This window comes from Chlamydotis macqueenii, chromosome 2 (genome assembly GCF_036417535.1).
Source record: "Chlamydotis macqueenii isolate bChlMac1 chromosome 2, bChlMac1.mat, whole genome shotgun sequence".
Taxonomy (NCBI): Eukaryota; Metazoa; Chordata; class Aves; order Otidiformes; family Otididae; genus Chlamydotis; species Chlamydotis macqueenii.
Window position 1 is genome coordinate 67,333,841 of NC_141557.1, and position 72,089 is coordinate 67,405,929.

The 72,089-nt window shown below is 42.7% G+C and overlaps 1 protein-coding gene across 1 annotated transcript; it reads left to right on the forward strand.

The window, feature by feature from the left end:
- The first annotated feature begins 6,899 nt into the window (after positions 1–6,899).
- On the forward strand, positions 6,900–21,230 carry CD83 (CD83 molecule). Its single transcript, XM_010127184.2, has 5 exons — positions 6,900–6,969; positions 7,098–7,228; positions 17,193–17,409; positions 17,522–17,625; positions 19,440–21,230. Exons 1-5 carry the CDS (start codon positions 6,927–6,929, stop codon positions 19,575–19,577), a joined length of 633 nt encoding a protein of 210 aa, XP_010125486.2. The 5' UTR covers positions 6,900–6,926; the 3' UTR covers positions 19,578–21,230.
- Positions 21,231–72,089: the final 50,859 nt, after the last annotated feature.

Sequence of the window (72,089 nt, forward strand, 5' to 3'; positions counted from 1 at the left end):
AATACAAAAGATTTGAACTTGTTAGAAAATGGGAAAACTTTTAGAACATTTGTAGTCAGATTCAGGTAAACTAAAATGAAACCAGTGATGGCACTTAAAAATGTGTTAGGAGATTTTTTAAATTGAAGGGAGGAAGAAGCTGACAAGTGCTAAAACATGATTCAGGACACATATTCAGAGGAGGAAGTCAGCAAAACTTTATCCTTCAGTGAATAACAATAATTCGGTGAAACTTAAATAGAAATAAAGAAGAATAATCAAACAAAAAGCATCCCATAGTATTGAGAAGGGGAAAAAAGAGATTTTTTAAATTAATGGTAGAAGTGTAACAAACAAGATGGGGAAGAAAAAAATGCCTGACTTTAACCAGGGGTAGTCTCATAAAACATGTTTCAGAAACTTGATGGGAAGAAAGTAATTGATCAGATGCCTGATCAGAGTACAAAGTATAAAAAAAGGCAGAGGAGGTAACAGCAGTAGAGAAGTGGTAACATATTACAGAAAGCTTTGTGTCAAATCAAAGTAACAAGCTAACTGTATTTAAAAACAGCACAGAACCTATACAGCCTGACATTCCTGGCTTAAGCCAGTAACATGCCATATCAGGTTAGATCAAATATCGGTATCTATTACACAGCGAGGGAGAGCAGAGCTGCTGGCAGCGTAAGAAATGCAACAGGAACAGGAGATATCAATTTCCCACCTGCATATTGGGCAAATGTCACATCAGGGATTGATGCTGCAGCAAAATAAAATAGTGTTGCTACATGAAAGAGCCTACAAAAGAAGAAGAAACTTTTTTATTATCCCTGAGCAGCACGCAGAACCTGGTCCAAAATGCCCCTGCTCAAGGGGCTTTTTGTAACAGTGACCCTACTTAGATTCAACGTTCTTGCCTAAGGAACAAAACCCAGCCCTACTTAGATTCAACATTCTTGCCTAAGGAACAAAAGCCAAAAAACCCCAACTACAATGGAATTACATAGGAACAAGGAACCTTGTAAAAAAGAAACTAAAATGGATGCCTGAAGGCTAAAATATTTGCATGGTGACTATTTAAACATTACGTGTAGGAGTACATTTGCTCTAAGCCTCTGTATATGGACAAAGACTTTGGAAATACCAAAAGGAAAGCTGACATGGCTAACAGCAGGACAAAGGAATTTATTAGAAGCAGAAGACTTTCTTCAGAAAATATAAGTTGTGTCAAATAATGGAAAATAGAAAAAAAACAAACTCTGGCAAGTTGAATGAAAACCACAACAAGGTCAGCCATATAGAATCCCAGCAACGATTCCCAGAGACATAAAGGTCCATCAGTAATGGCTCTGAAAGAAATTAAGGCACCATGGGACAAGAGAAAAAGTCTTCATGTGAATAACCTCTTAAAAAAGAAGGATAAATGGCCAGTGTTCACATTTGAGGGAGGTCACCAGTGATGTTGGAGGGGGATTTGTTCCTGGGCTCCTGCTGTTGAACCTATTTATAAATGAACTGGAGAAGAGGGCATATGGTGAGAAGACAATTCAGCGAAGGCACAAAGTTATTACATGTAGTAGCGGCAAGTTGTCTTAACTCTTTTTAAGGCTAGACAAGTATTCTCCTAAGTGTTAGTATATGCCTGCACTGATTTTACGCTCTTTGAAAGACCTGGGGAAAGCCAAATAAACACAGGGGACAACAAAGGAGATGAGAGAGGATGGTAAAGGTCAAAGGGTCAGAAATGTACAGACAAGGAACCAGAGGGGGAATGGAGGGCATGCCACCCTGAAGACATCTGAAGAGCCAGTGGACAGTGCCCAGTGATGCCGTGCTGCGAGACCTGAGAGGCAAACGGAATGGATATAGGCCCTGCAGTCACAAGGACCCTGTCACCAGGCTTCCTCTTTCTGCTGCTGGGGATGCTGGGGGAAGTTGATCAGGAAGTCCCATGACTCAGTGGGACCTCAGATGAGGAACGTATAAAAAACCCCCACGCCACAAGAGGTCTTGGAAGCACCGGGAGAGGGGCTGCAGCCTGGCACGGTTGGTCTGTGTGCATAGTCAGGTCCCCAGATGTTGAACAGTGGCCACAGCACCCTGTGAGACCTGCTGTTAGTGCAGACTGCTCCCAGGAAGATTTCCTGACTTACATTCCTGGTGGACCATGGGATCAACTAGGAGTACAAGGTGACCTCCTGGGATCCTTCATTCTCTTCCAATGTAAGAAGTCCCATAGCATGCCTGTCTAGGGAGGATGTACAGAAAAGAGAGGAGCACCAGGAGGACTAAGTATTTCCACAGCATGATTTGGGGGTAGACCAGCTGAACATTAGACCTCTACTAACACAGTGTCTGGCTGGGTGTGGTAAGGAGATGCAAGGTCCAAGAAGGAGCTCTGCAAGGCTGGGACTATGTGGGGACTACTGTTGCAGAATTCAGTAGAGACAGTGGCAATAATTTGGCCTCACCTTCTGGAAAGGCAGCATGGATGACCCCACATGGAGGGTGAGCTATGGAGGGTCCACTGAAATCTGCATACCCTCTGCATACCCAGCACCATCTAGCACGCTGATGATAAAAGAAGAATCAGGGACCTGTTACAAATGAGATTTCAATGTGCACCTCCAGCAGACACTGCAGTTTGAATGCAGCACCTTGGCCTGCTTGGCTACCCTATAGCTCACTGCCTGCTGTCAGAGCCAAGATGCTGAACTAGATGGAGCTTCAGTACAGCCTTATTCCAATTCTTACAGTCACATGTATAGACATAGGATAAGTTCTTGCTCCGTTTGCTTAAAGGCAATTCCTAAACTCCCAGGCCAACAGATTCTAAAGAGGCTTCTGATTTTGGATATCTCCATTTTGGGTCCGTATTTTGGGTCACATTTCAATTTCTGCATGAGTACACTTAATCATTACTTTGACAAACAGGGCTGGCACATCTCCAGCAGCTCACTCCAAAGTACAGGCACTTCAGAGGAGTGGCCGCTTGTGTATAGTTAATTGGGTGTCATTTACTGAGCTGGCAGTGGGAGACAGTCTGTAGCACAAAGCTCTGTGCCGCCCAGCAGGTCACAGTTCCAGTGTTTTGATTTCTCACGATTACTGGATTGCCACTGTTTAAACAGCAAAGGCAGACCCTGACCCAACATCTGCTGTGAAGGGGCCAAGAAGAGAACTTTGTCCTTAAACTTTCCTACCTTCAGTTTGTGAGTAACCTATGCGCCTCTCATTAGCTGCAATCTGGAAAATCTCAGTGGCTTTTAATTGTTGGTGTGGTGAGCGTCAAGATCCTAGCATGACAGGAAAGTAAACGCTGTGACTGCAGCTCTGCTGGGCCCTCAAAATACATGACTACTCCGTGTTTGTGCCTGTGGATTCTTCTGTCACTGTTGCTTCGACTGACAGTGCCACATTACGCAGGAGATTAGTAATAATAAAAATAAATAAACAACCTCCCCTCACCAGTGGCTTCACGATAGACATAAGGCACATGGATGAACCTTATTCAAAGCAGGAACCTAAAGGTTGTGGAACAATGGATATTTGATAATCATATCCCAATACAGAAAAATCTGTGCCTTACTAGAAATGCTAAATGTTGTTTTGACGCCTCTCTCTTAACCTTTGATTCTTCATTGTGCAGAGCTCTGCACTCTTTGTAGAGACCTAAGGTTTTGTTTCTTTTAAACTCTGTGGTTTCTGGTGAACACTGGCACTCAGGGGCAAATACATGAAATAAGAAGGAATCTGACATATCTTTTGCATCCACACACTGCAATAAAAAATAAGAAAGATCCACTACCCAAATATCCCAGGGAGTCAGTGCCTACCTGGTTCAAGGAAAAAGGATACAATTCCACGAACAGCATTCTCAAGGCTCTATCAACACTGAAAAAAATATACAGTCTTGACTTTTTCACCTTATCCCATGAATCCATTCCACATCCTTGTGCTTCTAGCCTCATTTCCCACAGAAAACAATGTGATCGTGCCATCTGGCTGTCTATCAGCCAGTATGTTCTGAACCTGCTTTCTATCAAACTGATAGAGGGATTTGGGCTCAAAGAGCATTAAGTGTCTATGAAATTCATGAAAATCAGCATGTGGGTCAGAGACCCAAACGAGTGCCCTTGCTAAGAGAAAGGTAGGCAGAACACAGCCATTTTGCACGCTGCTTGCTAATGTCAGTCATCACGTATGCAGCTCTGGACTCACCAGAGCAGATGGTGAGAAGCTTCTTGCTTAGTGAGATCGAGGGCTTATGGTTGGTGTAGCGAGTGGTGTGAGCAAGGGAAGGAGAGGAAAAGGCAGTAGGAAAGCAGGTCTCATTAGGTCCACAGAACAATACGTTTAGTGATAATCTTCAACTTATTCACAGAACCGTGCATCTCCTGCGGTTCCTGAGGGCCCTGCAAAGATGTAGGTCTGTTTCTCACGGAGAAGGCTGACAGGCAATTACTGGCTCTTCACTCCCACACCCGAATCCATCCTGCTGAGCTCCCATTGCTTCCACTGCTTAGAACTGGAGTGAAACTTGAAGTAGCTTCCAGGGCTCCGACGATAATAGATTTACTTTTTGAAATAATATAAAGATTATTAGAAGTTAGGATGGAAAGTACAGGCTGGTTCAAAGATTCCCTAAAGAAAAACTCCCAACCAGGGAAAGTTTAGAAGCAAAATGAGTTCTCCTTCCCCAGCAAAGGGAGTTTCAGTTTTTGTTTTTCATATCTTGCTCTCTTGCTTCATATACTGTGCTGTGGAACAGCAGCTGAGCTTGCAAATACTTCTGGAGGAAAAGAGCTGTTTTGCTTGAAGCTATGCCTGCCCTGGTGGGTGGGGGGGGGGGGGCTGGGGAAAAAAAGTGTGTTTTTAAGAGTCCTAACTCCTGTATTTTAACTAACTGAGGAAGAGTGCTGTTTAACATCACCTTTGTGAGCATGTGTGGCATGGACATTTCCCAGATTAAACTGAAGCCTGACCCTTTAAGCTTACCTTCAGTGTGTGTGACCTCAGCCCTAGGCATGCCGCAGCCCCTCCAGACTGCATCTGGTCAGGCCATTTTGGGAAAGATGACTGTGGGCTGATCCACAGCAGGGGCAGGAGCTTACTGTGGTTTGTTCACTGGGGATTTCCCCACAGTGAAAAGGGAGGTAAAGAAGGTTTTTGCCTCTGGATTGGTTTATGAAGGGTAAATATGTAGCTCTGCAGGACTCGAAGAAAGAGGCTCTTGGGTGAAAGCTGAGTGCCCTTCTTGGAGGTGGGCTTGACGTGTGACTGACTCATGGGGGCAGGAGAGCCATCATTTTAGTGAAGAACAGATGTGAAATATATTAACTGGAGCCCTCTTCTCTCCAAGATTTCCTACAGCAACACTTCCCCCCTGCCCCCTGCCCCAGCTTACTTCTATCTTTTCAAGGACTCTATTATTTCACAAAAGAGAAAGAAGTGAGAGTTCAGGATTTGTTCTCCCTCTAGAGAGATACCCTGAGACTGACATTTTACTTGTACTCAGTAACGGACTGAGGTCCTTGAAACTGGAAAACATTAAGAGAAAAATAAAGCTCATAGCCTGTCATATTTACCATGCCAACCAATGAAGATAGAAGCAAAAAGCTTTAAAAATATATAGGCTATTTTAACAGCGAGGCCACCGGTGAAGTTGCTGTCTGACTTCCTTCACAGAACAGATTGGAGTTTCTGAAAGTGTTACTCACCCACGGTGTTTACTCATCTGAGTTGGACTTTTGCATGCTGAGGACTTGTCAAACTGGCTCACACAGCTTTCTAGAGGTGATTTGGCTTTAGGGTTCCCAGCCTGATGTGGCTTCCAGGAACCTGCTTTTCAAAATGGACTAACCATATACTCTTCACACATCAAAACTCAGAAAATTCCCTCCTAAATGGCTTCTCTCCATCATGATCTCAGTAGCCTAAATAAAGCAGCCAGAACTGTTTTCCAAAAATAACATGTCAGCAACTTTCAGAGTTTCATGATTTGTAAATGCTTCTGTGATCAACCTTAGACTTCCTCAAAAATTCTCCAGGGGGTAATGGCTCTCACAGCTCCCAAGGAAAGGATTTTTTTTTCTTTTGTTTCATTTTCAGATATCTAGAGGGGATGTCCAAATCATTCATCTTCTGGGAGATGCCTCGATTATTTTTTCATGAGGAAATTTTCCAGCATATAATTTGTTAGAATTATGTCACTCTAGCTGCCCCTGCTGCTCTTGCAAATTACAGAATACACTAGGAAGAGATGCTGCTGCTGCATCATGAGTGCCTACGTGGGGAGTTACACATGTAACACTGCAGTGTTACTACAGCACTGCAACACTACAGCAATACAGTTTGTATTGCTCAGCCATGCTGTAAGTTCCTGCGTAGCCCTTAGACCCGAGTCACAGTGTCCTTGTGGTGTAACGACCAGAGGGGTTAAATGTGGTTTTAGAAGTGCCACTGCATGTGGCCAGCCTTTGCACAGGCACTGTCACGTTAGAGCTGCAGAGAGAAGGTCGAGAGGGGATTTTGGGAGGCTGACAAACCCTTTCCCTTGCCATTTTGTCACTCAAGAGAGAGATTCTTTCAGAGATTTTGATGCTCTTCACGCTGACCCACAGTGCCCCATGATCAAGCTTATTTCTTTTCAGATCAACACAGAGGGGAAAAAAAAAACCCGAAGAAAATAAGGGAGGTGAGGTGCTACCAGCGCAAGCAGTTGCAGAAATGGGAGTGACCTAACAGACCGCATGGGAGGAGCACTGGCTCCTACACGTAGGGATTTTCCCTGTGACGGGGACCTTCAAGATAGATCATCGGGGGGATTCCCCAGTCTGCCTCCAGAAATATCACTCTAGAAGCAGTAGCAGTTTCACTCTGCTCTCACCATCTGTCCTGCAAAGAGGCACACCATTGTTGCTCTGTGATTTGAAGCAGCAAAAGCCATGTCTTCGGTTGTCTACACTCTGCTCATCATCCTGTTCAATGGTAAGTGTGGAGCCTTGCCTTTTTCATTCTGGTTCTTCACGTTTATTTTGTGGGGACGTGTTTTGGGAAGATGGGAGAGGTTACTGAGGCAATCTCTTCTAAAGGTGTTGTGTACCTGTGCTTTGCAGTTTGGTGCTTAGTCCATGGGGCTTCTGTAGCAGTCCCAGATGTTGCTGTGAGATGTGCTGAAGAAGCACTGCTGCCCTGTAAAGTTCTCCAGGACTCCTCAATCACCTACCAGACAGCATCTTGGTATAAAGTAAGAAAAAAGCCTAAGTTACTTGAGCAATCTGCTTTGCTTTCCTACCTGATACTGGCTTGTCTTGTACGAAATGGCTTATTTTATGAAGAGGCATCCTTCTGTCAGTGCAGCAGAAATAAGGCAGCAATGAAAGTGTATGAGCTGATTGTGGAGAACACGTGTTTTCCATGTCATTGTAAACAGACTATTTGAGAGTGATCCCTGAATTGCTCTTGGCCTGCTTTTCTGTCTAACTATTGCTGACTGCCAGGGATCAGAATTCAGGTGATGCCACATGTACAGCCTGCCAAATACTACTCCAAAGAGGAGTCTTTCCAGTATTTTTCTTCAGAGCAAAAAATTGTATTTAAATCTTGCAACATCAATGATGTTGTCCCTTGGTTAATCTTCCCTCAAACAGGAGTTGATTTTTTTTCTTTGAAACAGAAGAACTAAACAAATACTTGCTGTTCCTTAGGAAGATTTGGCTAGTGGTGGTGTGTATAAGGACAGGGTATGCAGAAGGCGGATGGAGAACTAGAAAGTCTGAGTTATCTCTTTGCAGTCACAAAGTAAAAGCCACATCTTTACTGCCCTGATTCAGAATTCCTATCTACAAAGCAGGAGAGCCCTGCTGACCATCTGTTTGCAGGACGGGCTAGAAGGATCAATCAGCTAATGAGCAGAAAACTCCTGCTCAACACTTTTAAGATTAAATTTCTCCTAGAAAGAGAGGCAGAGTTGCCTAGTGATTGAAGAAGTGGCTGTTGAATTGCTGTATGGCGCGATGTATTTGCATCTCAGTGCATAGATCCAGTTTATGGTGTAAAGCCAAATTAACAGGAAAAAAAAGAAGGTTTTGTTCTCCCCCATTCCCCACTCCCAGCCATGCACTCCTGCCACTTATCATGGGCCAGTCCTGGTGGTCCTCTGGTTGCCTGTTAAGTCAACTCTCTGTTGCAATAGTGAAAAATCAATCTGTGAATAAAGATTTTTGTGGGTTACGGAGTTGAATTACTTTCCCATGTGATGGGAGAGAGTGTAAGGGAAAGGAGAAAAAAATCCTATTTTTGGTGGGCAAAAATGGTTAATTCATCTCTGTGAGAATGTAAAGCCACAGCCTTGGCTTCTACAGCATTTTGGTCAGATATAGTTCTAAAATTATTCCTTACAGTAAACCAACAAACGGTGTTATTAGACAGGGCTTCTATGGTTGAAACTTGCAATGCATCTGAGTTTCAGTGCTGGTATAACAATGAGCACCTGCCTACTGACTAGATGACAACTGCAACCAAAAGTACCTAACTCTGAAAGAGCTATTTTGAACATCTGGCTACTAGCCCATCAGCAAGTGCAGCATCTATAGTCTCCTTCTTTTTCCAAAATACTGAACTAAGCACGGGTGGGAGACAGAGGAGAGAATAATGCATTTGTTTGAACATTATTATGGGAGCTGGAAGAGGTGTCAACTTATTCTTTTTTTTTTTGCTTTCTGCTTGAAAAACTGTGTAAGGACATGTATTTTCCATACAGATACATGCTAATTATTTAAGGCCCCATGTTTCCCACAGAGTCTAGGGCAGGGAGCTAATTGCAGGCAAACCATGCAGTCTGGTGGACCTGGAGGACTTGAGCAGAAGTGGTAAGGGGTAGAGGAGGAATAAGCAGAGAGGTTGACTAGATCCCTGAAAATTCTCCCCCAAACAAGTGCTGAAAGTTGACAAAAAAGAAAACAGTTTCAGAAGGCTGACATGTGGGGGATTCTCCAGAAGTATGTCCTTCTGAGTTCAGTGGCAGCTGGGAGGGCCAGCCAGCAAACCAGAGCCAAAAGCCATTGTCCTAATGAAAAAAGTGTAAGGAAACCCTGTAGACCTCATTCTGTGCTGTCCCATAGCTCTTTACAGTTCCACCTGGGCACAGAACACCTGCCAGTGCAGGGCAGGGTGATATTTGATGATGCCTTTTCTGTGTGCCCCTTCCTCAGCTGCTCTCGCTAGTGCTGCTTCCCTTTGCAGCAGTCAGGCTGTTGCAGTCCAGACTGCCACTGCACGTCCCCTGCCCTGTCCCGCCAATCTCCTCTCACTCCGTGGTCTCCTCGCTCTTCCCGCTTCATCCGTTTCACTCAGGAAAAGGCTGTTTTTCCTGTGCCCAGCATGACAGCACCACATTTTTTTTTTTTCTCTGCTAGCACTGCCAAAACTACAAGAAGAAACCAAATCTAGCTGCCTTCAGCTCTTGCCACTATCCTAAGGTGCTGATGGCACCAGCCATGGTACTGCAGTCTTCTGGTTACTCATCCCGGTAGAGAGGTGGGAAGTGGGGACAGGCAGTTCACGCCACTCTTGGTGATGCTAGCCCAAGCCACAGTTGCAGCCATATTAGGAAAAGCACAGCACCAAAGCCTGATCCTCGGCAGGAAAAAGTAATTTAGGCTCCGTGTTATATTACTTCTACTTGAGGGGCTAGCTAAATAGGCAGCAGCTTGAAGTCCTCTTCTCTCTTCTCCTCTCCTCTCCCCTGCAACATTGCAAAAGAAGGGGTGGGGGAATGTGGGGGGCATGAGTGGGCTACCCAACATAAAGAGTTAATTTGTTATTTAAAAAACACCTACTGAAGGATTAATCAATAAATGCTACGTATACCCCCAAAGGGTTAATTAAAAGGCAATTCCAACAAATGGTATGAAATTTCAGACTGTAAAGTTCAAGCAGCTGTTAAGGCGAAATCTTTTCTATGAGGTCGCTTTGAACTGTGCAGTAAATGCAAGCAATTAACCTTTGCTTCTACTGCTTTAAAAAAATGATGGCAACGACGATGTTATGGTGCTGCACATGCAGCTGTTTGTGCAGGGTGAACGCTCCACGAACAAACCCCTCCTTCCTGCTGGCACCTCTGCATGCTCTGACCAATTAAGGGGCACTTTTACATAGTTTGTTACGATCTGCTTAAAATAGGAAAGATACTGCTTAAAAGTACTTGCTTTTTCAGTTCTATATGGAGAAATAATTGTTTAAAGAAGTTAACATTCTGGTGTCAAAATCCAAGTGGATGTAAAAAGGAAGGATTGCATTCAACAGTTCCTTCACTTTTCCTAATGTCTGATACTGCAAAAAGATGTGCATGTGTTCAACATGTCGTGCGCCCAGTATCCTTGGAGGTAATTAGATTCATAGAATAGTTAGAGTTGGAAGGGACATTTAAAGGCCATCTAGTCCAACTCCCCTGCAAGGAGCAGGGACATCTCCAACTGGATCAGGTTGCTCAGAGCCTCATTCAACCTGGCCTTGAATGTTTCCAGGGATGGGGCACCAACCACCTCTCTGGGCAACCTGTAAATGATGATACACTTTAAGTGTGGTTCATTTTTAGGACTGCTGGGCAACCTACATGCTATAAAACTGTATATGAGCAGTGTGGAAGTTTGCAAACTGAGAACTGAAAATTCGACCATATTTGCATAAGCATCGAGGCACTGGGAATTATATGTGGAAATACTGGTTTGAATCTCTACAGCCCACCTATGAAACAAGAATCTGGATAATGAAACTTTACTTACCTTTCTGCTTCATAGGGCTATTGAAAACTGAACAGTTTCTCTTTGTGTAGCACATTGAAAATAAGAACCACTTCATAAAACCTCATAATTATCACTTTGTATCCAGTTAGAAAACCAAGTTTAAACACACAGAAATGAAGTCCCAGTGGATATTTCACTATTTGCTGTTCATGTGATAGCCAGAAAAGTCTTAATCTAAAACAAATCTTGAGGAAGAGGAAAGAAGACTGTACTTCAGTGGAGAGAAGTCTGTTAACTTTATGCCACTTCCCTGAAAAATATAAAATTGTGGCAGAATTAGAGGGGGAAATAATTACAAAATAAGAATAAACCTCATAGACATTTAATATTAATTGCACCTTCCTTCAAAGGAAATTACTTTTGTTAAATGTACATAGCTATTAGCTACCAGCATAGGTAAATAGTTGCTAAATTATTTCAGCCTGATTTTTAACATACCCAAAGAAACAGTCAAATGCTCCTCAGACATCTATTCAGCTCCAAGTAGCTCCAACACATTGATGATCTAGACAGGAAGGGAGCACTGGAAATTATTTCATGACCAAAACAATTCTTTTGCCTGACATGAGCTACTGCTGGATGCCCTTAGCTAAAAACAGAAAAAACAAACCAAACAATAAAGAGGCTGTGTGACTGAGTCAGAGGGCTTTTCCAGCTGGCTCATGTGTCACACGCAGTTCCTTTGCTGTTGGTTTGGCATTGGGTTTTGGTTTTTCTTTTTTTTCTCTTTTTTTTTTTTTTTTTTTTTCTCCCTGTTAAAGCACAGTCAGAGTTCACTCACATGTGCCCACAATTTATGTCTCTTTTTTTTTTTTTTCGAATTTAACATTGGTATCTCTACATGACACTGTATAAGAACTATATGGATGTACCTTCAGTGCTAATCAAAAGTGAAAGTGCTTTTGTGCTGAAAAATACATTTATTAAGCAATTTCAGCTCAGTTGTGATTCATTATATGTTGGCTATTGGGCACTGCCAGAATTCTAGATATTTTGCTTCAGAAAATAAATTCCTTCTGGCTGTATATAGTTTTTAGATCTCTTTAGCAGTCAGAAATTTCAACTTGGCCATTATGCCTGGTATAATTTTAAACAAAACCATTTTTACAATCATCCCACCCTCAGAAGAAAATAAATTAATACATTCCACTTTTAAACTGACATCAGTTTTGGACCTGAACCATTTTGTTTGATATAAAAATTTGCTTTTGTGGGAAAAGTGGATTATACTGGCACTTTGATTTACCTAGGAGCCAACGTACCACGTTAGTCTGGGAAAGGTTCAATAAGAAGAGGTATTTGATGACAGCAGAGAACACAAGTAAACTTAACAACTGCTTGCTTTCACATGTACATGATAAAATTAAGTTTTAATTGATTAGTTGGGTGTAAGTACTACAGCATTTGTGAACTGTCTTTTTTTTAGTGTCACTATCATGTAATGCTGTAGCAGTTTTCGAAACTGCAGCTAAAACCCAGCCAGCTAGGACCCATAGAAGTGTTCCTCCTCCTTTTTTCCACCTTGTTTTTAGTTATCTGAAAAAGAAATATTTGCTGAAGAGCACTTAAATGTTAGAGGTCTAATTATTCTACCTACTCTACCTATTTATCATAATTCATCCAGTCAGAGAATAGAAATGTATCAGTTCAGGTGGATCAGGTTGCTCAGAGCCCCTTCCAACCTGGCCTTGAATGTTTCCAGGCATGGGGCATCCATCACCTCTCTGGGCAACCTGTTCCAGTGTTCCACCACCCTCATTATAAAAAATTTATTCCTTATATCCGGTCTGAATCTACCTTCTTCTATTTTAAAACCATTTCCCCTTGTCCTGTCACAACAGGCCCCGCTGAAGAGTTTGTCCCCATCTTTCTTATAAGCCCCCTTTAGATACTGGAAGATCACTATAAGGTCTCTCTGGAGCCTCCTCTTCTCCAGGCTGAACAGCCCCAACTCTCTCAGCCTGTCCTCACAGGAGAGGTGCTCCAGCCCTCTGATCATCTTTGTGGCCCTCTGGACTCGCTCAAACAGATCCACATCCTTCTTATGTTGGGACCTCCAGAGCTGGATGCAGTACTGCAGGTGGGCTCTCACAAGAGCAGAGTAGAGGGGCAGGATCACCTCAGCCTGCTGGAGATGCTCTGCCTACTGAAGCCCACGAGGCTGTTGGCCACCTTTACCACAAGCGCTCATCACTGGCTCATGGTCAACTTGGTGTCCATCAGGGCCTCTTCTGAAAAGCTGCTTTCCAGCTGGTCAGCCCCAGCCTGTCTTGGTGCATGGGGCTGTTCCTCCCCAGGGGCAGGACTTGGCATTTCCGTCTGCTGAACTTCATGAGGTTCCTGTCAGCCCACGTCCCCAGCCTGTCAAGGTCCCTCTGTATGGCAGCACGACCCTCTGGCCTATCAGCCACTCCTCCCAGCTTCGTATCATCTGCAAACTTGCTGAGCATGTGCTCTGTCCCAATGTCCAGGTTGTTAATGAAGATGTTGGACAGTATCAGCCCCTGGGGACAGCATTTCCTCTCATTGCTGTGGAGGTGATGGAAAACAACAGACTTAGCCCCCCAGCTGATTTCTGAAAAAGCCTGTCACAGACATTGCCACTGGCCAATGTGTATGTGACAATAAACATAAACTCACATTTGTTTTGTTGTTTAATTTTCTTAATGGGCAGTTTTATGCAGATAGGTGGAATGATGGTGCCAGCCTGCAGATCCCCATTTCCCAGAAAAATTATTGCTTCAGTAACCCCCAGCAGCCAGTGTGGCAACGAGACCCTTTTTATGCAAATAGATTCAGTAGCATTTTTACTGATCTCAGCATGAGTAATGATTTGAATTTTGTTGAAGCCACTAATAGCAGACATGGGAGCAGGGAAAGACCAGCTCCCTTTCCTCCTTCCTTTGGAGGCGGCGAGCACGGGGAGCCGGCGTGCAGCAGCTTGCTCGCCAGTGAGGTTAAAAGGAAATGAAACGCAAAGGAAATGTGGGTGGAAAATATTTTGTCACCGATTAAAAAAGAAGATGCTCCCTATGTAAGTGCATTGCCGCCACCAACAGTGCTCGCTCAGATCCCTCTAAGCTGGTGTGGAATTAATTAGGTAAAACCCCCTAGCATTTACCTTGGGCTGTGGTGTCACCTGGAGGAGACTTGGCATGAATTAGCACTGGATTATCATAGGAGCTTGAGCTGTGAAATGATCTGTCTAGCGAGAGTCTGCCAAGCAATTCACAGGAGGTGGCAAACAGAGCGGCATTTTCATAATTTTAATTAGATTTGGGGGGAAAGGAGGTTAGCTTGAACAGAGCACGAGGCAGAATGATGATCTTATTGAACACCTCATGGACTTCCTTTTACACGGCTGGGATACAGGGACACATACTGCAAATTTGGTCAAATAGTTCCTCGCTGCTTAAAAGAAAACAGGAGATAAGATTTCAGTGGAAAAAGGCTTGGTTCAGGCATCGGAGAAAGGGCTGCTGTGACCTCTGAGCAGGGATGGATTCGCTGCGTGTAGAGGCTGGAAAAATGCCACCAGATGTCTCTGTAGCCTAAAAAATGTGAAGGGAGGCTGCTGGGGACACCGCCACCTCCAGGGGCTGTCTTCCCCACCTTTGCTGTTCAGTACAGGGGGGATCTAATGGAGAAGGAAAGGCAGGCAAACCCCAAATTGAACAGACATGTGTGACCGTTCCTCCTCCTCCCCAGGTGCAAAGGTTTGCCACCCCCATCCAGACCACCACTGGTTTGCTGAAGAGCACTTAAATGTTGGAGGCATAATTATTCTATTTATTCTACCTATTTCTTGTAATTCATCCAGTCTGAGAATAGAAATGTGTCCTTCACTCCCAAGTGAGGGAGCCAGATTAGGGCGAAAAGTACCTTTTTCTCCTGTTTTGGGGAAAGGCTGTTGGTGCAGCTTCACGGACAGTGCTTTGCCTTAGGCAGAACAGGTCGGTGCGAGGCTGCAAGGCAAAGTTCTGACTTGCTTGTCCCCAGGGTCACTATCACTTGGGATGGCAATGGAGCACCTTGAAAAGCTTTGGAACGAATAAGCAATCCTGTCCCTCGACGCCCCATAAAGTAGGAGAGTTAAATCATTTAACAAAAATCTCACTGGGAGTAAGTGCGTGGTCCGGCATAGGATACATGGGCATAATTTACTTCTCTCTTAAATTAGCAGTGGTGATTACAATTGCATACAGAAAGATCAAAGTGCTTTCTGATTCCCAGGTCTCAGCCACAAGAATCACAGCACCATTTACCACCCAAGACAGCAGTTATTTATGCTACCAGTTAATTTAAAAAAAAAAAGAAAAAAAAACAAAACTAATTTTCTGATTGAACCTCAGACCTCCTGTCTGCAGTTTAGGGCAATGCGAAGGGCAGCCAGGCTGGTTCTCTCTATTGCTCTGTGGGCAGTTTTAAATTTCACTGAGGAAGGGGGTGGCAAGGGAAGGGAGAGTGGCAAAAATTAGATCTGAGGGAGGTCAACTCTATCCACTTAACTGCGATTGACCCAGTTGTAACCAGAGCTGAGCCCAGCCTGGGTATTGGAATTCCTGTGGCCACATCACTCTGACAATGTGCAGGGCCCGAAAATATCTAAATCCCTGCAGCACAGTGAAGTCCCTACAGCCTGAAAGCCAGCATAGATGCTGCTTGTCTCATAGCTGCTTGCGGCTGAGCGTAATAAGAGAAGCTGGAGTAAATTTACTGGGGGATTAAGAGGAAGAAGGTACTTTCTTCCCTGTTGCTGGGTAAAGTGTGGAAAGCACCAGGGAATTACTGCTCTGTGTTTCAGTTGAAGCACTAAAAAAACCCCCAAACCTTTCTGAGAAAGGATCTTTAAAATTATGAAAATCTTGTGCTTTAGTCTGATTCCCCAGTTCCTGAAAAGTTCCCCCACTGGCCGCTTGTTTTACACCGTTTTGGGACTGCAAAAGTAGCAAAGTATGAAGGAGCATCAGGCTGATATTTCTCTCCAGACTGAGTACGCTTTCCTCATGCAAATACATGAAAGGGAAACCAGATACTCCTAGCCTCAGTATGAGAAAATGGTGTTAATTTTAGTAACTTACAGGGTAACTGTTATACCCTGGTGCAGTAGCTATACTGATAGAAAGTAAGCACCAACATGCAACTCAAAAATGTGTCTATTAAAATGAAATAATAATAATAAAAGAGCCTTGGCTTGCATTAGTGATAGGTTTGGCTGAAAAGCTGAGCCTTGGACTGTAGGAGCTGGCTCTGCCTCTGCTGCTCCGCAGAAGGACTGAATTCATTACTCAGGAAACCTTCACGGAGGGCACGCTGCCTTGAATACTGGGGAGCAGCGTTGATGAATAAGAACGGACACAGGCTAATTCAAACCCTTCTCCCATCTTTCAAATCAAGTTAGTGATTTCTCTCTTCTTTGTGGTTCCCAGCCAATTGTCATTTTCAGTGCATCCCATTGCCCCGCAGTACAAACTGTTCTGGGAATACACTTCATTCCTCCAGCAGCCTCTCAGCAATGCCAAGGAATGTAGCTCTTCTGGTTATAATTAAGAAATTCAACACACAACTGCTCCCCAAGTGCACCAGAACCTGCTTGTGACCTTCACGCAACTGAATCTGAAGGAGTTGAAGCAATTTTTTGTTCTTCGGTTCCAATAAAGAGCAGAGAGGAGGGGAGGGAGGGGAGGGGGGGGAACCCCTATTCCTCCAGAGAGGCACGGTGGTTCCAAGGGTCAGCTGTACAGAACCTGGCACAGGGAAGTGCAAGTTTCCAGGGCTGTGTTCCCATGAGGAGCTCTGGGCTGCGGAGTCACTGGGAGGATGCCAGCCAGTGGCTGGCAGAGCCGGCGCGCTGCGGCATGCCTGCCAGGCAGGCAGGTTTCATTCCCAATACCGCACGGCAGGAAAGCGTGCTGGCAGAGCGAGCACAGGCTGCGGTGGAGCTTACCTGCCCACTGCCAGGCTTGCCTGGGGACCTCTGGTACCCCGGAGCCACCGCTAAGCAGCTGGCTAGGCCTGCCTCTCACTGCCTCAGCTCCATCCCCATGGGCTGCCTCTCTCGCTGTCTGAACTCTTTTGGGGCCTCTGCGTAGACTCTTTGAGAGCAAGCTCTACTGCTGCCTTTTATCATGTTACATCTCTACTGGGATTGTGCCCAGGTGAGGCAGATTAAGAAGCTATTACAGAATAGCTCTATAGTGTCTATTTATAAATATAATGTCTATTTAAGAAAAAAAGCAAATACTTTTTTGAGCATGAACGTATTAGACGCTATTGAGGTTCCCCTTCCCCTGCCTCTCTTCAGCCTCTGCATTTTGAGCCATAAGCCAGCTTTAAAACTCTCTTTCCCATAAAACTCAAGATGACATTGTTGCCCAAGATGCGAAATATATTTGTGTTTTCCAGATGGCTGGCAGTGGCGAAGGAATAGCATGGAAAATCCTTGATGTGGAATCTCACTATCCAAAAGAACTTGGGGGGTCCCTGGAGGTCTCCAATGACACCTTCTTTTCACTGAGGATCAGAAACGCGACCAGCCGAAACAGTGGGACATATAAGTGCACTTTGGGGGAGCAGAGTGGAGATCGCAATCTGAGCGGCACAGTCACATTACAAGTAACAGGTACAATAGAGACCTCTTGACTGTCCCATGCTCCACGTGACGTTTCATGAAGGCAACAGCTTAAAAACACTTTACAAACACCAAACAAGTAACACTTTCCTTTACATTTTAGGTTGCCCAGGAATAGAAGACGAAAAATTAAAAAAATACAAAGCTGAGCTTTTCATGCTAACTTGCCTTGGGATTTTTTACTTGCTGCTCATCTTTTTCACCTGTGTAAGTAATTCCCTTTCTCAAAAACAGACCAACCAAAACCAACACCACAACCCCCCCCCCCATAATTTTCTCTGCTAGCACCACCTTAACAAACCTGCCCGGAAGTTGATGTTCCTATTTAATTTGTGACCGAATCCTTTAAATACTCATCTAATATTTTCAAAGCCAGAGGAAACTCAGGTGCACGAGGAACACAGGACAGAGTCCTGAAGAGATAAAAAATTTCACTGCACCCTAATCTAGCTCAAAATGGACAGGTGTTTTCCTGCACCCTACTGCCTATTTCTGCTTCCAGTTACTATGAGCGCAAGCTGGTCTTCAGTTTAAGGGCACATCAACAGCTCTTCTGGTTTGGTATTTGAGAGCAGTGTTTGCCTGAGATAGAGGGACGAGCCCTTGGGATCCCTTCCTCACCTAGGGCATTGCTTTGTGTGGCAGTGTGACGGACAAGTTCAAGTCCACCTATTTTTTGCCTCTGTTTCCACACCTGTAAATTGGTGACAATCCCATTTCAGGTGGGCATTTTTGTGAAGCTCCATCTTTCTTTTTAGATAGATATTTTAAGATCCTTAGAAAAGAACCCGCTTGGGGTTTTATCTGTACCTTTGATGCTGGCTGGTAGTTCTGGTAAAGGTGGGGAGAGGACGTATTTGGGAAGGTCACTTCACAGAAGCAAAACTGTGCTTTGTCTGCGGTAGCGGTGAGGTCAGCACCTCGTGCAGAGGTCTGTGCCTCCCAGCTTAGAGGCAGCATGAGCCTTTGGTGTTGGTACAGTGCAACACCAGCTGCATTTCTAATTAAAACCAAAACAAAACCAACCCCAGCATTTTGGGAGATGGGATTTAACTTTTGCTGCCTATTTCATATTTGCCTTCTTGTTTTGTTCTTCAGCAAATGAATCATAACTGTTGATTGGAGAATATCTAATTAGCTGCAGCTAAATGTAGCTTTTCATGTACCTTCAGGGAGCAATTAAATTTATGCCTGTCTCTTTTTTAGATTGACAATGCTGCCAGTAATTTGTGCTGTTCAGACTAAAGTTTGACAAGACAAATCTTGTAGGAATTTGTTAGGATGAAAGTATGAAAGCAAGGATATCACTCAGAGAAGACAGATGCCCCTGTTCTGCTCAGTGTCCTGAAAGAATTTCAGATTGCTAAAGAAACCTCTCCTTCCCACACGTGAAAAAAAGTCCCAGTTTTAGTGGTGCAGTTAAAAAATTGCAGAGCCATGTAGTGAAGATAACCACTCTGGTGTAATTATGTGTATCTTACTCTTGGGTGAGGTCCAGTCTCAGATATCAACCTAGCTTTCATCAAAGTTTAATATTGCCCTGATCTCACAAGTGAGCTTCATTGTTTAAAATACCTGTTAAGTTCTTACAGGTTGCCTTGTTCTCTCCTTTAGTGGAGATTGTGCCTAATCTCCACTAAACTCAACAGCAACATTAAGCTTAAGACTGGTGTCAGGACTGGGTCTTTACTTTGACAACTTAATGAAAATATTTTGAGCACTGACCTGTATTGAAGGCAGGTGGAAACACACTTGCAAGAGCTTGATGCAAGACCTGTTCATATGAAACCTTGAAATAAATATAAATTTCCTTTTGTGACTAAGGGTTTTGTCCTACAAAGCTCCTTGACTGAGCAAGAAACAGCAGCTTTTCTTTGCACTGAGTCCTTGTTTGACAAACAAATAGAAAAAGTGTAATGTATGGTTAGCAAGGAGAAAAAGCAACACTTTCAAACGTTTTTAAAAAATGCCCTTCATAGGAACCCTCAGTTTTAACCCTTCCTTTCTGTTTTCTGTTTTAGACATGTCTAAGAAAAGAGAGTATGTCTCCCAATCATCAAAAAAATAAACCAGATACAAAACACATGCTCACCCTCATCAATGTACATGAAATGACAACTTTCCAGGATTTAAACAGCGACAGCACTTGCAAAAATTGACTTACTTCAAGTTCTATCTAAGTTGACGACGATGGCGCTGTGGGCTCATCAGTAAACATGACACGAGCTGGATGGCTGAGTGTTACGGAGAGGAAATAAATGATAACATATGGCCTCTTCAGAACAGTCTGAAAGTAAAGGCAACCTGTCAGTGATCTGCTTGCACTGGACAAGCCTTTGAAAAGCACTGTCATGCACTACAGTAACTTTTGAGAGTTAGGCGGCTAAGAAATACCATTGCAGCAACACAACAGTGTTATGATGCTGTTATGAAGTTGGTATCAACTTTATTTCACTCTGCTGTGCAGCCCTCCTGTTCTGAGCAAGAACACTCCTGTGATATGAAGACCAGGTTGTAAGGAGGCCATGGCATCACAAAGCTGGGTAATTAAGTCCTTCACTGAACTAATAGCTCTCGTCCTTCAAAAGCAAACACAACAGGTGCTGCAGTATGAGAAGCTAAGTGTGCGAGACTGTCTCTGCTCCGAGCTTGATTCTGGATGGAATTCTTTTACTGCAAATGGGATGTAACTTATCATGTGATGGTCAAGTAAGCTGGAGAGGTAACTTCATGCTCTTGTCCTGGGTGGATCAAATCAACATTCACTTTTAAATCTCAAAGTGAAAGGCAGCCTGAAATGTAAGAAGGGAGGAAATATTCTGGAAGTCGTTTTGAACCGAGAGGAAATTTTTGTCTCTGCAAGAGATGCAGGGACACATTTCCCAGGGGCATTTCTACATGGGGCAGTCCATAGGAAGCTTCAATGAGACTGTTAACCTCAAAGCAACAAAAATAGGAATGAAGCAGCCAGTAATATTAAGAACATGTAAAGATGACTTGTTTTGTGGTTTATAAAACATGAAGCCAAATGTGAGTGACACCTATGTCAGCCAAGTTACACGAGTGATAACGAAGCCATGGCTTGGAAGAAATCAAGTGTCCATGTCTTTGGGATGTACTGAATGAGCTGTGAGATATAGGAATGGAAGATGACACATATGAGCACCTGCTTTTGGTGTTAAGAGTGTGTAGTATATATGAAACAAGGACACAAGAAAAGCTGAACTCAGGCGCACAATATAAGGGAGAGAAGACTTGTCCTCTTGGACCAAAGCAAGCAAGAGAGATTCCGGAGTCTGAAATCAAGGAACCTGCCTTATCAGGGTGCTGGTGTGGAAAGAGAAGCAAGAGGAGTCCAGAGTGACTGTGGGTGTTGATGGCACAACATGAGAATTTGAGCCAAAAGATGTGAATTTGCAAGCACTTAAGAACACACTATTTAAAAAAAAAAAAAAAATCCTTCATGAGTTAAACTTTAGGATTTTTAATGCAGTTTGGAATTCCAGGCTATGACACAGCAGGTTTTTCTATAATCCTTTGACTAATTTTGAAGTGCTGATGGGAGGAAAGCACTGTACACCAGTCAGTAGTGCCTCTTTGAGCAGGGTAGATGCCTCCATTGGTGAAGTCCGAGGGGCTCCTGACCAGAAGAATGGTTACAAGGACATGGTAAATTAATGCCACATTTGCTTTTTTTATAATCAATTTTTACATATAAATATGTGTAACATACTTGAAATAAAAATTCTGAGGTAATCTACCATTTGTCTTTGTGTGCTACACATGGCAAATAAACCCAGAAATACTCCATATCAATTGCATTTTATTTTACAACCAACATAATTACATTAAATAATGTAGATGCCTGAGCCAGGCTCTTCTGTTAGAGAGGGCATGTATGTGTGTATAATTGATTAAGCAATGGATAATTTTATGCATTTCTAAGGAATTAAGGTAATTTCAATTTTCCTCAAAACTTCGCTTTGTGTCCGAAGTACAGTCTAAAACATCTGTTCCCTACTGACAGGCAAGTCACCAGGGGAAACACAAGGGTGTTTCAGTCTACCCATGGTCACCTCTAAACATGGGGCACCATCACAGGTGAGCTGTACATTTAGATGGTAGTGATATGAACTGAAGGTGCAAGTGTAATAACTGACCTAGAGTATGTCAAGTTTCTCCATTTGGAAGTTTCTCCATTTTGTCAGAAAGGCTTCATACCTGACAGTCACAGGTTTTTTGTTTATTATTATTATTATTATATTACTTTTTTTTTTCTAGGAGAGAGGACAAAAGGAAGGAAGGGAAAATTCAATTGAAAGGGGTCGATAATTAATCAGCAGCAAAGGCTGAAACACTTTAAAGTTTATTTCTTCAGATGTGTAAACAGGATCAGATCAGATAGGACAGAATGAAAAAGGGACTTTGTGTAAGCAGCTATACCCATTATTTTTTCCCCGTGCCAAACTGTCTGCAATACAGAAGATGGGGCCTGAGGCAACGACAGTGGGAGTCAAAGTTCAGGCTCAGAAGTTTCAGCCTGGTTGATTCTGGGGATTTGCAATAGGCCCAGCTGTGCAGTAAAACTGATCACGTTCAAGGCCACTTAAATGCATTAAAGAGTTTAGAAGGCATAAGCAGTGAGAAAGTCTTATGCCGAGATGCTTGACTGAATCACAGAGCTGGAGAGAAACAGTCAACGTCCTAAAGCGATGAAGGTGCCTGCACATCTGGGATGTAAAAAAACTGTTGTGGCATTGTAGGACAAAAACTAACATTAGCTAGAAATATTACAAATGAGAACCAGACAGCTGAAGAATAAAAGCTAATATATTACAGCAACTTCAGCACTAACAGGGAAGGAAAAAGAAAAGCCAACCACATGTCGGCTGAAAATCGTACAGAATGAGCTACACATTTTTCAACATAGTATCTCAGAAGAGGCAGTCCTTTCCTTGCAATAGGGACCTATTCATATTTCAAAATTAGTGCCTCGGCTAGCCCGGCACACATGGGATGAGCACATGCACGCGTTCTTTAGACTTTAACACTTCATTATTTAAGGGAACGTGTTGCGGATTGCACAGTTGAGAGGCTATTTTGATTACACAGATAAATTGCTTTGTTTGACAGAAAAACTTGTTTTCTTTTCCACCACTCTTCTTATTATCCATGTCTTTAGTTTTGTAAGATAATATAAAAGCATGTGTGTATGCTAGAACTCTTCTTTGTAATACTTTCTTACAATACATTTTGGAATCAGGAATCTCAATAAATCCATGAGGCGGGACATACCATAATCTCTGTTTTATAAATAAAAGCTAAGACACGTGGAAATCAGAAAGCTCCTGAAGAAATCTGGATCAGAATTGGAAAGATATCTGAGGTTTCCTGAGTCTCCTCTGGGTGCCTTAACCACAGGAGTTTCCTTGTTAATATTTCTTGTGGGTTTTGTAACTTTTTCATTTATTTTTTTTTTTCGTCTGTAACCTACATTTTTTTCTGTTGTTTTGTCCAAAGGTGAACCATCTGCATTCAAAGATAACAATAAGCATTATGCATAAAATTATTCATACAGAGCGAGTTTGTATGCCTGTGATTAAGGAATATGCAGTGAAACACTGCACTGCACGGGGATATTAGCCCAAAGAGAAATTGCTACAGTCATACACCAGAGCTAAATGAACATCCAAAATGGCAATGAGGGAAAGCTACAGGACATAATCCACAAAATGCTGAGTGGCTGAGTTATAGCCCTTAGCTAAGCCTGATTTGTGTGGCTAGCACTTACACAGCAGATAACCCATGCTGGCAGTGACCTTGACAGCATTGCAACGACAATATTTCCTGTGAGGGCTGAAGAGTTTTCAACCTTTTTCTCCTGAGCAGGAGTTACGCACATGCTTGTATTCAACAGTGTGGACCAAAGCAACCCTCAGTAGGTGCCTGTGACTGACAAATGGAATATGGCTCTTTGGGCATGCCAAACGCCTGCCTCCCTTCTTTCTTCTGCCCTTGGTAAGACCATTTCGGGGAGCATAAGGAGCATTTCCCTAATGCACGCATTCCCTTTCTTCCTCCTCCCATCCTGGTGCTGAGCAACCATGCAGTGCAGGGGGGATCTGGTTCCAAGTCCTCTGAGCGACTGCAAGTATTCAGTGACCTTCTCAACCAATACCTCTGCCCCTTGGGAACTGCCATTGATTTTCCTCACCTCTGTATGCAAAGACAACACGTCCACACTATGTTACAGCTACATAGTTAAAGGTAAATTGGAAGTGATTTCCCCATACCCCACAAAGTCTAATTCTTAGTCATTTGTGGAACAAACTGCTGGGGAGATTAAAGAGTTACAAACAAACGCAATATCAAATTTTTCGGTTGAAGGTCTGTTCTATCTTCAGTTCACTGCCAAGACCTGTGTTTGCAGTACTCTGCTTTTCGCTGACTACAGTTGATATTACTTCTGCATAAAGCTGTGAGAAGAGTGCTGCTAACTCTCTGGAGCAGTGAAGTAAATCCTGAAAAATCCACCAAGGGAATGGGTGGTGGCAAGACCGACACGGGTCGCTGCAAGGAGCAGAGGGTCCTTTGAAGGCTTTGTCTGATGTCCAAGTTATACAAGTCTTCCCACCCTTTGATGGAAAAGCTTGGTACATCCCTGTGGCTGAGTTACGAGTGCATCTGTTACGCTGCGAATGAACAGGCTGGGTTGATTTTAAGAGTTTGCTCTGTTACAAGACAGATGTGACAGCCAGTACAAAAAAAAAAAAAAAAAAAAACCAAAACGTAAAAGCCCAAACCAACCAAACCAACCAAAACTAATAAACCCAACCCCATGGACAGATCGAAAGCAAGGGGCAACAGCTAAGAGAAAAGACAGGTCCTAAGGGAAACACGGATTACACAAGCCCAGTGCAAACATGGGCTTCGTAGTCTGCAGAATCTTTCAGTTGCCTCTTGAAGTGAGTGAGAACAGCCTGTAGTGGTTGGAGTGATTTCATTTGGTTGTTTTTAAAAACATTTGCACTGTGTGCTTCAGTTTCCCTATGGGAGCAAATGAATTCAAGAGTTATCTCGTGTGAGAGGTGGGGAAACTGGCAATATTTACACCTTGTTGTCTACTTGGAGCTGAAAGGAACTTTTTATCCCAGTTGTCTTCAGAGGGAAGAACAGGAGGCTTGAACTGCTGGACATTAACATTAAGGGAAAAAGGCTCTGCTGACAAGAGAAACTGGATTAATAAGAGTTGTTAAGAAGAAAAATACAGGAGTCTCTGCAAATGCTGGGGTCTAGACCAAGCACCTGTAACACAAATGTGTGACAGTTTCCACCCACTCTCTTTTGCTATTTTCATCCCATCTGAATTCCAGCTCTGCCAATTCACTCTCACATCTGTTCTCAGACTTGGTATCAATGCCGATTTAATCACATTCCTTCCATCTACGGAGCTGGAAGTGCAGAGTTATGTACAAGCCAGGAGAAATTAACCCCTTCCCTTCATTAGCACCAGCTAGCACCATCTCTCTTGCAATGGGGCTGCTGGCATTCAAGTGGGCTGCAGAGGTGATGGGGCTGTGTCAGCTCCCCAAATGGAGTGTGCTGAGCACGTTACTGCTGAAATAACCTTGCAGGTATGCACTTAGCACAGGAGGTCTGGATAGCCAGCAACATCTGCAGCTATGTGAACAGGAACACAGCAGCAAATGGAGTAGATCCCCCTACTCAGCACCCCTTAGACCACATCTAGATAACCTTGTCCTGTTCTGGGCCCCCAAAACTGCTCCCAAGGCAGTCAGAGCTGGGGTGCTTGCCCTATGAGGAAAGGCTGAAGGACTGCGGCTTGTTCAGCCTGGAGGAGAGGTGGGTTTGGGGATACCTAAAAGCAGTACCCCCAGTACTGCTGAAGAACTTAGTCTTTAATAGTAAGTCCAGTTGTACCTGGACCCCTGAGATGGAAGATAGGGAAGAGGAGCAGAATGAGGCCCCCTAATTCAAGAGGAAATTATTAGCGATGTGCTACACCATTTAGACACGCACAAGTCTACTAGACTGGATGGCATCCACCCAAGGATACTGAGGCAGCTGAAAGGAACTTTCAGTGCTCACCAAGCCACTTTCCAGTATTTACCAGCAGTTCTGCCTAATTGAGGAGGTCCCAGTTGACTGGAAGTTAGCAAATGTAACACCGATCTCCAAGAAGGGGCAGAAGGAGGATCCAGGGAACTACAGGCCTGTCAGTCTGACCTCGGTGCCAGGGAAGGTTATGGAGCACATAATCTTGAGTGCCGTGACTCAGCACGTACAGGACAACCAGGTGATCAGGCCTAGTCAGCCTGCATTTATGAAAGGCAGGTCCGGCTTGACTAACCCAATCTCCTTCTCTGACAAGGTCACTTGCTTAGTGGATGAAGGAAAGGCTGTGGATGTTGTCTACCTAGACTTTAGCACACCATTTCCCACAGCATTCTCCTGGAGAAACTGGCTACTCTTGGCTTGGATGGGCATATGCTTCACTCAGTAAAAAACTGGATGGCTGGGCCCAAAGAGTTGTGGTGAATGAAGTTAAATCCAGCTGGTGGTTGGTCACAACTGGTGTTCCCTGGGGCTCAGTACTGGGGCCAGTTCTGTTTAATATGTTTGTGAGTGATCTGGATGAAGGGATCAAGTGCACCCTCAGTGAGTTTGCAGATGACATCAAGTTGGGTGAGAGTGTTGATCTGCTTGAGGTTAGGAAGGTTCTGCAGAGGGACCTGGACAGGCTGAATCAATGGGCCAAGGCCAATTGTCTGAGGTTCAAGAAGGCCAAGTGCTGGGTCTTGCACTTGGGTCACAACCACCCCATGCAACAATACAGTCTTGGGGAAGAGTGGTTGAAAAGCTGCCTGGTGGAAAGGGACCTGGGGGTGTTGGTTGACAGTCAGCTCAATATGAGCTGGCAGTGTACCTAGGTGGCCAAGAAGGCCAACAGCATCCTAGCTTGTATCAGAAATAGTGTGGCCAGCAGGAGTAAGTAAATGTCCCCTTATACTCAGCACTAGTGATGCTGCACCTTGAATACTGTGTTCAGTTTTGGGCCCCTCACTACAAGAAAGACATTGAAGTGCTGGAGCGTGTCCAAAGAAGAGGAACGGTGCTGGTGAAGGTTCTAGAGAACAAGTCTTATGAGGAGTGGCTGAGGGAAATGGGCTTGTTTAGCCTGGAGAAAAGGAGGCTGAGGGGAGACTTTATCACTCTCTACAACTACCTGAAAGGAGGTTGTAGTGAGGTGATTCTATGGTTCTGTGATTCTAAGTTATCAAGAAGATAGAGCCAGGCTCTTCACAGTGATGCATGGTGGGGAGATGAAAGGCGATGAGCATAAGTTGAAACAAGAGTAGTTCAGACAGGAAGATAGTTTTCCCTGTGAGGACAGCTGAGCAATGGAACAGGTTGTTCACAGGGGCTGTGGAGTCTCCATCCTTGAAGATTTTCAAGACCTAATTGGACAAAGCCCTAAGCAACCTGGTCTGATCCTATAGCTCCTGCTGTTTTGAGCAAGATGTTGGACTAGAGACATCCTGAGGTTCCTTACCACCTCAATTGTCCTATGTACACTCTTCATGGTCAGATAACAGTCATTTATCACTACTCTTCAAGATGTCCATCGCAGTATGAGTGGACCACTCCAAGACATCTGCCCTCTGCCAGTAATGACCAAAGGTATCTCACACAAAATTTGTAGACTACAGTATGAAAAGCATAGATAGACAGAAGAAAAACAAACAATGGACAATTTGTTGCTCAAAAATGGATAACTAATCCTTGTCCATTGTTAAAATGCAGATCAATTTGCAACAAATTTGATTTTTTCAACTTTACCTCTTCACTCAATGACAAAAGCACAAGAATACATGGGGCACTAGCAGCGACCCTTCGCTGTGTTCTGGCTTTTCTCAATATGAAATACTTCTGCTGGCAGCTCTTCCAGAAATTCATAGTCTACAACACATCTTGCACTTGAATTTTGGAAGTTTTCATAACACATAGTATTTAATAAAGACAATTTTTGTCTGCATCCCATCCCTGGATCTCAGAACTATATGACAGCAATAGGCAAGTGACTGCACATACTGGCTCATGGAGCCAAGCACATGGTCTCATCATTTTATGGTGTGTGCAGCACTCAGCCATGCTGGATTTTACATGTGGATAAAAAAAAATTTAAAAATTCCTAACCGGTGGCATAACAGAGCGAAAGAGCCAGCCTCCTGTTTACAAGGCAAAGATACATTTCTCACATTGGGATGCTATATATGGCCTTTGTCCTTGCAGACATAAGGGCTCAGGAAATGCTCCCTCATGGGGCAGTTTAGCAGGTGGGCCACTGTTGACAGTGCTGGAGCCAAAGAGAGGCAGCTCCCATCCTTGTGCTTGCAACTGTGCCCTTAGATTTTAAAAAATTACTATCCTAGGTCAGATGTTGGGATATTTCTGCTAGGCTGCAAGGCACTGAGAATATGTTCTTCAGCTAAGCCGCCTTACACCTACCTTTTTGCAGGACCTAAGTTATTTAGAAACTCCTTAGCACTGTCTTACTTTCTAGGCATAGTGACAGGAAGCCTATGTGAAGGACTATGAAGTGCCTCTGTATTATGATAAGTGCCCAGGATAAACAGATCTGTGTGGGACTTTTTGGAGGCCACCTGGTGCCCAAGCAGAAACAACAGAGTTGCCTACTACAGTAGCACTTTTGTTAAGTGCACAGAGCAGTATCTACATGCAAATTGGGTGGCTAAGCCCTCTGTCCTACTTACTATACAAATACAGTCAAGTGGATTACAGCAATTGTGACTGGCTCCCCGTGCTCTACTTAAAAGAGGGACAGGTTGAAACGCTCCTTCCCTTGGAGAAACAAAAAAAATCCCCACCACTACCCCTCCCCAACCCACTCAACATCAGCCAAAAAAAAGACAAGCAGTACTCCTACAACATTTACTACAGTTCTTAAACAACAGAATTTGGTGAAGTTTGCCATGAGCCTAGAATAAGAGATTCTCCCCTCAGTTTGTACTTCCTGTCACCTAAGCAGGTGTTAAATCTCCTGGGTTTGTCTTCTCACAGCTTCTTCCCATTTCACTCCATCTTAACAGCCGTAAATGTCTCTGGTAAATTGTGCTAGTACATTTCCATTAACATTAGCAAAAGAAAAAAAAAGTCAACTCCGCTGACAACAACTGTCAGTGTATGAAGATTAATTTTATATAGCACGCAGAACACGTATCTGTTCTACATCTTCCAGTACAGCCCGTACTTTGTTTCTACTCCTTCTCAACAATCGCTTTCATGAACAAAAAAAATCACAATATTTTAGCATTAATATGTTCCCATTGCTATTCTCACAGTCTTCACAATTCATGCTATAGTTGGCAAACTACTTCCCTTTCTGCTAGCAGCACAGGGGACAAGTGGAGTTACTCACCCCAAATTCCTAGAAAGGACAAAATACAACTTTCTTCCACATTGCCGAAATACTCACAGGATTAGCTTATTGACAGCTCATAGCACAGAAAGAGTTAAAGCTTTTGCCATATTAAATAGTGGCACACGACTGAATGCACGGAAGGCCTACCCTGACATAAACACAATGGCATGGGAAATGTTAAAGCTCTGTGTATGGTAAATTAGGACTTCGAAAAACATCTCAGTTGGGAGTAATTTTGGAAAATTTTGAAACACGAATTACTGTCTCTCCTTCTCCTCCCCCTTTCAAAGCAGTCTTTGAGGATTGGTCACTTTGGAGAAAAAAAATAAAATTAAGCGTTGACACTTGACATACTTGATCCATCCATAAACGTAAACATGCCTGAACTGCACTTGGATTTTTCTTTTACTAAAGAGCATATGGAAGCAATTACCTGAATGTAAATGTGATAAAGAATGGATGAAATGCAAACCAAATGATGCCTTATTACTTAATATAAAGAGACTGTTCTGTGAGATCAAAGTTGTGCAGCACAAAACGTAATGGGCTTCACTGGAGAGACAGGCTTCAGAGATTTGTTTAAAACATGGCTGCATTTTGATGAAATGCTAAGTAGACAAAATTGGGGTAAGTTTAAAGAGTTTCCCAGAACCCGACCTATGATCTTCAATAACGTCTTTTCTCTCCTCCCTCCTTCTCCCACTCTGTGCCGTTCCCAGATGCTGTGAGGGTGGCAAGGAGAAACTTCTGTGGCTTCATCTTGGCTGGGGCCGAGAACGACTCTATCCCAACGTGGGAAGGAGTATGGTCACTGACACCCCCTGTGGACACCAGAAAGGACAAGACCTTCTTATGACATTTGTATGACATCCCTTATGCTGGGGCCTCTGCGCGCCCCAGCCACTGCTCCGTGACCAGTCTCTACCTCAGCACATATTTGTCCTTTGAGTCATGAAAATCAGGAAAGGCAATGAGATAGCTCCTTCCAGGAACAAAAGAACTGAAGAAGAGGAGAAATCTCGAGAGTCATTTCTGAATGTTTTCCTACCACGGGCCACTTAACAAAATACAATTCCCACCAAGAGCCTGCCTTGTCCTCCACCCCCTTCTCCAGCATTAGTTTTGCTTCTCTATCATGTTATAGTGATTTATATTTTAAAGAAGCTGCGTGCAGTAGACAAGGAGAAGGTATGCTGGGAAAATGGGGTGGTGGTTTCTGCAAAATTCCACAACCACCTCATCTCAAGTTGTCCTCTTGGCCTTGCCTTCCCTCCCACGTGTCCCCTGCCCAGAAGCTGCTGCTTATTGCTTTTGTCCAACTGTTGTTTCTGATCATGTAGACTGGGCCATCATCTTTGTCAGAAGTCTGTAGAGTATCTAATGCAATGATTGATAGTGCTGAGTCCCACCATAACATAAATCAATGAACAATAAAGTTAAGTATCCAAGTCACGTGTAGAGAAAGTGACCTAACATTGGACTATAAGCATTAATTAAAAAAAAAAAAAGCGCACGTTTAACTAGGAGCATTGGGTCTTGAGTTATTGAAAGGATTATAAAGTAATGCAAGTTAAAAAGAACATGCACAGAATTAATGCTGCTTATCTCCTTCAGCTCTTTAAAAGAAGTAATATATTTTAAACTCCCCAAAAGACTATTTTCTTTTGTTTTTCAATTACATGCAATAATGGGGAGCATTTTGTGAATGAGTCTGATGCTTATGCCTCCAATAAAACCCAGGGTACTGTACCTTATTCATGCTTACTTAAGCAGCCTGTAAAGAAAAAGAAAAAAAAACCCACATTAAAAGTATAATTGAATTAGACATTTTCCCTTCTCATCAGTGAAGAATTGTTAAGTATTGTTACTGAAAACTCATTGTTATGTGTTATTTTTGCAATGGCCACAGTGTTCAAAGCAGCTTAAGGAGCAAGTATAAAATACACTTGCCACCTCAGAGAACACAGTGGCTTTGATCATGCAAACACTAATTCTTTCATTTTAGAGGAGTTATTTGTGGGAATAAATATTAAATTGACACCAAGCATTTGCACTGCCAGAGCCTAATTAGATGTGAACATGACATTGCGAGACAAAAGAAAGATGGAAAATATAATGAGTGAGTACAGCACACCTGGGTGAACCACGTGCTCATCCTGATACTGTGACAGCTTTTCTGGGTTTCCTGCTCCTCTCCAGTTTGCTCGGAGGTGGAAACCAGAGAGAGCCAGGAACAACAGGATGGGAGCTCAGGTCACTGTTAAATTGGCAGCACTGACAGTGTGATTCAGAACAACAGCAACATGGCAGAAACAACCATCACCTGAGAGACTCCTTTCCTTACAGCAGTAATTCAGCTTGCAAACATGACTTTAAATTTGGAAGGGTTTAATCATTCCTTTCCACCATTATTCATACCCCCTACAAAATTTACCTCTAAAGCAGACAAATGAAGAGTTTGAAGCTGCTTCTGTGCTAATAGCTGAGCAATTTGTTGTTCCCTGCAACGGTAATGGGTTCAGGCCAACATCTCCCACTCGAGACCAACACCGGGTTGGCAGCTCCTCGTTAGCTCATTAGCTTCATTACCTGTGGGTAACGGTCAAGTCAGAATAATTTGCTGCTATGTGGGTCATATGCTTTGGAGCTCATTTTGTGCCCTACAATGCATCAGCAGTCCATCATTTCACTGATTGCTGGGTTTTAAAAATAAAACCTACTACTGCTGGCACACAAGCTCACTCTGAGAGACATGTCTCGTTTGAAACATGCTGTGTGATCACTCTTGTGCTAGCATGGCCTGGTTTCTTCTTTGCTACAGAGCTATAGAAAAGTGAATTGTTGCCCCTGATGATTTATTTATTTGTTTATTTATTTTGGCATTTCCTTTAAGCTTTGGGTTTTTTTCTAAGTTAATACTTGGGCTGTGAGGTTTTTGTTACTCTTCCAGGATTGAGATGACAGTGATTTTAGTGAAAAGGTCAGATATCAGTTGTGGGGATGGACTTCAGTTTAGGATACTGGTTACAAGCTTAATGGGTTTGTACCAATGCGTATGGTAGGGCAAGACATATCCATTGCTAAACAAGCCCGAGTAAACCGAGCCAATTCTGTTATACAATTCCCCTTAAATTCTCAATGATTTATGTGTGCCTTCCTGTAGGATAAACTCACAGCTTCAAATCCATAATGCTTGAGCTGCTCCGTGCATGCAGCACCTAGTAATTGCCTTGAATTCACACAGGTATAACCGCGAGCAGAATATGGTCCCAACCTCTGAATTTCTTAAGAAAACAAGGCTTTTAACTAGGAAGATGAGAAACAGAAAAGCTCCTAATGCCAGGAGCTGAAAGACCCCACATGTCCAAAACGTACCAGGCTATCCTGAGTATGCCCACTTTAGCTGCCTGAATTCATCGACCCAAGAGACAGATTCCTCCGGTTCCCAGCTTGTGTTCCTTGGAAATCCCGGTGGCTGCTGTGCCCTCTCTGGACTGATGGTGCTTCAGTCACCTAAGAAGCAGTCTAGGTGGTCTTGCTGACACCCATGTTTAATTATTGTACCTGGATGCAAGAGGGTGCTGGGTGAGGTGTGTGTGGATGGGAGCGGGGGCAGGGCTTGGCACAGCTTAGGAGACAGGATTTGGATCCTCTGCTTCTTAGCCAATGAACAGGTTGCTGAGGCAGCTGAAGGAGGTGCTCCCTCATCTTCTGACATAGGATGCTTTTTTTCTGCTCTCAAGACAATTCCTGTGCCTGGCAACTGCAGTCAAGACAAATATCAGACTCACTTCTGCAACCAACCACTTGTTAATCCCACATGTACCATGAGGAGCTGCAGTATCTGTCCTCCACAGCCATGGAAATGCAATTGTATTGTGGAGAGGCAATCCTTAGTCACTTGGAAATTCATCATTTCATTTCCTTTTAAATGCACTTCAGGATGTTTGTTTGTTTGTTTGTTTTTTTCTGAGTGATAAGAGCTTCATTTAAAATAAAATAAAATAAAATATGTTCATCTCCAAGGAGATGCAGGAAGCAGTTTTGGGGAAAACTAATGCTGAAAAGAAGTTATGGCTAACAACAGGAGCATGTGGCAGAAGGCTGCGATGGCCCAAGTGCCTTCTTGACTATGCCCAGGGGGTGTCCCAGGCTCCAGAACGCTTCCATGTGTCCTTTCAGACCACTTCACTGTTCTCATCTACTTTTTATTGCCACGTCAAAGCTTCAGAAAGCAGACTTCGCCCTCTTTTAAACTTGACCTGCACTACCTAATTGCGTGAGGACATAACCCGGTGTCTGCAACATCACAGCCACTTCCATGATGAATTGGATTTGTCAGTCTCTGGGCTATGGTCTTATAATGTGCTATATTATTAAGTTTCTTTGCTTTAAGTTGCCAGCTAATGGAATAATCTCTTTGTCTTTATTAGAAAGAGTCCCCAGCTTTATTAAGTTATGTAATTTACAACCAATAGCGTAATCAATAAAACATTAACAAACATGTAACCTTAGACAAACCTCACATATTGATTTCTTTAAACATTCTCACAAAGCCTGCCTTTGGCTGAAAAAACATTCAGTCCCGGTGGCAACCCCAAAAAACACTTAATGCGCTAAGGTGTGGGCACTGGAGGACAAATTGAATTGGCTTCCTTGGAAATAAAGCTGACTCTCTGCTGGTCTCTGTGGATCCACCTCAGAAAGGATATTTTGGGAGCAAGCTCTGATTTTCTCTTCTGTGCCTCATCTTTACAAGGAAAATACAGTGTGTGGCAAAATACAGTAGTTACCTGCACAGTTAAAAATGAACACAAGTATTCTCTTAACATGGACAAAAATGAATACTGCAAAACCTGTCTTTGCCCATGATGATTAACCCTGGGGTTTCTCAGGTGAACTGTAACTAGCTGTGGTATTATCAAGCTTGACCTGGGCCTGTGTCTGCTTTAGGTAGGAAGTTGTGTTTTACATCATGTAAGCAACTCATTTTTCTAACCTCATCTAAATATATTTTCCAGCTGTAAAAAAAATCTTCCAATGTTGCCTGAGTGTGGTTGAGTGGATGATACTGATATACTCACAGTTACACTTTTGATGCAATCAGGAGAGCTAGTATTTTATTATCGCTACCTCTCCATTTTCAAGTCTGTGGAAAAAAAAAGCTATCAGACACTGTCTGCCGGGGAATCTATGTGCATTATCACATGGCAGAATTGCGCTAATGATAATTTCACAGGTAATTTAGAACTAGACGGGAGGAAGTAGCAGAAAAAGCATTGCGGGAACATTTCCGCACAAGCAAGGAAGTAGAGCAGAGGTGCACCTTCTCCATCTTCAGTTTCAGTGATTCGGTGAAGGCATACATATTATTTCTTGAACAATGAAATGCTTAATCTTTTCATAACCTATATCCTCGAGTGGTACGTTTCTGGAAGGAAACATTTATGGACTTTGCTTTTCTTTAAAAACAGAATCATCTATTCATTTTGCAGGACTTTGAAAGGTTTCCTTTTCAAAAGGGATGCAGGTGAGATGGAGCAATAAAGCTTCCCAGCAAATGTTGGGGACTAGTGTGCAGAGTTCCCACGTCCCCTTTGGAGACTTTATCATTTAACAGCCACAACTCCCCTTTATTAGATCACTATAAAACAAGCGCCTGGGGGGAGTCAGAAATGAATTGAATTTTGTAGATATAAATGATTGTGTAGGACCTTTTTGGTTTAATATATACCCTGGAGAGGTTTGCTACTAGAACTTAGGAACTTTATAATAAGAATAATTCCTTATCTAGAGATCTTTATCTTGTTTCATTAATGATTCACTGGGGGGTTATACTGGAAAATGAAGGCAAATTTTTAAAAAGGCTATTAGATCAAATGTTTTTATGGAGACACATATAGAGATGGTCAACAAAGATTTATAGGCTGGTGAGATAAGGAGTTTACTGCCTTTGTAGTCTATGTACAGGGCAGCCAGTCACTTCAGAATGAGGTCCTCTTGGCACTGTTACTTGGTGGTGTCTCCAACCCACAATCAGCATGCAACAAGGTAAGGCTTTGCAGGCTGCCTCCCACTTGTGCACTGCAAAATAAGAATGCAGCAAGGCAATTCACACAACAGTGGTTGTAACTACCTTAGCTTAAATGGTATGGGCCAAGCTCTGCATCCAGACCCATTTTTTTCACTTCTCTGCCACTATTCACAGCACGATTGCTCAGCTCCAGCTATGCCATGTCAGTCCCAGCACGTACTATTTATAGTGCCCACAATTCCTGCTGGATTTTGTGACCGTTCCAGGTCTCTGCATAGCAACCACGTGGTCTCCCAGGATGTGCCATTTGGAGAATGCAGATTCTGCTCATACTGTGCCCAAGCGAAACATTTACCATATTTCTGCCATTTATAGTTGTCACTGTCATGGGCTTTCAAAGCCTCTTTTCTGTATAACATGGTTTTACTTGTGATCATGACCCACCAGTTTTAATGATAATACCAGGGAATCTCAGGATCAACTGCAATCCCCATAGCTGATGCTAAGCATCCAAAAATAACAAGGTAATTAGGAACTTGCAGAGTGGCATTTTAGGCCTGAGTAGGGTGATTTTTCATCCAGCTAGGATGAATTTCCATTGATAGTCAACAGAAAAAAAGACCCTGAACTCTCTTGTAGCCTTTGCAAGTCTAAACCCTTGAAGCAAAAATGGAAAGAAATGGAGAATGCAGGAACATACACTTGGACTTTACTGCCAAGTCACCATCAGGATCTGAGAAGAAATTGCTGATAACAGATATATTTATGATCATAGACAGTGCTTGGAGCTTAAATGTGACAGTGGGGAAAGAGAAAGCAAGCTGGCTTTTGCTTGACAGGGGCTGCAAAGAGAGCGGTAGCCATCAGACATGTCCAAGAAGTCCAGTTCAGTCCATTCACTAAGAGCATCTACTCCCACTTCTGTAAAAGTGTGGGTGTTGTCCCAAGTGCTGTACAAGCACCAAGCATTCCTTGGTCCATTCTTTGCTGTCGCTATGTCATCCCCATGTCCATGATGGGTGAAAGGTAATTCCCTTGGCCACTTCCTCTCTCCTGTGCACAAATACCTCAAGATAGCGGTAAAGCTGGATGTAAGAACCCCAGGGAGACTTGTGGAGGAGAAAAGCCCAAGGCTAACCTCTGCTGCAACAGATAGGAGGAGAATAAAATCTATAGTGTTCCTCTGTAGCTCAGTGGGAGCTGAGGAAATCTCATACCTCTTGGGATCAAGCTTCTTGAGCGTGATTTTAGGATAGTGCTGGACGAAGAGCTCTCCATGCTTAACACTTTTATGAACGCAGAATGAGAGCATTGAGAAGAGCGTAATGTGCACTTTACTCAGTATAGATCTGGAAAAATTGTCAAAGGAAGTGAATTTAAATTCCTCTAAATGCAATTAGAGGTGACAAGATTTCTCATGGTGAGAGACTGCGTTAAAGCAAAAGCTAAAAGTTCCCATCCAGTTCATAAAGCCTTAGGTAGCTATTGGTAATATGAATTAAATTAATCAAAATGGGTAAAAGCTAATGATCCTCTTGGGAACAAAATTAGCTCCTTAATGAAAGAAATGGAGTTCAGAAATTATAATAGAATATTAGCAGATGTGCCCTTTGGAAATTATAAATTTGCAAAATCCCCTTATGTAGATATTAGTTTGAGTCAAATTATCACTAAATCTGACCCTGGAGATGTGATGTGAATACAATCTGCTCAGGAGGACCTGAAATCCTCTGTCAGCAGTTCTGCTGGGCTGGGTTGGGTGCCTCAGAGTGCCTTCCCAAGTTAGCTACAGAATACAGTCAAAACCCAAAACTACTTGTCATCTGCTATGCTCTGGCTAAGGGGTCCTACTATCTCTTGTGGATACTGAGTTGCTGAGAATAATTATCCTATAGGAGATATTTTTAGGAAGATCCACATTTCACTGGGCATAGGTGGTCCTTGTCCTTGTGGCCATCCCACACAATGGATGTTCTGCTCTGGATCTGGGTCCCTATCTTGAAGCCAAAGCATAAAGGATTTGCCTGGATCAGCATGTAGTCAGGAACAAGAGACTCATCAGAGATCTGAGACGTGTCAAAGTAATAGAAAACGAACAAAATCTCAGAAAACAAACAAACAAAAATATCATCAATTGCTAATGTTGAGACTACAAAGAATTTATTACATGTTTTTATCGCTCTTTCCAGCCAAGAACTTTTCTCAGCCATTTATGGAAAACATAAAAGCCACTGGGAGTTAAATAGGATAAAAACTAGATTTAAATCATCCTTACACATGCTGCTCACATCAGCATACAGCTGTTTTTCAGCATTTGGAGTCCTTGAAACTTTTAAGCCATTTAGAACAGCATGTGATTGGTATGAAAAATAGCACAGGCTGTCTTTTTATAAAAAGAAATCACGCTCTGGGGTGCTGGATGCAGGGACTGCAGAAGCCAAGAAAGATGTTTGAAGTGCTTATTGGCATTCCAGGACCCAGAAAACTCTTCCTCATGCTATCTCATAGCATAGCTTCCTCATGCCTCATGCTATCTCATAGCAATCCTGATGCCTCCATCCTGGGAACAAAACGAGGAAGACATTCCCTCTGGTGCAGATGGCTAACGTACAGCACAAAGCATGCTTGAGTCCCAGTTTCGAGGACGCAATGTGCATAGTTTAGGGAATGAGATCTTCCTTTTAGTTTTGTATTTAAGGCATAAGCAGTGACACTATAAGCTTTCTCACACTGTCCTGCCAAAGTTGATTCAGCTCTGCTTGGACTGTCAAAGAGTTTGCACGCTCCACTCAATAAGCCACTAACCATAAAGAGAACTTGGAAACAGAAAATCCAATAGCCCTCAGGAAAGTAACTCCTGCCCACCATCCCCTAGAAGGGAACAATTCCTAGTTTGCACAAATAAAAAGGCAAAGCAAAAACATTAGACAAGGACAGGAGGAAAAGGAAAGGGGAAAAAGAATGGCCCAAATCATGTCATGGGCAGTTCTCACAGAAGAAATATGCTGTGCGTTGTACCCTTGAAATTTATCAGCAAATAACTAGGGGAAAGAGGAGCACAGCTGAAAGCAGAGGGACTGGGATAGTGCTTGAGATTGCACAATGTTAGCAACAGACATAGAAATATGTGATTCTTCGGTGTGCAGTCTGAAAGGGCTTTGCAAAGGTGGATCTGTGGCATTATTACCAATTTTCAGATGAGCAAATTGAAAGAGAAAGAAAACAGAGTGATTTTGCCCAAGTTTTAAAGAACAGGAGCCCTGTCTTTAAAAGCCTCTCAGGATGCAAAATTTGAGGTTTTTTCTCAATTGCGATGAAACCTCTGAAGTCTGAAATTCTCCGCAACGGGGAATTAAAAAAATCTCAATGTATTTCAAGTTGATTGGCAGGTTTTGTTGTAATGGAAACTGAAACATTCTGTTTTGACTTTGACTTTTTAAAGTTAATATTACGTTGTAGCAAAAAAAAAAAAAAGCTAATACAAAATAAAAAAAAATCAAGGCAGAAAGTTGTTTCAAAATAAAAAAATAGACTAGGATGTTTCAACACTACATTGTCAGTACTTTTTCCACTGACTTTCTTCCAGGAGTCTGCTGAAATCAATCCTCTTTTGCAAAGTGTTTTGATTTCTGATGACAATATAGTTCTTTTGCAATTTTTCTGACCAACTGTGCCAAGAACAAAACTCTGACAGCTCGCTTCACCTTCTAAGGACACATTTTAAATATAAGAATACTTTAATACAAGAAGTACCATTTTGTACCATCAACAAAAAGAGGTTGTTTTTTTTTTTCCACGGGACATTGAAACTGCCATACTGAGTCTGACCTGAAACTAGTTCAGGCCAGCATGTCTTAGTCACCGATAGCCCTCAGTTACCTAATCTGTTTTTGAACTTGTTTTCAGTTGACATCTGCAATGTTCAGTGGAAAGAGTTCCACAGTTTAAGAGTTTATATATCTTATGGAAAAAATGCTTTTGTTTATTTCAGTCTTGCTGCTTCATAGTTTTCAATGGGTGCTTCAAAGGCCTTGTACTGACATAAATAATGAATCATCATTTTCCATACACTTACTCCACATTGCTCCCAAATTTGTAGACATCTTTGATATTCTCCCTCAAAAGCTGTCTCATATTTTATTGTCCTGAGTAATTTTATCTTTTCTGCAGAACTGGTCACTTCAGGATTCACCAGCTTTGCTGGAAAACACACAAATACATACAGCAAGAGCATTGCTGCCTGGTAACTCCCCTCCCTGCTATGTCCCTTTCTGTGTGGATTCAATAAGAGCCTCCCTTCCTTAAAAACCTGTGGTGGGAGATCTTGTCAAAAGCATTGTGAAATACAAGTACGTTACTTACCAGCTGGATCACATTTATTCAGGTAGTTGCTAGTTCCTCCAAGGCTCTCTGATATGTTTTAAAGGTAAGACTTTACAAAATCTGTGCAGTTCTTCCCCAGTAATGTGTATGTATTTTTGTGCCCAAGAATTCTGTTTATGATTGTTTGGTCTGGTCTCTAATGGAGATTTACTGATCTGTAGCTCCCAGTGAAGCCTACAGTCACTACTGGTGACACGTTTGCCACTGTATGTTACTCTGGGGGAAAAGTGATAGGTTATATACTGCAATTAGTAAGTGAATATTTTCATATCTGAATTCCCTTTTAACTTTTCAGTGACCTCTGTCTTGTTCTTGTGATTTGTCCAGCAATCTCTTCTATTGACACTTCTGTTTTAGATAGCTCCTCAGCATCAAATACAGGTCTGGTGTGAGACTTTGTCTCACTGGTAGTGAACAGTGAGACCAATAATTAGTTTCCTCTTTCCATAATGACTTTGCCACTCTTGAATACCTCATTTGCTTCTTGATCATCTACTGGTTTCATTGACTGTTCCTGTATCAAAGGTGGTTGCATTTGTTATTGCTGATTCTGCTGCCATTATCATCACTGGTACCTTTTATGTTCTTGGCAAAGATCTCTTGAAATTTTTTTTTCCTGCTTCATTTAGTTTTATATCTAGTATTTAGCATGCAAGAACTTATCTTTTCTAGTTTTCTCATTTTAATGCTTATTTGGTTTAGAATAGTTTTCTTTTACTAATAACCAGAGTGGTTTTCTGAGGGGTTGTTTTTGTATTTAGCATGGTATCTCTAGTCTGTTTGCTATCTGACAACATTTCTTGCTCCTTCTGTATTTTTGTGCATGGGTAGATTCAGTATTAAAGCATATTCTATTACAAATATTGAAAGTTACCGTTAATATTTAGCACATGTATTATTCAAGGGTTATTTTGTGACTAGTGCCACCTGAGAAGTATAAAATGTTAATAGCTATTGAATAAGTTTCATTTCTTTGTCAATTCTTGACATTTTTATTTCACCACTGTAAGCTGAGAAACAGTAAATGCAATAAATCCCTGATAAAACACACTCTGATCACCTAGTCTGGGGACTTATCATCCTCTAGTCCATTACATTTCTTAACCACCTAGCTTGCTTTTCCTAGTCCAGAAGTCATGACATTTAGATTATTTTCTAGCTTTTTTACAGATTTCCCATCTACCCATCATCAAACAACCCCACATATTCAATGAGAATGACAGCACTTCCTCACTTCAGTAACACGAGCCATGGAGAGACCAGCTCAGCACATGCTATATGTGAGAAAGTTTTTCATTTCACCTCATCATGTGACACTTTACTTATTTTCTTTGGAGGTTTCCAAACCTCAGACCCTTTATCTACTTATTTTGTGAAAATGGAGTCTACTTGCTGAGACGACCTGATACCTGTGAATATGGATTCATATCTACTGCTAAGTACTATGCTGTATTTGGGAAGAGAAATCACTTTTGTGGACATGAACAAACTTGCCCCAGAGCCCAGTGAAACACTGGAGACAAGTTCACACACAATAGCAAGGGTTGAGCCTCCTGTAGTTCAAGGTTTTATGATTCCTATGAACTGCCTTGAGGGGAACTGGAGAGTTTGTGAGCCTGGACTCAACCCATGAACCATGTCTCCCCATCTCTGAAGCATGGTGGGGGTCACAGCCAAGGAGCACCCAGCCAATTCCAGGAGAGCCAGCTGCACACAGGGCAAAGGTGCTCAGGCAGAGCTTAAAAGCAACTTACAGACAACTTTCATTTATGGCCACTTGGTAGTACCTAAGGGGCTTTCTGGCAGCAAATGACTGCTGATTCCTCCTCACCTGGGTAGAGAGGCTTTCTCCTCTGGCAACTGGCCCCTGCTTGGGCATCAAATAGCCCAGCGTGCTCCCTGGCTTGGTGGCAAGGGTTTTTTTAATGGGGTGATGTCTACACAGCATGAGGCTGCTCTGATCCCTGATCAGGCTCGAGATGCCTTCACCTGCCCCACAATACGAGGAGGCAAGGAGATGCCGCCCCAGTGCTCCACTGCTGCAAAGGCAGCATCCGGGATCCAGACTCTTTGTAGAACCTAGCCCAAAATACTTGTTATGGAGCACTTGTCTTCAGAAACCTGAAACATTTTAGAAGTTTGATTTAATGCTGACCATTACAGCTGTACTTAAAGCATTGCCTCCAAGGAGCTCTGAGTTCCTATTACAGGCTTGGACCCCCCTGGAAGTTATCTAGGTCTGACGCAGGGCTGAGAACAGGAGCTAGAAAGAATCACTTGCACTAGGAAATGCTTGTTGTCTATTCCCGTTAGAAACAACACTGTATTTTAAATATATATATATGTATGTAAGCAAAAAGTGTTTTTAAAAGGGACAGTAACTCAGAGATACAGAGAGAATAATTTACTAAAGTATGTGATACTTTGTTCGTCTGGAGACCCTTTGGGCAAAAAAACATCAAAGATAACAAGCATGCTAAATACTAATAGTCACAATCATAAAAAAAATGACATACATGATCAAAATATGTTTCAAGGCACTCTTACATTTGATAATAAAAATCTCCTTATGAATATCAAAATACAATTTTCTGTATGACAAGGACAAGCAAAAACCAAATTACATCTTAGCCTTATTTGCAGTAACCTTGCAAGATTTTTAAAAATCTGAACTCCCTATCTTTTGAATGCATTGAATGTATGTAAATGGTTTAGTTAAGGATGTCAGATGGGAGATACTGACTGATAGAGCCTGAACTGGAGAGAGAAAAAGTGAATAATGAACAACAACGTAACCGAATTCAGGGTGAAGCAGATCTTTCAGGCAACTGGGCCGGTAAATAGAAAACACAATTTAAATTAGACAAATGTTACATAATAAATCAGGAAGCAGTGAGCCAGGACAGCGAGAGTACATTTTAAGCAGAGGAGTAATTCAGAGTGAGCTGACCGGGAAAGGAACTTTCTCCAGGGGTTACTTCAGCGAAGCCCTCCGAGCCATCCGGATGGAGTTTGACTCCGGCACAAAAGGCAAGGGGAGGCTGGATGAATCAGAGAAGAGGCTATAAATCAGGAGAAGGGATAACATTTCTGCATGAGGTGGGGCACTTTTTCATTTGATGCGCTGTGCTCGGTCACCTTTTCACACAAAAAAGGGGCATTACTGCCCTGGAGCGGCTACAGACTCAGCCAGCCAGGCTGACAGCAGATTTTTGGAAGATGACTGATAAAATGTACCTGGAGTAGGGGCTTTGCTCAGAGGAGAGGCCAGCCCTCTTCAGTGACCAAATGAAATCACTCAGATGATGAAAGAGCAGGGCCGTCCTAGCTGCCCTGTGGCGAGCAACCTGTAACCAGAGCTGGGGACCTTCTGCTCTGGGCACTGTGCAGCTTGCTACCACGCAGCAATCTGAGGGGGGATTTGCAGTCTCTGATTTCCAAGGTCTGGTGAGACACCAGAGAGCAGTGTTTGGGCTCTTCTGAAATCCACAGCAAATGATGCCCTTTGAATCCCTCAGCTCGGGGTTTCACCAGCCAATCCCAGAAGGAAACTGCTAAGAAAAAGAAGAGATCGGACACCCAGACCGCTCTCAGCCTTCTCTTTTCTTTCAAGCCTCTGTCACAACACCTCCAATTTGACAGTCAGACTGTAAATGCAAGCATCACCATCCTCCTCTGGATGCACGAGCAGACATTTTAACACATGTGACTGTAGTACAGTCTAACATTGGGACGTAAAGGGGGAATACAAGCTCCTTGCTGCTACGAGCTAATTGCTCACCTCCTTTAGGCCAGACAGCAGAGACCTCTGCTAGGCAGCCAAGGTGCAGCCAAGCATTATACTTTCTGCATATGGACCATTTAAATTCCTAGCAAAAAGAACAGTTTAAACTGCTTGGTGCTCAGGTAGGATTTCTGCCATCTGGTACCCTGTATCCAACCCTGGCAGAAGCCAGGATTGGATGCAGCTCTAGGATAGTAATCATAGTGTCATTTCCATACAAATGGCTTGTAACTGAGGAGTTTGGGGCAGGCCCATCAGAAAGCATTTGCCTTGCAAACATTTCTTCTGCCTCTTGCTGTGTATCAGGAATCCAAAGGAAATAAGGGACCCTCTCAAGAATATCACTGGTGCATCCAAAATGTGCACCTAGAAGGGATGAGCCAAAGATGATGATGCTTATTTTGTTCATTCTTGCTGAAGGCTGAACCAGGAATGCTGAAAATATCCCTCCTTTCTGGTGGGAGAAATAGCCAGTGAAGTCTGAGAGGAGGTTATTTACTGATCCGGTCACTGGTGAGATTCAAGGCTTAGAAGTGGACTCGAACTCTTGCTCATTTTGTAATAACTGCCAAGATTACTATGAAATCACAAATGAAATATCATAGCTGACACACTTCTTTAAGAAGCAGAGTGAACCTCCCAGTTCACAATAATAGCTTCTGCCTTCTCTAGAGTAAAGCCTCTAAATGTGGTCCAGAGCCACCCTCAGACAGAGATCCCCACTTGACGTGAACCTGAACCCCAGCACACATGCTCAGCAGGCACACATTCGTGCTCTGGGATCCTTGAACAAGGGTGCTTTACTTCTTTGGGACTAAAGGAAGAAGATGATGGTGCCCTGATGTCAGTGAGGCTACTTGTGTAGTCCAGTTCTCAAATCATTCACATCAGTAGAATTGAGCTCATAATTTTTCCTCTTTTTAAGCTGAAAAGTACATACAGCATTCCTTCCTCCTCACTCTAGAAAGGATCTCTGTATAGGACTGATGTTACTAGCTGTGTAACAGCAGCATTTCCCAGGAATTTTGCTGAGAATGCCAGGCAAACATGAGAGATGTCGTCTCACAGAACAATGGCAGCACTGTGCTCTGCACTGCTTTACAAGGGCTCTGTATCCTCCTTTCAGACACATCCAGTGTCTCAGTGAGACAGGTCCTCAAGTGATGCCTATCTGAAAGCTGTTCAGTGGATGGCTACATATACATCTGAGGGTGATTCCAATCTTACATCCCTCATCATCTGAAGGAGACATACCACATTATGGGATAATCACATTTATGCTGCACTTAAATGCATCCTGGTCAAAATGCAGATTGTTCGAATGTCTGACTTTAAGTTAGTAAGTGCTGAACCCAATTATCAAGATTTAACACAATCTTCTTTTACATTGGCACCTCTTTCTGGAGGTCCTGCGTTAACTGGTAAGTGGTGTACTACCTACATTTTTAGTCAGGGAGACTGAGGGAAGCTAATTAATGGAGTCTGTTTTGACCACAGGACTTGCTAGAAAGCCAGTGTGACAAAACCATCATTGTTTAACAACTGGTTGTTGCTTTGGAGCAATGGAATGAATTTGATGGACCAAACTGGATGCAATGAATGCCTTTTGCAGCCACTACCACCTTTCTACAGCCCTCTCCACCTCTACCTTTTGTTATAGAAGTGAGCTATAGGGAGGCTGCCAGACAAGAACATCTCTGCACTACAACCCAAGGAACCCCAGCTCACTCCGTTGCCAAAGGCTTTTTTTTTGGTGTAGACAGACAGAGAGGACTGCTGAGTGTGTTGTCTACAGCACTCTCCCAGTGAAAAATGTATTGAAGAGCATCCCCTCCATTCTGTTAAAATCTTCCACCTATTCTAATATCTATATAGTTATTAAAAGCTCCAGGGTTTTGTGAGGTATTTTTTATTAACCAATATGAGAGAAAGGAGCCTTTGTTCAAGAGCTAAAACACCCGGCTGAAACCTGAAGGACCTTTACTGTTGATGTCTGCAAGAAGTTTTCCACCAGAGACAGATGAACAACAAAATTGACACAGATAATATTGCTAACAGTAGGGAGGTGGGAAGAAAACAGAGCCCTGAAAACAAAACCTTTCATGATTCTTTATACCTAAGCCCCAAACAAGTGGCAAAAAGCACAGAAATTACTTTTTTTTTCTCCTCACTTTTCTTTTGTGTCCCATATATCGCTAAGTATTAACCTGGCACCTGAACAACTGCAAATATATCTGCTTGCCAAACGATTATCACGTGCGTTTCACCCCCAGCGAGATATCAGTGGATCTACAGTAAGAAAGCAGAAAGGGCTGAAGCTTTTATAAATCCATCCAGCAGCCTTTTCTGTTTACTTTTTCAACTTCTGCTGCCTTTCCACTGAGGTACAGCAGTGTCACTTATAACTCCCTGAGGATATGTTAGATAAATATGCAGCTTATTTAAGCAGCCCTGCCATCCATTTGGAGCAGATGAAAGCTTCCTACCAGCTGGAAGGTGTTTGCTGTAACTCCCTGTCCACCCTCTCTCTCTCTCTGCCCTTTGGAGGCTGCAGGCAGAGGGGAGGGAGGCACTGAGAGGGTTTTTGCAAGGCGTCTGGCGTGGTCCTTGCGTGACAGGCTGGCTCAAGGAAAGGCCCGCACCTTGGATGGTGGCTGCAATAAGAGCAGCTGTGGTTCTGTACTCCCCTTGTATGCTTTAAACCAACTGTTTGTCTATTCACTTCCAACAAATTTCTTGATTTGTGGCTTTTGCAGGTTTAAAAATCACATTAATGGTCCCTAGATGCTTTTCTTTTTCTGTAGTAAGTCTAAATAAAAGAAATGAAATTATTCTCAAGCCTCTCCACCTCGAGTCCTTTCATTCAAATCACCTTAGATATCTTCCCTCATCTTCAAATATGCTGGAATAATGTGTTATTCTGACCTGAATCTTGTTATATTTGGTGTTTTCCCTTAGAACTCAAGCTACTGGAGAATCTCAGGTTCCATTAAAAATATTTTTGAAGTAGATAAGTGGTTTCAGAGAATAGCTTGAAAGCACAATTTGAGTGCAAGCTACGAGATCAGCAGCCAGATCTTAAAGTGAAGTCAGACACAGCTTTTAGCTATTAAGATGTGCTTTGCAGCAGTCTCTTCACTTCTGAACCCTTGCTGTTGGATCAGCTGCAACTCCTCCCATGCTTCGAGAAGCTGCTGTGCCCCCCTGCTCCCACCGCAGCATTCATGGGGTGCAGGCAGTCCCTCCTCTGTGCTTCCCTGAGCTGCTTGTGCCAGCGGGAGACGCCAGCTCCAAACTCAAGCCACAGAAGACATTTGAGGCTATTGGCGGCCAAAAGAGGACATTTCTGCTCTGCGCTGATGATGCCCAACTAATTCACTGTTGCTGGAGTACTCTGAGAGAGCTGCACGGCGTAACCTGGGAACGGCAGTTGTGTTGCTAATAACAAAAGATTTTTTTGCGGACTGGGTAATGACATGGGTCTGTCAACTCCCACACGCAAAGCGTGGGGGCAGGGAGCAACCACTTGGTTTTCCAGAATAATCTGGAGAGGGAGCTTCTTATTTGTGGGAGCTAACAGCCTTCTCCAGAAGATGAAGTTTGTAAGGGAGGACGTGTCAAAAGTCCTGCCCTAAGGAGACCAGGAGATTTGACCCAAGGCCAGGGGCAGTTTTGGTAAACTGGCTATCATAATATTCCTTGCATAAGGAAGTCTATGGGTATAAACAAAGATGTTCTCAAAGCATTTCTGCCTATGAATTCTTCTTTTCTAGAAATCAATACGTTTCTTCCACCTGGAATTAATAGCAAAAAAAAAATAATACTCCCAGCCCTAGTTTCGATTCGCTCATGGCTAGACTGTACAAGTTTAGGTTCCCTACTAAATGCCATATATTCAGATCAATTTCTGTGGAGCTCTGCTGACTTCACTCTCCGAGACGTTCAGCCCGGCCGTGATTTATTCTGCAGAAGCACACAGCTGGCTCACTACCTTTCCACCAGAGCTCATTTCTGAAAAATACTGCTGCTCGACCTGGGCTTGACGGCAAGATTATTACTGGGTTGTGGTGTTTGGTTTGGTGGTTGTTGGGGTTTTTTTTACTATCTTTTCTGTCTTTCTGTCTTTCCTCTCCCTCTGTTGGAGTGACAGTCACCATCTCGGGGATCTGGCAGAAAAGGCTGGAGCAGCATGATGTGGCTGATACAGGCAAGAAGCCAGAACATTTTGTGTAGGTTAACTGTCCTCCTAGGCAGAGAGCGTCCCTCAGCTCTGACATATGCCAGCAGCCAGCCATTCCTCCACTCCTCCTTCCCTCCCCAGCTATTCCTCCCACTCAGACTTTCATGCTCAGCCCAAGTTGATTAAAACATTGCTGCCATTTAAAAAAAAATAAAATAAAAAAAGAAGCAAGAGGAAATTTCCTTGCAGCTGCTGCTTCTGTCAGCCGGCAAGTTGCTTTTAAACTCCCCCTGATAGAAAGCAGCAGTGAGCTCTGGCTTTTCTTTCCTCACTGCTGAAGGGCTCCTGCACACAGGCATTTCCACACCAGAGCAATCTGGAGGAGCCTGCTCGCGATGGCAAGCAGATGCCTGCCAGCATCCTTCCCCGCTGCCTCCAGCTGGTTGCTCATGGCTGGGCATGCAGGGTGCAAGGTCCTGCTCACCTGGCAGAGTCCAGCCTGGGGACACCAGGGCAAATTGTGGTGGGATGCGCCCTGTGGCACAATGAGGTATAGAGGAAAGATGAGGTGGTGATGTCCTACCTGTCTGCGCTATTACCATGGCAAAACTATGTGTGGAAGGCTGTCATCCCCTCTCCCATACCATTTCTGATACCGGGAACATCACTGAGCTCTGAGCGGGGCTTTTTGGGGAATGTGGACTTGAATCCAGATGTGGAGCACACAGCTGGCACGTGACCTTGGAGCAGACCAAGCCCAAGCCACAGATCTGTATCATACCTCACCATTCCTAGGGCCTGCAGAACTCAACTCGAGCTTTACAGCCTGAGACATCTGCTTTTGAGTTATTATAATGAGCACAAGAAAGCTATTTGGCTTATCGTCTCTGCTTGGGAGCAAAGGTCAGTCCTCCACTCAATAGTCATAGAATCATAGAATCATAGAATGGTTAGGGTTGGAAGGGACCTTCAAAGGTCATCTAGTCCAACCCCCCTGCAAGGAGCAGGGACATCCCCGACTAGATCAGGTTGCTCAGAGCCTCATCCAACCTGGCCTTGAACATTTCCAGGGATGGGGCCTCCACCACCCCTCTGGGCAACCTGTTCCAGTGTTCTGTAACTCGCATTGTAAAAAAATTTTTTCTAATATCCAATCTAAATCTACCTCCCTCTATTTTAAAACCATTACTCCTTGTCCTGTTGCAACAGGCCCTACTAAACAGCCTCTCCCCATCTTTCTTGTAGGCCCCCTTGAGGTACTGGAAGACCGCTATCAGGTCTCCCTGGAGCCTCCTCTTCTCCAGGCTGAACAGCCCCAACTCTCTCAGCCTGTCCTCATAGGAGAGGTGCTCCAGCCCTTTTATAATCTTTGTGGCCCTCCTCTGGACCATCTCCAACCGGTCCATGTCCTTCTTGTGTTGGGGGCTCCAGAACTGGACACAGTACTCCAGGTCTGCATGAGCAGCTAGTGTCCTCCAAAGGATGCAAACAAGGGAAGTGGGTTGCTGGAAGGGTACCATTGCTTTGAAGTAAAATATTATGCTTTACAAATAACCACAAAATATGTCACATAAAAAAGAAAGAAAAACACAAGCATCTTAGGCCACCTTCCCAATTCTGCACACGCTTTCACCCTCCTTGTTCCTTTTCTGTTTCTCACAAAGGCCTTCTTCCTTTTGTGCTGTCTCTATGGTTGTGGTTCCCTTCATGCTGAAGATTTGGTAAGATTTGGTTTCATAAGGCAGGAAAGCCCTGGTGTACTCCAAAATTCCTTCATTAAATAGCCCTCCACAATTTAAAAGGCTCAAAAAACATGACCAAAAAGGAAACAGTAGGTTGAAAAATCACGTGACAACCCTTAATTCCTCAGGTTTGTTTGTGCTTCTACAGCTCAAAGCACAGAAAAAACACATTTAATTCATTACAAGATTTAAGCTTGGTACCTTATGTATGGTGACCCACATCTTCAAAAATCAATGAAAGAATGATGGTTCTCCACTTCAGGTATCTCATATAGAGCCTCATTTTCATAAACCAGGCAGCTGATCTTCCTAAAAAGAGAAAACTTCAGTTATTGAGAGATAACTGGCCATTTAATAAGCCAAGCTGAGTAGTTTTTCCATGATTAGTCACTGCAGCGTTTAAGACCAAAAATGTTATAGGATACAGCAGATAAGAAAAGGAATGAACCATTTAGTTGTTGGAACAAGATTAACAAAACTTTTGCTATTTCTTCATTAATGTGCTAATAAAACATGGGTTCCAATATATCTGTTGCACGACCTACTATCTCAAAGCTGAACTTCCAAACTTTTCAAACCATGGAAATTCCTCTTATTTCAATATTAATTCATTTCCATCAAAATGACAATCCATTCAAAATTTCTCCCAAGAAAAATTTCCAGGGGAAATAAGTTCAAATCAAGTGACAAATTTCTTCTCCTATAAGTATGTTTCATTGTACTTTCAACTTTAAAAACAAAACAAAAATACCTTCTAAAGGACAAGAAAATGAAAACGAGGAGTACTCTATTCTAAAATACTTTGAAATAAAATGTTCTTACATCTTCAAGACAATTTTTCTTAAATTGTCTCGCAGCACATTTTTGGGTTTTTTAAATACAGGAGCTCTTTCCAGGCAAGAAAGGTGACTTTGGGCAACACTGGGCTAGCTGAAACTGCACGTGTACGGGGAAGGATAGGTAGGTGCCTCTTGACTGATAGGCTGCAGGCCAAACTTTGCCCTTGTAGGATCTAAAGGGATAGATACATATGACCACCGGAAAAATGGTTAATGCAGTTACCAGCTGACCCATTCCAGCAGCGAGCATGTTGATGCTGGAATTATCCAAATGACTGCCTGATGAAAGGATGCATTTGTTCAAAGCACATTTGCCTAGCTCACTAATCTCTGCAGATATCCTGTTGGGAAATCCTTTGAATCCAATACCTGATAAATGAATTTGGCAAGTGAATAAACATCCCACAAGGCTATTACGGAAATATTACGCACCTGTTACAAGAATGCTGCCATGCATTCATTTTCACACTGTACCATTGCTCTTTAAAAAGATTTTTTTGATGATGGAGTGAGAAAAGCTGTTACCAAAACTCCTGTTACCTTGAGCACAGAGTTACAAACCACATGCTTGGATGCATCTGAAGAAGAGCCTATCCACCATGGGTCGGGCTTGCCACATGTCCCCCTTCTCAGAGTAGCAGAAGTCCACTTCTGTGGGCAGTGACCCTGCCCTAAACCTGGACAGACCGATACGCAAACTCGGTTGCCCATTGTGAATTTTATTTGCCCTAGGTGTGGAAGTCAGACAAAGGGAAATGCTACTAGGGAGCAGTGCTTCTTGCTGCTTGGTGGTGGAGGGGCATTACAGGCATGATTTAAGATTTTGTTCTGCTTGTAAAGTATTCTGTAATCTTTACTGTGAAAAACAGTAAGCATCATGAATGCTTCTTGGTGAATAAATACCCACCTTGCTGACAAGGACTTCAGCAAGTAGGCACCAGATTATTGCAATGAATTTTATGACTTTGACTTTAACAACTGTGCTTCATGGCTGCTTTGATCAGACAATTGATATTCCAGAGAGGTTGCCTCAATGTGGAGATAAGCTTAAGCAAAGGACTCTGCACAGGTCTGGTGAAGGAGAAAGAGTGGAAATTCCCTGAGCATGCCAGAGGGGAAGGCTCACAAAGACACACCATGTCGGACACAGGAGGGGAAGTGCTGGACAGACTTTCCAGATCATTGTTCTAGCAAATGGGTTCACTGGCAGAGCTGTTTCTATGCTATGGTTAATAATATTCATGGAAGGTCACCTCTAAATTTCTAACAATGAACAGCAGTATTTCGAGGCACATGTTAAAAGCTAGTTGTTTAATCAAGGAAGAACACCAACTCCAGTACCTCTGCCCACTGAAAAACTAAAAGCCAGAGCTTACTTTTCAAACCCCATGGAGGTCAACTGCACGCAGAGAAATCATTCACTGTCTGACAGCTGAATGCAATAAAATTGTAAACTTTTCATAGGTAATTTGCAAAAGAAAGAGAGGCTAAACTAATTGAATAAATTATTTCCTATGAATCACTCACTCTGCTCTAATTAACAGGAGCTTGTGTACTCAGCTCCTTCTGCACTATCTCCATGACTGCCCCTAAGGGTCAGAGTCCCTGAGAAATCCATAATTTTACTTTCAAATGTGTTTTCATTAAGTTATAGTTGGAAACAACAACAAAAGAGGTAGTCTGCAGCAGAAAGGAGGAGAAATTATCAAGGGGACGTAGTAGCGGTTGAACTTCAATTAGGGATGGCATTCCAGCTCTTCACAGAAATATTTGGGTGCTTATCTGAACTCCCGCTCACACCACCTGGATGAAGGGCTTCTCAAAAGCTCCCCCTTCCAGATGTCGCAACTCCCCTAATTAATCCTCCTTTGGACCCCACAACCCCATAGCTTGCCTGCACACTGATGTCTCCCAGGATTGCTGCAAACATTATTAGCGTGTACATTAGAACAGTTGCCAGGAAATTAGAGGACAGGCACAGATTAGCTGGCAGTGGAGGGATGGAGGAATAAAGGAACATTAGTTCCCTCATGGGTACCGGCAGATGAGCGCCTGCTTATGCAGCGCGTAACACAGTCATTGCAATGCAGCACCTTCCCTCTCCTGACTTCCAGTTAGGTTACAGAAGCCTCTGCCTTGATGCCATCATTGCAAAGATTTTAGCTGCAGGGTTTTTTGTTTGCCGGTTTTTTGAATGGTTGCATCTAATATGGGAATCACAGATACTACAATAAAGTAAATGCTTTATTGACAAAGTAAAGCATTTGCTCCACTGTAATCCTCCGGGCTGATAGACCAGAGGGTTACAGTGGAGAAGTGGACAGTCCAGTTCCTTTGCTGGAGATGAGACTCTCCCTCACAAGCCAAAACCCTGTCCCATCCAGAGAATTTGTCAGTGGATAAGGAGAAAGGGGAAGAGAAGAGGGAAGCAGGGGGTCTAGCCAAAACCACTGATCCTCAGTCAGGAAAAAGAAGCAACACAGAATCATAGATTCATAGAATGGTTTGGGTTGGAAGTGACCTTAAAGATCACGTAGTTCCAGCTCCCCTGCGATGAGCAGTGACACCTTCCACTGGACCAGGTCACTCAAAGACCCATCCATCCTGGTCTTGAACACTTCCAGGGATAGGGCATTCACAACTTCTCTGGGCAACCTGTTCCAGTGCCTCACCACCCTCACAGTGAAGAATTTTTTCCTTAAACCTAATTTAAATCTACCTTCTTGCCATTTAAAGCCATTACTCCTTGTCTGTCACACTATGTTCTCTTGCAAAAAGTCTGTCTCCAAGTTTTTTGTAGGCTTCCTTTAGGTACGACAGGACGACTGCTATAAGGTCTCTTCCCTTCTCCAGGCTGAACAGCCCCAACTCTCTCAGCCTGTCCTCATAGGAGAGGTGCTCCAGACCTCTGATCATCTTCGTGGCCCTCCTCTGAACTCGCTGCAACTGGTCCATGTGCTTCTTATGTTGTGGGCTCCAGAGCTGAACGCAGTACTCCAGGTGAGATCTCATGAGAGCAGAGTAGAGGGGGAGAATCACCTCACTTGACCTGCTGGCCATGCTTCTTTTGACACAGCCCAGGATGTGGTTGGCTTTCTGGGCTGCAAGCATACATTGCTCTCTCATGTTGAGCTTCTCATCCACCAGTACCCCCAAGTCCCAGCCCAGTCTGTATTTGTGCTTGAGATTGCCTTGACCCACGTGCAGGACTTTGCACTTGTCCTTGCTGAACTTCATGAGATTCTCATGGGCCAACCTCTCCAGCCTGTCAAGGTCCCTCTGGATGGCATCCCTTCCCTCTAGAGTACCAAACACATTACATAGCTTGATGTTGTCTGCAAACTTGCTGAGGGTGCACTCTATCCCACTGTCCATGTCACCAACAAAGACGTTAAACAGGGCTGGTCCCAATACCAACCCCTGAGTAATACCACTCAGCACTAGTCTCTACTCGGACGTCAAGCCATTGTCCACAATTCTTTGAGTATAGCCATCCAGCCAATTCCTTATCCACTGAGTGGTCCATTAATCAAATCCATATGTCTCCAATTTAGAGACAAGAATGTCATGTGGGACAGTGTCAAATGCTTTGCACAAGTCCAGGTAGGTGATATCAGTTGCTCTTCCCTTATCCACCAATGCTTTAATCTCGTAGAAGGCCACCAAATTTGTCAGGCATAATTTGCCTTAGTGAAGCTAAAAGTTAAACAAAGAGTTAAGCCAAGATCTTAGATTTTAAAGAACAGTTTGCTCCCAGCTCAGGCCAGTAAACATTTGGGAATTTTCAGGGTTTTGCTCGTTCTCCATCCTTATTGCATGCCTCAACAACTTTTTTTTCTTGGCCTATTAATGACTTCCATTGCATTTAGTGCCTCAGGGCCCTAACCCACATTAGAGCCCCATTGTGACAGGGACCGGTGGCAGACACTGCCCTGAAGAGCTCTCACAGTAATTAGGCAAGGCAGAATGAAGGTGGGAAGGGGAATGGCAATGCAGGGAAGGACTACGGTTTCAGCAAGGCCTCTCTGACCTGCTGCAGAAGAAGCAGGGGGAGGGTCTCCTGGCATGGCATGAACTGGTCTCCTCTGTCTCATCTGCAGTCACACTTAGATGGGTACGTTGCTCCATGTTAAACGTTGACACGCGTTGCATGCCGATATCTGTTAAATCCTCTGCAGAGAAAGGCACTATGCAGCCTCCTTCCCCTGCCTGCCCCGAGGTAAAGCCAGGCAGTTGTGTTGTTTGGTGGCTGTCCGCAACTTGGCAAGGTACTTCCAGGAACCTAGGTTTTTGCTGTTTTTCAGCATGCCAGAGTTGCTTTTCTGTCTGTTGATAGAGAGGAAGTATGAGGGGAGATTTAAGGGGAAAAAGCTCACAGAGAAAGATAATTTCCTCTTATAAAAGGACCTTGGAACAAGAGATGTGTTACAGTGACTGGAGAGAAACAAAATTAAAACAAAATACATTCATCTGGAAAAATGAGAAGGATTATGTTCCTGGAAAAAGCCCCCTGTCCCTTTACCCAGTAGTCAAACAGAGGTCAAAGTAATTAATATTAAAATTTCCATGTAACAGGACATGTAGAATCCAGTTATAAACACAGATTGCATTATAAAAACATCTTTTGACACAAGACAAAATTATAGATACAAGATTCAGAACCACTCTTCCAGAGAGTATACACAATTATGTCTAATCTGGGCAAGTTGTTGAAGGAGTATATCGGTAGCAGAACCATTATAAATAGGCCAGTTTGTTTCCTCACTTCCTCTGGTATTGTTCTATTTACTTCGGAGACTTCTCATACTTATATAGGCATAGGAGAAGAATAGGGTCATATGTTTTGTGACAAATAAATGAGCATACAGGTGAAGCAGAAGTAACTTTGCTCACTGACTCTCTTCTGGCTGTAGTTTGTGTTGCTGTGATCGCATTCTGAATCGTGACCTTGCCATACTCAGTGCCACATAAACATAGAGGATGATCTGCTTCTTTATTTACCTTAAAAGTTTGATGAGTTTTTTTAATCAAAAAAGCACAGGGCAACTCAGCGGTGTATCCATATTTTCCCTTTTTCAAGGAGACTTGAAAGGCTAGTATGTGTACGCACACACATTTCCCACATTGAAAAATAATTTAGAGGGAAGCAAGAAAGCCTGGGCCAACTTCCCTGACTGATGGTTTTACAGCAAAGGCGATCGAGCTTTCTGCTTTTAAAATAAGATCAGATCCGTATAGTTCCCTTTGCTGAGACAGCTCCCTATACTCTCAGGTCTTCACTTTCCTCCAGACTGGTCAGTGCTAATACTGAAGTTAATATTCTTTAGAATAACACCATAACAGGTATTATTCTGCTTGATTCAAGGAAAACAGGAGAATCATGCCTTGCATCTGTCAAAGGGCATAATTTTACATTAATGTTTTCCCTCAAAATCTAAAAATGAAGCCACAAAGATCAACATCAAGCAGTATGTAGAAATGTCTTGGCTCACATTACAAACAACACTTAATAGCTTGGTACTCAAGATGCAGAGCTGCTCAAGAGGGAGGGGGTCTGAGTTTCTGAAGTGGTAGGCTTAGCGGTCCTTTACTATTGTAAATGATACTGCTACATTCCAAGTATTCCTTCAAGCTGCTCAAAGGTGCATCGCATCGAAGATCGGACGTAAGCCTGATTGAAGACATTTTTCAGATAGCTAACTGCATAACCAACTAAAGCTTCCCAAGGCAAAGGTTTAAAAAAACCCACATTTTTCTCTTTCATATTGGATTTCTGTGTCTTGGAGTAATAAGTACATCAGACTGTTCTGTTCTATGTATTGCCCATAATCTCCTTTCCTGGGTGCAAAAGCTAATGATATGCAACAGGGGACTGTTTTTATTCTCTTTCCAACTGTTCTGTCTTTCTCTATCATACAATTAAATGCAAGAGTGATGGAAATATTTCTAGTTCACATTCAGCTTCAGAGAACTCAAGCTGTGTATATATTAAATTGGCTTTTCATACAATTTGCTAATAAATACTAAGTTTGGTTCAGTAAATGCTCTAGAGACCTGCGATGTTTTTAATACCTGCATAAAGTGATATAGTGCATATAAGCGCTTTCTTCATTGCAAATGACCTAAAGTTATTTAAGTACTCTATTCAGTACTAATCTAAATGTATGATATAAAAATATGAACAGCCATTATGCTAATGTTCTTCCTCACTAATAAAAAATGTTTTTGTGCATGCTTCTTCTCAGCTATGGAACAATGTCTTTCAACTGAAGTGCTGCCTATTATCTTCTTTTCAGAGCCAGAACATCTTTCTGGGCTTAGTAGTTAATCCTATGTTAAAAGGCTTTTGTGGTTGTCCACAAAATTTGATGTTTCTTCTTAATACCCAGAGAGACAAAACTCAGATTTACTAGATGCAGATGACTGAGGGGATATCAAAGTCAAAACTTCTGTGACTGTATTACCATGATTCTCCTTACTTTTTATTTCATCAGCTTGGTGAAAGTGTGGCTTTCTTTATCCTGCCGTTGACTTACGTGATTTTGTACTCTGGCATATGACATTCCCAATGTTGGCTACATTGAAAAAAATCCAAGCAAACAAAAACTTACCACGTTAGTAAGAAAGTCTGGAAAAGATTTTTCAAATTCATGTCATAAAAATTTTGATCTTGACTTCATAAACAGGGCAAATTTGCCCCTCCCTCTTGGAAATGATGCAGAAAGAGTAACCAGGATTCAGGACTGTTCAATATTTCCTTGCTTTCTTTACTATCCTGATTCTTGCTATACCTAAAGGTGTATTCATCCTGTGGTATCTTTTGCACTAGGAGCCAGGGCAAGACACTATTTAGCATTCAAAAAATAATTGCTTAGTTAGGAAAAACATATTTTCTAGGCAGAATAATCTACCTGCACAAGAAAAATAATACCAAACTCCACATATATGACTTCTGGCAACTGTGACCCAGTTTCCACATTGTGCAGTTACCAGCTTCAGGCTGCATTGGATGGAGACCATCATGCTCCTGGGCCAAGGTCTTTGCTGTCCTCACAGCACTACTAACCATGCAACTTGCAGGCAGCCATTTGGCAGGACTCCCAACTGCAGTCCTTCTCTTCCTTTTCAGTCCCAATTTCCTTCAGGATTTTATATTTTCCCTCTCTTTTCAGGTGCTTTTGTCTGCCTTCCCATTTCTGGTGCCACAGGGCACAAAGCTCTGCTCCTACCAGCCCCCTGCTAACATCACCCCTCCATCTTGATTGTCTGCCTGCTGTTCTCCAACTCATCCCCCACAAAACTCTTTCTTAGTTGGAGCTCCTCCCAAAGCAGAAACTACTAGAAATAAGGAAGAGAGATGATAGAAGAGCTACCTAAGAGTCGTGTTAAGATGGCTTCGTTAGCTACAACCTGGATGCAGCAGGATTCAAGGGTTTACTGCGCACTGCTTCAAATCCAAGGTGTCTCACATAGCAGGAATGGCAAAGGGCTGGCATTCAGAGCCACTGTGGGGCAGAGCCAGGCCAAAAGATATGGCCCTTTGCACTGCCAGTCGTACAGAATCATCAGAGTACAGGAACTGGCTTATTTTCCACACCACTGAAGACACCTGGACAAAATAAGCTACAAGTAAATTCTCCAGCTAGATGTTTATGCAAGATTTGGTGGAGCATAAAAGTTGTCAAAGAGGCCTCAGACAATAGTTAGGAATTGTATCAAGTGTTGCTTAGAAATTATAGACTCCTCCATGTTAATTTTTTCACCAAGAATTCATCAATTTTTGTACCTCCATCAGCCACTTTCAGCAACAGCAATTACATAGCACAAGTGAAAAATCATATGAAACCATTCACATATTTCTCAGGTTGTCTTTTTTTTCACTCCTTCTCAACTGAGCAAGTAAAACAGCAGTAATGTTGTATCTACTGGTATCATCTACCTTGACAAAATACTTGGAACGAAGGACCAAAGTGCAAAACTGCCTCTTAAAGCATCAAGAGGCAAAGGCAAGACTCTGCAAAGCTAACTCCTAGCATAAGGAATAGATGTAAGTAGGTAGCTGGAGAAGTACTGGTTCCAGCTGTAAGCTTTACTGCTTGAGAAGAAAACATCTGGAGCCTTACCAAAGATAGGAGGCATTTGTCAGGGCTGCCCTTAATGTGTCATGCATTCCAGTTGACAAAAACCCCACTTATATATTGAGATACATGATTTGATGTGAAATAGGGGTGTACTGCTGTTTATTTAAAACCCAGTGTTTACATATAAACTTAATGAGATGTGGACAGATTGATACAAGAGGAATCGGAGCTGACATTCCTCACCTTGAACAAAGCTGAGCCCTGTCAGGGACAAAAAACAAACAAAAGGGTCTTTTAGTTGAACATACAGGGCAGCAGAGCCGTCTCAGCCTTGCTGCCACCAGACCCTGGGGCTTCTGCCACCCACAGCCTCCGGAGCACCTTGCTTTCTGCAGGGCCACTCTGTGCAAAGCCAGCTGCAGTGAGAAGCCTCGCTGAGGGACATCAGTAGCCCAGAAAACCCCAGCATGGACCTCCCCTACAAAAATGATGTTAATTCTTTCCTAATGAGTAAGGCCTTTTATACTGACAAGGTTTATTCATCACAGCTGCTTTGAGGTTTTTTTTTTTTTCCATTTACCTGCAAAGTACTGTTTGTGGGCTATTTCTGAGGAATATTTACACATAAACTTTAGCAAAGCTAGAGTCACTTATCTTTAGCTTGCATTTTTTATTTCTCAGCCTGGATGTGGAAACAAATCCAGCCATCACCATCTGCCCCTATTCACCTTTTCCTTGCAAAAATTTGCTGAGCCATTTCCTTAGAGCTGCTCTCTCTCCCCAGCCCCTCTCAGCACGCTTTCCCCACTTCTATTTAACGTCTGCCCTGCTAATATGATTATATGAAACTCTGAAAGATGAACTTTACTGAAACAGAAATGCTTGACAAATAGCCAAAAAGCACCACTGATACCCAAATGTGGAGACAAACAAACCGTATTAACATATTTGCTAGATGGTGTAGAAAGCATCTCTTTGACAGGCACACATGACATGCTAAGAAGATTAAAACAAGAGATGAAAATAAATGACAGGGAGCAGAGAAAACAAAGTAGAGGGGTCCTGGGTGTCTCAGGGGGTGCATAATGGGATAGAAAGATTTTCACCTTGAGGTCAGCCGCCTGAATCCTACGCAGGCTCACAGCAGCAGAGCTCTCAAAGCTCTCAGATACCATGAGTGATTGGCACTAACTGATATGAAGTAAGTTGTTAGCCTGGGTTTATCCCCGAAGGAATAACGGTCGGACCTCTTCAACCTCTTCAAACACAGCCTCCCGCGCCTCCTTCCTTACCTTCCAGGGGCAAGACAAGCCTGGCCGTGCCAGCTGCCCAAACCAGTCTAACCCACGTTCCTGTCACTGTATTTGGCAGATGCATCATCACAAAGGGTGAGCATCAGCCAGGCAGTTCATGAGAGGTGAGTCCAGAGCCACCCAGTAACCATGCAGAATGGAGAGAGGATCCTTCATGTGGCAAGGCGAGGACGATGCTTTGCAGACACTGGATAGCAACACATTGCCAGAGCTGGCTGAAAACCACAAATTCTGTTGTTTGGAGAAAGAACCTGAAAAAAGTACAATTTGGAATTTTGTTGCCTCCAAATTAGGAGTGCATAAATGCTGAGAATTTCTTGCAGTGCACGAAGTCTGAATTATTTCATTTTGAATGTAGTGAAATTGAGTATTTCATGTTGAAAAGCTGAGGTGACATATTTTTGTTCTGACCTTTTCAACTCAATTTTCCTTACATTCAATCAGGAAAGCAAGAGGAAGTTCAGGTGTTTCTCACAGTAACAATGCAGTGTAGATTTCAGAAGAAAAGATTCAAACAAAAGATAACAATCTTATAGCAAAATATAACAAAATATCCACTTTATTCTCAATTGTCCTTGGAGAAATACGTTGACAGATTAACACCAAAATTAAGATGGGACCAGAAAAAAGCTTTTCATTTCTGCAAAGCATGTATTTTTTTTTTAAATGACAAATGTTTTAAACAGGTTTTTTCCCCAAAGCCATGTTTAATCCCATAATACATCACAGCCTTTCTGCGTGATACATCAGACAAGTCATTTTAGGGGAAATCCCAGCCCTGCCAAGGTCAGGCCTGAGAGTTCATCTGTGGATTTCAGCATAGCCTGGATTCCTCTCTAAATCCATCTGTTGTAAATCCCTGATTTGTGATGTGAAGAAGGGATAATGGTACCTTCTGTCACGGACAGGGAGCTGCCATAGAGCAATTAAGGAAAACAAACAAATGGATGAGAAACTATGCTTTCAGCTTATATTGCCTGCATGGGCGGTATTGTCCATAATGTTAAAGGGGGGAAAAAAGAGAAGCATCCTTGCCAGTATAGCTCTTTCCAGTCTAGGTGCATTTCAGTGGAGGAATAATGTCCACACTGCTGAAGTGCCCCTACCTACTGTTGAGAGGGACAGAGAAAGCATTTCTTTCACTGCAAATTTATGGGGCTGACAGCAAGGAAGAGCAGTCCCACCAGTGTTCCAGTGGCTGGGAGGCAGCAGATTTTGTCAGATTTTGGTCTAGAAGCAGCCTGGTGTTGCTGCACGCTGCCTGGCCGACAATTAAAGCAGATGGAGAGGAAAGACAGATAACAAAGCAGGGACCTGAGATGTGCAGTGCTGGCTGCAGGCGCTTGGCCTCGCAGCACTGTTGATGGATGCTGGATGCCTGGAGTGAACTTGTGTCTTTCTGGAGAGCTTGGCTGCTTGCTGAGATGGTGGGGATAGAAGCTGAAGTAACCAGGGTGCCTTTGGAACACTCCTCGGTGTCCAGCTCACCTAATACAGCAGCAAAACTCCTCTTGGCTTGGAGAACCCCCAAAAGCAGTGTACACATTATTGTGGTGGAGGAGAAAGCAGGTGGCACAATCCCCTCCGAGTTTCACTTGAGCGAGGTTGGGAGGGCTGGCTTAGACTGGCATTTTAGCTGGAAATTACAGCGTGGCTAGTTTTGTACTTGTTTTGGGTTTTGGTTTACCAGGACACATGAGAAACCAAGAAGGAAAGAAAAGCAGATTTTTTTTTTGTCATCTGGAAGTTGCATTATCCTATAATGGTTTTAGATATAATCTACGTATATGTGAAATAAATCCAACACTAAGTCATACTGATGTTAAGAAACTGTGACTGGGTGTACTTATGCAGGTATATGCATACATGTGCATACGTACTTGACTTTGTGTGTTTGTATGTGCATGTGAGACTGAGCTCTGATACCGCTTCATTTAATTCCTTCTTTTCTCATTTGTTGAAGTACTGTAAATCAATTCAACATAAATCAAGTTTGCATGTTGAAAGTTTCCAAGATTTCATGAAACAGATATACTAATGCTGAGAACATGGTGCCTGAGCCACCAGGAGCTGTGCATGGGACTTGGACTCCCCGTTGTCACGTAAAGGAAACTGCTACTTATTGGAAAGACAGCAGGACCCCCATAGCAAAAGCTTACATTACACACTATGATGTGTAACTCTGACCAAAGCAAGTGATCTAGCAGAAATTGTCAACTCTCACTGTTGTTATATCACCGATGTTACCCGTGATGGAAAAACTATGCAAGGCAGAGCTCACTGAGACTTTCAGTGGGTTTTGAAAAAGACAATCTATACATTGCAGCTAGAATGTTTGCAAAACATTGTGGGGTTTTTATGGATATTTTCTTTGCTCTTTTCAGTTTTTTATTCAATGTGGCACTAAAAAGCATCCAATTCACTGTATAAAATAAACCGAATTTTCAACAGGTAACATAGTTTGGTCATACAGACAAGAAATAAAGCTGATACCAGGCCAATTTGTATCATTTAAGACATACACTTAGTACAAAACTCGTTCAGAATTTACCTAATAGCAAATCTATGCCTCCCTGTGTCAGAATTTACCTAATAGCAAATCTATGCCTCCCTGTGTCATGCGCAATTTTAGCAAGGTGATAGAAGCAACTGCTTGTTTCACTTACTTAGGGATTTTTCAGGAGCTGGCTGTAAGTGATTTCAATCAAGATTCAGTGTTTCTGGGTAGAGCATAGCCCCGCGTAAGGAAGGACAAGGATGGTATCGGTGGCTATGTGCCCCCATCTGAATTCACAGATCATAATCTAAAGCTGGCTGGAGACTGACAGCTCCATTTCCCAGTAGCTTTCAAGGCCTTGAAATTGGTTTTCACCCTTTCTGGGAACAAAAATAAAAAGGTTTAAACTTTTTAATGGAAATGTAACAGCATCAAACCAGCCATGTGGGGATCAAAATTTTTGTCTTCTCTTTCAGAAAAGAAGGAGGTCAGGACAAGGAGAAAGGTCGTGAGAAACTGGGTTCTTGCGCTTGTGCTCCTATGTACAGCACAACACTTATCCCATCTAATGCAGTAGGGAACCCATTTTCCCACCTCCGTAGATATTACTCAAAGCTCCAGGTTAGCAAGAATGTTACTTGCCGCCTTTGATCTGCTGCTTTTTCTCCAGACACTAAATGATAACTTTAATCAAATCCAATTAATTGCAGGAAAATTTCACTCAGCTGCATCTGTTCGGAGCTGCTTTGCCATCAGCCCAGCCCTGGATGATGGGATTATCCGTGCTTATTAATATGACTCCATTTAACTCTGCTGCTGCTTGATATTCTGAGGCACAAAAATTTCTGCAGCAAAGCCTGTTTCTGTGTGAAAAAATGCCTCTCTTCCATAAAGTCTTTTGCATACTCTGAGCTTTATTAGCCTTCTTCCACACATCTCAAGTGTAGGCCTAAGCCCTTGCAGGACTGGAGCCAAAATGCGTCAGATTCCTGTGCTGTCTGTGGATGCTTCTGACACACAACATGCTCCAGGCTAACCTGAGCCCCTGGAGTCTCAGCTGCTGTTCTTCATGTCCCCACTTGCCCCGTTGTTAAGACCTCACCGACTCAGAGCCTCAATTCCTCTGGGCCTTTGCCAGTTAGGAATTGTATCTCCAGGTCATCACCAGACACGTAATACTTTTTTCTTATTTGTATGATAACTTTAATCTGTTTGATTTCTTACCATTCACTATCCAGAGATAGAGAAAAAAATGTAATAAATTAAAGTTTGTCTAAGAAATGAAATACTCTTGAAAAGATAATCAGCTGGATTAGGAAAGAAAGATAAGCTTCAAAACAGTAGGTCTAGAGCCCAGACTTTCATACATCTATGTTAGTTAACCCTCCCATCCCGTGATGTCCTCATTGCATGTGTCATTGCAAGCCACTGCACTGGCTGTGTGCCTTGCGCCCGTGCTATGGTGCAAATGCTAGCATTTCCCTCACAGGCATTTGTTCTCAAGTGGTAGTAATGCAGCCCAGCTCCTATTCAAAGTGTGGTAGGAAAACACAGCATCTGGCATGGGATTATTCTATGCTATTTACATGGCAATAAATAAAGCTCAAGCATCTCCTGAGCATCCCGAAGCAGCTGACATCCCATGCAGACTCCTAATTCTCCAGGGGAAGAGTTGTGCGAGTGCTTTTTCCCTCCCTTTTCTGTCATGTGCTGCTCTTTATTCAGCTGGGCACAGTGCTTGGTTTGGCTGCTTCTAGCCCCCCCAAATTAATGCCCGTTAATGCTGGTAACTGTGTTCCTACAAACTCAATTTCATGTCTAATTTTAACAGAATATGCTTCAGATGCAGTGAAACCTCCAATTAGCCCAGGTGCTTCTGGGAAGGTAATGGACAGGAAGGATGCTTGTAAGAGCTGAAGAACAGCCCTGGTGGGAATAGAATTGCTGGGATTCTAGATTAAGTAAAGGATTGCCCTGATCACTTCTAGCCTATAGCTAAATAAGGAATTATGGAGACATGTCAATGCAACAGAGAGAATAGAGGAGTTGAGGAGCTTGAGATCTAAAACATTCCCATGCCCCCTGCTCTCTGACCAGAAGAAAGTCACATTTAATGTCTCAGTCTTCCTATTTATACAATAGAAAGAGTAGCACAGGCTCATGGTTGCTAAACTCTGAGATTACAAAGGAAGGGTAGTAAATATAGGCAATCTACTTTGACTTAAATTGAGCTTTTAAAAAAGCCCTTTTAAATATCAATCTAATGCACATTATATGTCTATATATATGTCATAATAGCTTCTAGAAATACATATAATGGTCCTTATTTATGATTTAATTGTGCTGGTGTCACCGTGACGTGATTTCATTTGAATTATAACTCCAGTGGGAAATCAACATTTCACCTCAAAGACAGGCGAAGTCTTCAGGGGACACTATAAGAGAGAGAGAGGCAATCTGGGAAGGAGATTTCAGAACTATGATAAAATTCATGTGATTTGATATAGTGGCTGGAGCTAAGTGACACATTCCTGCACTGGTCAATAATGATCTACAGTAGCCCAATTTTGAAACTTTCTTGGTTTTTTTCTTGCCTTCGCATATGATGTGGCTTGACCTCCAACTGCCTCATCCTTTATCCCATGGGAAACTCCAATCTGATTTTCAATACCAGAACTTTTATTGTACAGTTCACTAATGTCTTAGCTGAAAAATTAAGCTGGAACCAAGTAAGTTAAATACGTATTTTTGAGCTTCTCTGAGAAAGAGTAAAACAAGAGCAGAAAGAGCCATAGTCAATCTACTATTACTCAGTCAACTAATAGCGAATCAGCAGACAATGGAAAAAAAAGTCTTTAATAGTGCAGTAAGATTCTCAATAAATACATAAATTTGTACTTTTCCAATACATTGATAGGCACTCAAGAAAGACTTAAGGAAAAAAAAAGAAATTAGAAAAAGCTGAAAGACATTAAATTGGCAAAAAATTTTGGTAGCACTCTATTGCCAAATATAGCTACTGTATTATTCTCCTTCTTACTGTTGTTTCATTGTCTATAAATTCTGTAAGAACGAAAACTTTCAGAATGGGGCTTTGCCTAAATATAGCTAAAACGACAAATGACTGGAAGTGAGCCCAGGCAAAGGAGTCTTTGCTTCATTTCTCCTTGAATGGGTCACTCAAACAAAGGTTGGCAAAGCATGCAGCTGTGATGTGACGCTTTTTTGTTCACAATTCCATTATTTATCCTAGCATTTATAAAATGTATTCTTTACAGCGTATCTAGGGACATACAAAAAATGTAAATCTGCAAGTATTATAGACCTCTTTAGATTACTTACCTCTTAGATTACTTCCTTGGAAGAAAATTCTACGTTCCTCACAATAGCTGTTCTGTAAGTTAGAAATGGAGGAAGCAGACAGACTTCGTTTCATGGGCTCGTACTTTTTTCAGACCAATGGAAAAAGGAAATGACAACAATTGGGGCCACATCATCCCAACAATGCCTCTTCTACAGTTGCAGATTTTAAGTCTAAGCTATAATGCTCATGGTTATAATAATTGCTCTAGGTACTTCCAGCTCTTGCCATTGCACACCACCAGTGCAACACAGCTCACAGAGAGACATAATCTACAGCCTGAACTGCTTCTGTAGAGATAAGGAGCCCAGTGCAGACACCGGTATACTAACTGAACAGACTTTTTAAAATTAAAGCAAGCGGGATAGTGTGCTTCAAGGCCTGTGCTACCCAAAGTGAGCTGTAGTCATCACAAGTAGTAAAGGAAGGACGAAGCAGCAGGAAACAACACTCAGACTGGACCTCAGTTTTACCTGGAGAACCAGGAGCAGGCAAGAAACCAGTACACTCACGCTTCCCCCAGCTATAATATTTTGACATCGGGACTAGAGGCTACCCCAGCACAAACTCTAGGTGATTTCTCTGACTTAACAGCACTCTTCAGGAAAGCTAGCCAGAGCCAAACCAGCAAAGTTGTTGAAATAGTCTCTCCTGATGTACATCTGTTAGCACAGCTAATTGTTCAAATTATCATCAGTTCTAACAATTTGATAAATAATTGCAAATATAGTTCATGTTTATTATTAGTTTTATATTTGTAAATATCTTAGGAATATGTTGGAATAAAAAATAAATTGTTATAAAATGGTACAGTATCTCAAAAATTGACAGAAGACTGTGTTGACATCTTTGAATGACAATGGTTTTTAACAATCTGTAATATGCTTCTTACGCCTGTAATGTCTTGACATCTATTAATGATTTATTAAACTTTTAAAACATCACTCTGTTTAAAAATGTAAGCTAACTAAGTCAGTGAAAATTATAAAGAGTACAGAGAAAATGGAGAGGAAACTCAGTGATTTAATGAAGAGGAATTCTTTATGTCTCCAGCAATTTCACCCAGTAGTAAAGACCTTAAAACAAGAGCCAAGACTGGGAACCGGCTGGCTGATTGAGGGCAATGCCACACATCAACAACAGAAAATCTGGGAAAAAAAAAAAGTTAGATTTTTTTTTTAATGGGCTTGTATGACAACCCAGGGAGAGACCAATGTGCTACTTAATACTGGGAAGTTTGAAGATGCATGTGTTTTCTGAAAAGCACAAGTTTTTGACAAATATTTGTTGCCTGGAAAATAGCACTACTTAATCAGCCAGACAAGGTGCTGGTGGACGAAGCACAATGTGCTGTTCCTGTAGAAAACAGGAGACGAGTTACCACATCACACTCTGATCTCTCACACTGTAGCACAAGAACATGACTAATAGGTTGGGTCAAAATATTTACATTAAATAATATTAATTTGCTTCTTCCCAAGAGGTTCTCTAAGCCTTAATGCATTGCTATTTTTATTTCTTTGATTCATATCCTGGTAACTCTAAACAAATATGCACTTGCACATTTACAGCCAATCTAAACATCCATTAAAACCATGTATCGTGTAACCCCTTGCTTCCTTTTTCTATCTACCTTATCATTTGGATCTCTGAGCTGGGGACACATCTGACTTACTTGGTCAGATGGTGAAGCACCTAGTTCCGAGTTTGGAGAACTCAAACCCAAGGAATAACCAAGTGCTTCTCTTGCAGAATGTTCCTGCAAACGACTTCTTCCCAAGAAGGATGGCACACAGTTGACCTTGGAGACACACATTGGTGTTTTCAAGTAGCTAATGGGGAAAGAGGCAGTATGGAGAAAGCCAGGAAACATAAGCTCCCCTTGTAGGGTTGTCCTCTGTCCACACTGGGTTTCCAGGGATCCCAGAACAAGATACCCGAGGTTGTTTCTCCATAAAGAGACTGCTGAGTTTATAGGCTTCTCAGTGGGTTATCTGGACAGAGCTGCAAGAAAACTCACGGGGCTGGTTTCTTCAGAGATGCCAACTGCAGACTGAACTGGGCTTATTTCAATCCGTTCATTCATTCTCTATCACTGTGTCTTCCCTCTTTTCAGTCGGCGAAAGCTGCTGTCTCTGTGTGCCAACTCAGTGTCATCCAATAGACAAGAGCTGTCCTACCAGTGACCTTTTCAGTCTCTGATACTACTCTGAATGACGTCCTTGGGAAAGGGACCAAACCCAGAGGGCAATGGTATAAAATGTACTTAGAGATTTTTAAATCCCCTCATTCAAATTAAAAGTGGATTAAGTACTATCCTGGGCAGTTACTAATCTGATGGATATTAATTCTAACATTGCTCACAGAATTATCACAAAATAAATGCAATTAGATCATATAAAAGATACCTTTTCCAAATCAAGTGCCATATTAAAATCAAATCAGATAAAAACCTAGCTCTAAATATTTTTATAGCAGGGAATCCTATTAGAGGAAACTACCAGCTCACCTTTGTATCAGTTTACGAGCCATTTTGTGAAAGATTCTTAGAAAATTGTCACCAAGAGGCCCCAGAAAAACATCTGGAGGCTTAGGAAATGTTTCTGATTCCACAACTGTGGGTTCAAACCCATTCCTCCAATTCCAGAGTGAGAGAGATGCACAACGGGACCAAGGACAAAACAAAATTATTTATATACCAGGTTTGAGAACTGATTTGTATCTACTGCACGCTTAAACCTTGCACGTGGTGGTTTTATTTTTTACTCAAACCATAATCTATCCGCTACTCAGGGAAAAACATATTTTAATGAGCTAAGTCAGCTCTTTTGCTGCATCCCCAAATAGTCTTCTGAGATTTACATGAATCTTATTGCATGCTTGTTTTATCTTCCATTTTTGGTAACTGCTCCTCACAGGGCTACTTTGGAAAACAGCAGCTTCTTCCTATGAGCTCCACTTTCCAGGGGAATGAGAACAAACAGTCTGTCTGCAGTTTCCAAGTTTTCCACAACGCTCGTATGGCCAGGCCTGACGGCAGGGTTTCGGAGCGGCGGTGTATGCTGCAGCTTGACAAACGATGCACAACTGGGCCTCTGGGCTGAAGGCTTGCAGAGGCTATTTTTTTTTCCCCTCCTCCTGAAGCTGAGTGACAGAATGATGGAAAGGCGTGACGGCCCTGCTCTGCATTGCATGTCACTCATCAGGCTGGGGGACAACCGATGGTGAAGGCTTTAATAATAAATGCCTTTTTTCCTCCAATTTCTTCGTCCCTCTTGCTTGCCAGCTTGCCTCAAGCCCTCTTGGAGGTCTATTGCACCAAACACAGGGGAGTGCCATGCTTGCACCTGCCTCCATTGCTCCCAGAGGTGACCTAAAGAGGAATAATAAATTGCATGTGTGAGATTCTTACGCATCTTTATAAGGTATAAAGATGCATGAAAGGATTTGTTCCTGATCTGCTAGGTTGTAAGGATTTAATAAATATGTTTAGAACCACTGCCTTTTGCTTTCTGTGAGGGCGTTTTCGTTTTTGGTTTTTTTTTGGTTAGAGGATTAGTGGGGTTAATGATACCGCCAGTGCAGTTAACTCTCTACTGTCAGAGGACGTGACAGCTTGCAAGGGGCCCTGTGAACACATGTGCTTGATTTACTGGGTAAAAGTTGTAGTGTTGATATTATCGGAGGTTTGCCATTACCTGGGTATCCCTCCACCTTGGGGCACCAGGGAACATCCTCAAATGACGATATAAAATGGAACAGCACTTTTATTCAAACTGTTACAAGTTTTGGAGACTACTTTTATGCTAGAGCATCCAGTGGAAGCTGTGCCCATGAAGCATGGCAATGGGGAGGAAGAGGAGTAGCTTCCCCCTACACAGCTGCCCTGATGCACGTGCCACCTCTGTGACACAGAGGGACACCTCCATGGCTTGGGGAGGTATTGAAAAGGAATGGAATGAAAATAAAACACATCACCTAGTCTGACAAAAACATGTGGACCTGGCTTAGCTGCAGGGTAAAAAAGGTCCAGCATCGCTAATTAAGGTTGATCTCACCAACATGAGCTGGAGTGTAAGTGTCAAGGTCTTCAAGCAGAAAAGTCTCTGGAACCATAGGGTCTTAATAGTCTACTTAGGAACAGTGGTAGAGATTGGGTTAACTATGAAAATAGTTAAAGCTGTTTCCACCTTGCAAAAATGTAGCCCTTATTTTTATGACAAAAGACTTCCTCAGCTGCAAGTGTCAGCAACGCGTTTCTCTCTCCAGGTATTTATCTAGTATAATTAAGTGTGGAGTAGGGTTATATTGCTGAAATGCAACATAAATTAATTCTCCATTCATAATGTATAGTCACAAGAGTGTATATTCATTACTTCTCAATTTTTCAAGCATATTTTGGCACTTCTGCAGCAATCTCTTATTTCCCTGGTTCTCTGCCTGAAAAGTAACATACAACCAGCCATATATAAATGTTTTCTATCTATAGCATCGTTATACCCCTATATATCTTCTCCATTTCCATGATGCATACAGTATATATTTTCCACTTGGTAGGAGGACAAATGAGCAATGCTTTTGCTCCTGCAGCTGTTGATTATGCAGAGGGGAGGCTGCTGCAGTTTTCCCAAAGGGAGTTTAGCGAGGTTTCTTTTCACTTATTTTTTGTGGTCTGCCTCTTCAGCCAGCAATTCACTCAGCACCTTGACCATGAATCCCTTGTAAACTGGCGTTTCCTAGCCTGTTTTTAGACACAGTACTTAACACTGGTCTTAGGACGTTTCTAATTACGGAATGAGGGGCACTATGTGACAGGTTTATAGTTTATTATACCTCGGTGGGCCAAGTTGTAACAACATTTTGGGTCAGGTCAGGGTCTCAAGAGATCATTAAAATCTGAAGTAGGCCACTTGACAGTAAATACCAGCACAGAACTAAATTTGATTCCCGTAGTTCTGAAAGAAAGCCAACTCATTAACTAGCTGCCCAGGCTGATTTCATATGCTATTATTATTTTGTTCTTTTATCTGGCACAACGATGTGTTTGGATATTTACTGGTTGTTGGAAAAGACCAAGGCAAAGAAACCTTCACGTGCTAGTGGAAATTGTGCTCTGATTGGTGATAAAGCATTTATTTTCTATTTCATGTTTTTAACAACAATGACCAAGAAAAAGAAGAAAAAAGGAATAAAGGAGATCTGCTACATGAAAGATAAGGATTGATCAGCTGGCTTCCATAAAACCAGATTCTTTAATCTGTTTCCCAAATTTATATCAAGTCTGCTGAGGTCAGCATTTTCGCTTCCCCTTTTCACACGACTCCTCTGAATTACAGCAGACACCAGTAGGGATGGATTTACAGCATCTCCAAAGACATTAAGTAAACACATCTTGGGGCTCATCACTGCTGCTTCTGTGTTTCTCTCATGTCATTGGACTAAAAAACGGGCAGTTAAAAATGATACCTTTTCTGGGTACAAAGAAATGGTTTAGAGGTATGTGGAGAAATATGACTTATTTTCAATAAGGTATTCATGTTTGCTAACTTTATTTCTATAAGTTTCTAAACCAAAGAAAATACTTACAAATATGTATTTGAAGACTATTCTATAGGAAGACAGCTGAAACAGGCCTGAGTTAACAAAACAACTTTGCCTTATCCCTTGCCCACATCTGAAAGCTATAAATTGGAAACTAAATAAATGGATAGAGAGACAGAAGGGACTGGACCAAGACATGAGGTTTGCATCTAGATGTGAATTCTCTCCAAGTTGCTGAAAGAAAATTAAGAATGGATTTTTGCATTCAATTTAGAGAAATAAAGCTAGGAAGTCTTGCCAGGGTCATACACTGGAAAGCTCCTTACTCAAAATAAAAGTGCCCCTTCTAATACAAGGGTATTAAGGTAATTAACTCCTCCTTCCCTCCTGAGTCTTCCCTTTCCTCATAGACATTTCTGCATTTTCTTTTGATCTGTGCCTTCACTTCCTGGCTGCCCTGGTCGTTTTACAGTGCATCCCCTGGCAGCTGGTCCTCCCATGGATGATTTCTACTCATTTGTGAGCCCCCGGCCACCTCTCGCCTCCTGATGTCAGCTCTCCAGGCCAAGGACCTTTTCCATCACCCTGCACAACTGTGACTTCATTCACGGGTGGGCTCAGTGAACGCAAATGACTACACAGTGATAAAATACTAAAGTTGTGGGGGAAGGCTCTGATGGGATGACCCAACACAACACCTGAACAGTACCACATGGAGAAGCCCATCCCCCACCTCCCATCTCTCCTTTCCATCCCCGCTCCCGCTGCCTCCCTGGTGCCTCCAGTACCCATCATGCTCGCATTTTAGCTGAGAAGGGGAACAGGAGCAAGTGGCTGGAGGCAGGCAGGAGGGGAGAGGAGGAGAGGGGAGAGCAAGCCACCAGCCATCAGCACAGACCCATGCGATGGGTGGAACCATAACCTTGCAGAGGAAAATAGACACTGGGAAATCAGATAGGGTTATTTTTTTTTTTTTTCCCCAGAGGCCTGGAATTAAAGGACCCAGAAACATAGGAAGCTATGCTTAAGCGAGAAACCAAGTTAATGGAACAAAGCCAATTTAAAATAACTAAGTAGGTTTGGTCCCTAAAGCTCACAAGTCTCTCTCCATTCCTTTGATTTTCCTAAGGATCACTTCATCTGCCTCATTCTGCAGCACTTTTGCACTGGTGCACTCCAAAGGTCCCCTTGCAGGGTAAGACCTGGCACACACTGAAGCTGAGAAATGTGCTCTTTGCTCTCATAGTTTATCTTCCAAGTGGGGCAGTGGGGTCTTTCAGTGCCAAAAAGGGAATATCAAATTAATCCAGGAATGCACTGAAGCGCTCGGCGCATCTACCGCAAACCTGGCCCAGCTCAGTCACAGATCACAGAGCTGCCTTTTTTGCCTGTCTGCAAGTACAATACAGTGATTTAGACACTGTGTACTTTTCTGTTACGGCTGACAAAGTA

Bases quoted from the DNA above. Each gene is read 5' to 3' on its own strand.
- CD83 (XM_010127184.2), top strand. From the start codon at position 6,927: ATGTCTTCGGTTGTCTACACTCTGCTCATCATCCTGTTCAATG. The intron at 6,970-7,097 runs GTAAGTGTGGAG...TGTGCTTTGCAG, and splicing joins GCTCATCATCCTGTTCAATG to TTTGGTGCTTAGTCCATGGG. The intron at 17,410-17,521 runs GTACAATAGAGA...TTTACATTTTAG, and splicing joins AGTCACATTACAAGTAACAG to GTTGCCCAGGAATAGAAGAC.